We start from the raw sequence: 60,948 nt of genomic DNA on the forward strand, positions 1-60,948 counted from the left end.
CCAGCAAGCCCTTGCTGTGGGCACAGTCACAGTTACAGGGTATCTTTTGACCATATTGTCACTTTTGTGGTTGCCAGACCAACTCTTCATGTTTGTCACTGATGTGACAGGTTTTCTGAAAGTTCCTCAGCATAAGTTTCCTCCCAAACCTTTAGTTATCATCCATGGGATATTAATTGGTTTTTAACCTATTTGATGTGCTCTCCCTTTCAACACATGTATATATACCTTTTCAAACATTTGACGATCACTACACTTTTTAGTGGCACTAAGGCCATATTCATTTCTGACTCTAATATGGAGCCAAACCAGCGTCATTTGACATAGATACTGGCAAATGTCCAGGTTGAAGACAGTGCATCATTTCCTTGACAGGCTTTGTAGGGGGTATTAGCTAGGGTGGATCTGAGGATCCATACGGCTGCACTGATCCCCTTGAAGACCTTTTGGCCCAGTTGGATGACAACAACCGATATGAGGAGTTGCCGGATGCCAGCGGCCTAAACATTTCACCAGACACTGTCCTGGTGTCTACTCCGAATGTGGCTACTGAAGAAGAGCCCTCTTTTGCTATGGTGGAGAGGAGGCATAGCTGAAAGCCTCAACCTACAGCTGTCCTCTGTGGAAGTGTGGACCAATGTCTTGATGGAGGTGCTTCAGTTAGGGTTATCCCACACAGAACTCCTACTGCTCTTCAATGAAGTCCTTCTGGGGCCTGTACCAAGCCCTGCACAGGCACCCCCCCCCCCGCACAGGATGGATGCATGTTGCCACTGCCCCGCTCCGGGGACCCTGTGTTCTTTACCCAGTACCCCACCTCGGACAGCCAGGTGATGTAAGCATCAATGTCCAAAGTGAAACCTGGTGCATTCCCTACCACTCCATTGGACAGAGAAACCAAGAGACTGGATACCTTCAGGAAGAGGATTTTCTTTTCTGCCAGCCTGCCACTGAGGTTGGTGAACACTGCATGCCTCTTTGGCCCGTGTAACTACTTTGTGAGTGAATTGGTAGCACAAGTGCCCCCCGTGGTGTTGAAGGAGGCCCAAGCCATCCTGAACCAGGCTATTGCCTATGGCAAGGACTTAGCAAAGTTAGGCATCAGATGTGTGCTGGACACAGGCTCTCTGGGCAGGGTCATTACTTCATCGGTAGCACTCCGCTGCCATATCCAACTCGGTTCATCTGCTTTTCAGTGGATGTCCAGGCATACCTTATGGACATACCTGTTGATGGCACTTGCATGATTGGCGACAAATCGGATTCAGAGGCTGGGAGTAGGGTCACCGCCCAGTCGTTGGGGCTTTCTATAGTCCCACATCATTCTCAATCTTCTTTTTGCTGCTTCTGTGGCTATGGTAGGGGCTACCAGCTGCATCCTTTCCAGCAGAGCCACCACAGCCAATAGGCTTCCCAGCCTTTTCAGGGATGTGGATGCAGCTCTCAAGTCAAGTGGGGACCAATGCCAAAGATCTGGCAGCCACCACACCGAAAGCCGCAGCCTCCAAAACATGGGCACCTTTTTAGAGGCAGGATCAGGCACCACCTGCCACAATGGCAAGCCATTACTTCCATCAAGTGGGTGCTCCAAATTGTCTGCTGGGAATATGCCCGTCCACTTCTGAAAATACTGCCACTGCTGTCAGCTTGGCTGACTGAGGAAACCCTCCCTATTGCAACATGAAGTGCAGACTCTTTTAAATAAGGAGCCGTCAAGAGAATGCAATAATCAAAAGTAGATAGTGGTTGCTAATCCTCCTATTTTCTGTTGCCAAGGAAGGACATTGGCCTCTGCCCTATTCTGGATATGCGTCCTCTCAATGCCATCCTGGTAAAGGAGCAATTAAAGATGCTAACACTTGCTCAGGTCTTTTTGTGTTGGACCCTGGAGACTGGATGTTATCTTTGTCCTGCAGGCCCATTGGTGTAACCTCATTTCCAGTTTGCTGTGCTCCCTTCAGATCTCACCAGTACCCTTCAGTTGTTCACTGAGATGATGGCAGTAATTGTAGCACATTTGTGAAGGTCGGGGTGTCCGTCTTCCCCTACGCCGATGAGTGGCTGATGAAGGCAGGCTTGCCACAGGCAGTTGTTACCCACCAAACGCACAAAAGGTGGTGGAAATATGCTTGCAATAAGTCCAACCACTGGCATTTGTTTTGGGTAGCATTCTAACCCATCGTTCTTTTGCCCATCATGCCATCTCAGATTAGACCCAGCTATACCCTGGTGCCCACCACCAGACTACAGGGGAAATCCCTGACTCCTTCTCATATGCTCAATTTCATCTGAGTCATTCCTGACGTGGTGCATTTCCATGCTTATCCTCCGGAGTGTTGAGTCCAGGACATTCTGGCTATGATCCTGATGTTTCAACCTTAGTCCTAGATTTTGGTGATACGGACTGTGAGACTGCTGGGTCTGATGGCCTCTTGCACCCTGCTGGTAAAAGATTCTCAATGGCATATGTGGGCTTAGCAGTAGGATCTGAAGTCTCAGTAGGCAATCTCATAGGAGACTGCAAAAGATCTGCAGTGGTGGTTAACGGACTACGATTGGGGCAGCAGTAGACCCCTTTCCTTTCCCCACCCAGGGCCGACAGTGGTGATCGATGCATTGCTACTGGCCTGGGTGGCAGTTTGTGAGAGGTGGAGTTCACATGCCTCTGGTCTGAGACTTGGCTCTACATCATCCTTCTGGAGCGGAGGGTGGTTCGCTTGGCATTGAAAGCTTTCTTGCCTTCCATCAAAGGGAAGCTGATCCAGGTATTTACAGGCAACACTACTGCATATGGTACTGCAACAAACAGGGCATAATAGTTGGGTTGTGGACCCCATGCTAGGAGTCTCTGTGCCTCTGGAAATGGCTGGAACGTCAGGACATTTTCCCGGTCATGCAGCACCTGGTAGGATCGCTAAACGCCAGGCGTTGATGCCTCGCAGAGCACAAATGACATCTGTATCCAAAGGTGGCTCAAGGTCTCTTTCAGAACTGGAGAGAACCTTGGCTAGATCTGGTCACTCCCACTGAGAATGTGCAATGTCAGCACTTATGCATGTTTAGGTTTCCAAAGTGGCTTTTGCGCGAAGACAAATTCTGACTGAACTAAAATTTGTAACTCCTATATGCCTTCCTATTGATGCCTCTCCTTCACCGTGTCCTGGAACAAGATCAGCACCAACCAGGCCCCAGTCATACTGGTGGTACCATATTGGGTGAGGAGAGTATGGTATCCAGAACTCCAGAGTATGAGCACATTTCCTGTCCCAACAGGGCAGGGTCCTGTACCTGGGCTCCACACTCCACCTTCATGCTTGGAGATTGAGTGATAACAGTTGAGGGTCTTCAGTCTTCCTACCGAAGTCTGTCATCATCTTGGCAGCCAGACATTCATCAACAAATACTGTATACACCGGCCATTGGGACAAGTTTGTGTCTTGGTGCACTGAGAAACACATTGCCTCACTTTCTGCACACCTGTCCAAAGTAGTGCTGTTTGATTTGTCCTTAGCCTAGCAAGCACTTGCTGTGGGCACAGTTACAGGGTATCTTTCAACCATATTGGCACTTTTGTGGTTGCCAGACCAACTCTTCATGTTTGTCATTGATGTGACAGGTTTTCTCAAAGGTCTTCAGCATACTTTTTCCCCCAAACCTTCTGTTGTACTGCAGTGGGCTATAAATTGTTTTTTTAACCTACTTGATGTGCTCGCCCTTTCAACACATGCATATATACCTTTTCAAACATTTGACAATCAAGACTGTCTTCTTGGTGGCCATCCCATCGACCAGGAGAGTCGGGTTTACATGGCTTACTGTTCAGCTGCCATACACCAGCTTCTTCTCAGCCAAACTGGTTCTCCGAACTGATGCTTTATTTCTGCCAGACTGCGACACCCTTTCACATCTGGCAAAACTTTACACTGCTGACTTTCTTTGCTCCTCCTCAACCCTCCTGAATCCTAAGAGGTCACCGAATTTTATCTTACTATCGAATATCGATCTTACCAAAGAACATCAGGGAGGACAGTGAAGTCTTTGTAGGGTTCTCTGGAACAAAGAAGGCAGTTCAGTAAATAACGGTTCCCTGACGGATTGTACTGCAATGCATTAGCCCAGAAACAACCCCTTGAGGGCTAAATTAGATTTCACAAGAGACAAGATTTGTCTGCTGTGTTAGCTCATGGAGTTCCTGTTATGGATATCTGTCAGGCTGCTACGTGGGTATCCTTGTACATGTTTGCCAAACACTGCTGAATTGACAGTGAGGTCCGTCATGTCAGACACTTCGCCTGTTCAGTCTTCCAGGACTTTTTGGTCTGAGCCAGTTCGTAGTCCCACCTCCCGGGAGGTAGTGCTTTGATATCTATTCTAAGGTAAGTAATCTGCAGCTAGAAGTCTGTCAGACGAAAAAGTTAGTTAACTTTGGTAATGCCTTTTCAGGTAGAGAGTCTATCTAGCCATAGATTCCTTTCTGACCGGCCCATCCTGCAAATTTGACTTTTCTGCCTGAAAAGATTCTTGTAGGCCTATAGAATCTACACAGTGGAGGATCAGCTTTCTGACGTGGCTCTGTGCTTATGGCATGGAAATACTCACGGAAAGGAACTGATGTCAGGGCGCTGGGATGGCTCCTATTCAGGCACCACGTGCGCCACATCGGGTGCGGATGCTGCCAACACGGAGGCATTCAAAGCCACCTACCAGTGCACTGGAGTACTGCTCGAGATTTTCCAGAATGAGCCTGACCGCTGGGGGGGGATATTTCCGAGGTAAGGATTCTGTGGCTAGGTAGTCTCTGCCAGTTGAAGCATTACTGAGGAGAAGTAACTTTTTCTACTCCTTGGTTTATATGGATGACCTGGCAGATGAAAAATCATAGGGTGAGTTAAAAAGTCCAGTAGTACAACCTGCTCATTTATTGGAACTTTCCAGGAGCCATGTCTTGAATAACGCCCTGCAGCAGTATTTGAAGACGGAAGTAGCACTGCCAAAGGTCCGAGGTGAGTGTTTACGCTAGGATTTGTACAGTAGTTGGTGGGTGTGCATTTGTGTCGAGCCCAATGTTTAGATTCCTCACAATCGTGGAGGCCCACTAGCTTACCTGGTACAACTTCAAATTACCATTGCGCATGTCAGGCTAACAGCAGGTGTCTCTGTCGCTAACACGTAAGTGTTCCAAACCAGGGAGGAGTGGCCCGTCACTGTCTCCTCTAGGTGGTTCTCGTGTGTAGTGGGTTTGCATCTAGCCTCAAAAAATGCCTGCTTGGCCCAAACGCGTAAGTGCATAGCAAGAGGTTGTGCATCTAGTGTCTCATTATACAAGGGAGGTGTTTCTTCTTTGTGTTGATATCAGATTCAGGTGCATAGCAGACTAATGCATGTCGTGTGTGGTCTATGCTGGATGCAGAAATATAAGTTGGAATATAGCGTAAGTGATGCAAATTGGCACTCAGTCAATTTAATATATATTGGAAGGCCATCTTGATCATACTATGTTATCAATTACAAGAAAACAATGAACTGAATGATAATAAGTGAAAGAACAATTAAAGTGCCTATCCCACGATCAGTGTATCAATTAAATATTGTTCCAGTGTGGAAAGAGAAGTCAGACTGCATAGGGTGTTTAATGCAGTATGCATGGTAATTCAAATCCTAAATAGAAACAAACCTGCCCGTTCAAGGCGTTCGTGCATTAGGTATCCAGTGCACTCTGTTACATAGCACACACTGCATTAAATCCATGCTAATGTTCCATCGGATTCAGTCCAGTTTCCATGGAATTACATTTCAGGATCCATTTACATTCCAGTCTCTGTTACATGGCTGAGAGGTCTCCTCCTCCTCTGTGCGGCAGGCATGCCTTCTGTATAACCTGCCATTTAATCACCTCTGTAAAGTGATTTCACACACCACACCCCCCCACCCCCCCACCCCAAGTGTCACTAGTACAGCTTTGGGTACTTGACATCTAATTCTGCTCTGATGCTGGGCAATCCTTTGTTTTACTTGTGGTGTACTGAACATGGTGTCCTTGTGGTATAATATACGTAGGGCAGCCAACACATTAGTGGAATTGCAGTTGGTGATTTTTTGCAAGTCATATTGTCTATTTTCATGACCAAGTGTTCAGTGTTTACTGGAAACTGGCGCTCTACACAATTATTACATTTGTAGTGACCCAAACTAGGAGGTAATCCCAATTATCGAGAAGGTTATGGTATGGTAACTAACAGCTGAGTGTACTATATGGTCTTTAATATTCTTTCCACCCTAGCACGCAAGCATGGGAAGTTCAAGAGAAGGGTCCAGAGCTTGCAGTATATGCCAAATTTTTCATCCTCTTTACTATTTAGTTTGTTTGAGGACAGTATTTAGTTACACATCAAGTCTTTTGTTTAATTTCTTAATGTTTGGTTCTAAGAGGAGTTGTCTAGGTTAAAACCATGCCCATTTCATCGCTGTTCCAATCTACCTTCGTGGATAACTCCGTTCAGTCATCAAAATCTTGGCTTCAGCAAAATAATTTATTTTTTGGGCACAACTTTGGCTCAACCTCAGGAACTGACTATATATTATACTATCTGTCAGTTCTCACAGATACAACTTTTGGTATTTTAATGAAGTGTTTTCTCTCTGTCCGTTTCCTGTACAGTGAAGTGATTGGTCTGCCGTCCTCGCATTTGAATTCCAGGTCAACAAATGGTATTTGAATATTACTGGTGAATTTGAGATGTGTGTGTCTCGTTAATGTAGCCTACGCATTCAACCAGTTTTGGTTTTGTGTTCGCCCAGGTGATGACAAATTAAATGTACTGCTTCCTACAATGAATGGATGACCTATCCGGGTCATTTCCCCTCAACACATGTTATTTTTCAAATGAGTTAACTTGCACGTTAACCAGATTAGGCCGAAAAATAGCTCCCATATATCTTCCCTCATGTTGGTAATACTGGTCATTGAATACAAAGTAATTCTTAGTAAGGGTAACCTTGCGTAAATTGATCAAAAATTCAATGGGAATTTGCATGGTGGGGAGGGAGGGCATGTATCCAACACTGTTCTTATCACTTTGATACTTTCCATTTGTGGGATATTTGTATATCATGACTATGTCTAGTGTCACTATTTTTTTTGTTATTATTAGGGCCAAAGTCTTGTTTGCTTAGTCAAGTTAATCTTATACATGCTCTCTTTGACGAGCCACATCCAGAGAGTAGTTCTCTGTCTAGGGGCTTTTCTTAGTTTTATAAACTTAGAGTCTGGTATAGAGGACTGGTGTTCTTGGGTTTTCTTGCTGGGATACGTGAATTTCTGTGTGCTCCAAATTCCTTCTGACCTGCCCTCTGTTACTTTTAGTATGGTTTCCTTCATTTAGGAGAGACAGTTGTGTGCCAGTTTCACATAGTGTTTAGTTGTCTTTCTGAGTTGCAGATGTCAGTATCCTGTATGACAACTGCCCCACCTGCCCTCATCCCCCTGGTGAACATTCATCATCCCAGAAAATGCAATGATATTCATGTTCTTCAATCCAGAGCATCCTGTTTCAACACGTAATCCAACATGTGAAGCTCTGATGGCTTGTGTCACTCTGAGAGGAATCTTACCTGAGACATATTTACTACACACCCGCTTTGGTCAGAGTTTCACAATCATAGGGGCTCTTATGCAGTACTACATAATCCTTCATTTTTGCTTCAGAAAAATGTTCATGTTTCTCAATAAAACTCTTGCCTTTATGATCAGACTTGGAATCATTCAGGCATGTATATGTATAAATGATCCATTGTAGATGAACTGTAGTTATGAGTACGTCGCTTTTTCTTCTCCAGCATTTGATCTTTCAGACTTGTTGGCTTGATCTTTTTTTATATGAGGCTGTGATTTCTAGGAAATAACTCGGTCATGTGACTCTAGAAAGATCCGCTGGGCACCTGTATTTATTAGTCTGTAACATTTTCTTGCAAAGACAATAAGAATGCCTTCCTCAGTTCCTGACGTGGCCAGGGAGTTGGAAAAAACAGTGACGGTTGCAGGACTAGTGCCATCCTACTTCGTGGTCACGGCGGACGCTATCGTCCTGGAACCATATTGTGTGGCCAGTTTTAAATGATTTTCTGTATAGACACTTTTACCTTCCTCGCTAACCATGTAGCTTACAGCTGTACAATAGTGCCCTATACAGTGCCTATAGCATCTCCTGTACGATCATCAGTGGCGGCTGCTTACAGCATGCCTCCAACTCCACTTTATGACTGTATTTGGGAAAGCAGAAAAATGTCTTCAGTAAGTTTTCAGAGGTTTGAGAAGCTATTAGGGTTTGACTGTTAGGCTCTCCAGCTCATTGTACAGTATGTTGAAAGCCACGAGGATGACTGAAGCTGATAGTCTTCTGCTGTCAATGAATGGCAATAGCTTGGATAATCCACAGAAGGGGATTTTGAGACACCATATCTCACACTTACAGAGGAACAGCTCTCTTTTTCGGAAGGCATAAAGCAGGCTGTTTAAGTGTTGGGTGTCCAGTTGTCATTCCATGAAGTGACATTTGGGATATGGGGTGTTATCAATCATCTAGTGGCAACTCTTTGATAGTGAGGTATCCTTACACTATCAGGAAATGTTCTAGTAGACCACTGTCTCATTCCTTAACATATGTAGGAGCTCTTTTGGCAATTGATATCTAATGGCTTAGATGTCTCTAAGCATGCAATGCAAGAAGACATTTCACGATTGTCCTATGTTCTTCATAAGGTCCAATACCAGGAACGGAAATGGCACTGATTGCCATTGACTTTGAGAAGGCCTTCGATCCGGTGAACTGGGGCTACCTGCTCGAGGTATTGCGCATTATGTGCTTCAGTTTCGTGGTGGGTGCCCCTGCTCTACACTGGGGATATTGGGACGCAATAGGGCTGCCCTCTCTTGCCTCTCCTGTCTGTGCTTGCAATGGAGCCATTGGCAATATGGGCACTCCCGGAGCTGCGAGATTGGAGCAGAGATGTCTGTCACATTATTTCACTCTACGCGGGTGATGTTCTGTTGTATGTCCTCCCCACAGGGATGTCATGGCCGTGTTGCTCCAACTGTTAGATGGGTTTGAGAATCTCTCCGGACTTTGGCTTAATCGTGCCAAGGCCTTGTTGTTTACTTTTGCCACGCTGGCTGGGATACTGCTAAAAGAATTTGCCTAATATAGGCCTGTGGTGGGAGACGTCCCAGTTTAGATACCTAGGGATCAAAATGGCACATTCTCGGAAACTGAAGCTCTGCCTGAATGTAGACAGGGTTATGGAGGGATTAAAGTACTCTGTTTTCTTATGGAGCAAAGTGCCACTCTTACCGATGGGCTGACTGGCCATCGCCAAGATGGTATTGCTTCCACAATGCCTCTCCGTGTTACAAAACCCACCTTGCCCCCTTTCTGCAAGGGTCTTCAGGCAGCTGGACTCAATGCTGCTCACCTACAGCACGCTGCCAGATAGCTGGACCTGGCCGATAACTGGGAAAAATGCCTACTAGCTGATAGGGTGGCGATAGAGCGCCTACCCGAACTCCTGATGGACGGCGCAGGGATTTCACTCGACGTCCCAAGCATTGTTGGACTTACAGCAACAATTTGCCAACGATTTGTTCTGTCAAAGCTGAAACAGGCTCCGTTCCACTGAACTCCTGATCTGGATATTGAAAACCATTAGGTGATGGCAATATGTCCTTCCAGGCACGATGTGAGGACAAGTGTTCTCACCTTGGGGATCTGTACCCTGGTGAGAAATTCATATCTTTCAAGGAGGCCTGTCTTACATTTACACTTGGGCCCGGACACTTCTTACAAGATGCTGATTTGACAGACTTAGCTGGGGAGACCTTCCCTTTCATCCTGCTGCACCCAAACCTACACAAACTCTTGGCATACTCTTGTGTTTCAGGCCACCTCTTGATCATGCTATTATATAGGGCCATGCAAATAAATGCCATGTGGCTCCTTCTGTGGTTGCATGCATCATGGGATGATGACTTGGATGTTCCACTGGATGATGGGGGCTGGACGGGAGTCAAAATTCTCTCTCACTCTTCTTCCCACCCCCCACAATTTCCTGTGCAGGACCTACCATACCCCTAAAGACCTGCACCTTATGCCCTCCTTCCGACTGGGCAGTTGCCCACAATGGGATAACAGTGGAACAGGCTTTTTGCGTTTAGCCTGACTGTGCTTGGAGGTGCAGTGCTACTGGATCTAGCTAGTTCCAGATATAAAGTGGTGTGTGCGCCTGCATCCTGAACTTACACCAAAGTGCTGTCTATTGGGCAATGTCAAACGACCTAAGAGCAGGAAGATGGCATACAAATTCTCGCAACTGGAGCTATTCCTGGCCGGACTCAGGATTGCCATTATCTGGATGGGCAGAGGGCACCTGAGTTTGACTGTTGGCACAGTGAATGGCCATTAGCGGTGGAATCACGTATGAAGCTCAGTAGGCGAGATGAGAAGGTGGTGAAGAACCTTGCCGTCTGAAGGGACCTCTGTGACACACTCCTAGACCACACTGCTGCTACGGCCTCCATAGATCATGAAGGCAGAGATGATGATGGAGAAACATTCAGAGAGGGAAGGGGACTCCTCTTTGAGGTGCGGAACTTCTTGACATGTCTGTGTGGAGAGAGGCTGTCTCCTAGTTGGGCTTTAAGAAATCATGTATGGGATGACCTGCTTCTAATGTACTCTCCCGGGATGTGCCTGCTATGCTGTATGTCTCACTCTCCAATAACTGATGTTTTCTGATTTATCATAAAACTGAAAAATAAAGGTTTTAAAAAAACATTTTAAAAAAAGATAAGAAAACATTTCACAGATAAGGGCGGGCCAGGGTCAAAGGTGTGCATTTTCATGGCATCCACTTCTTAAGAGCAAAAGTGGATGAGGTGTGCAAATGTCTCAGGCCTTTTCCCCAGGAGTCCTGGAAGATGAGATGGTAATGGACCACTGTTTCACAGGCCACTTCAGACAACTCAACTGTAATCCAGCAATTTTTGGTGTGCACGAGGTCAAGGTATTGGGCAAAGAAAACCCTCAGACCAGGTAAGGGTCATGTGCCCCAGAAGTTTCAAACCCACTTTAATGAGTTCATATCAAATATTCATAAGCAGTGTGTCAGGGGAAGGCTGTTGAGTGGGGTTCTTGATGAACTGAGTTGGTGATAAACAGGGGCAATAGGGGCCTCTAACCCAAAGAATATTGCGTTATTCTGACTGTTTTCCAGAAATCGCCCTATGCGACGTGTACCACTTCCCGCCTCACTCCCAGCTTTATGCCTTCTCTCATCTTGCAGTCATTTGGAAAGTAACCAAGGAGAACACGCAGGAGGGACACTTACTTCACTAAGTCCCTGAACCCAAAAATGAGAATATTCTCCATTCTGTTCTGGGCTTGCAGGGTCATGAGGAAACCAGTGCAGTGGTCAAGTTAGCCTGATGCTACAGCCCTTCAGGGCACAGAATGTGTCCACTCAGAACTGAAGAAAGCAATCATCTATATAACCATCTTACCCTAATGTTGCTGCTGTTATCCGAGGTATGCTAGGGAGAAACACGCTTCCAGTTTGTGGTGCTCCACACTTCACGGCTCTATTTAAATTGTGATGGAGGCTGCTCACATCCGCAGCAAGAGCTGTGTTTGGAAGACTGGTGATTGTCAGACTTCAAAATTCAACAAAATACCATACGCACCTATAGCGTCGCTCCTCCCCAAACTGCGATTTTCTTTTAACTTTGGAAAGTCGCTGCTGGTCACTTGTCAGACACCAAGACTAGGTGCTTCTAGACTGTACCGCAACCATGCACTATGTACAGATTCTCTTTATTTGCATTATTGTCCTGCCAGAAGACCAAGCTGGCATTGACAGCGCCTACTCTGCATTTTGTCGAGTCTAGCCTATGGCACTCTTATGGTGATAACCATGGGCTGATCTGTGTGCCTCTTCGCAGGTGTGGTGTGACTTCCCAGAAGTAGCATATGCTGCATTTCCTTCTAACTCAAGCGTCTGTTATACCACCGTGCAAGGCCTGTGGGTTTGGGGAAATGGTTTAGGGAACAGCCGGGAGAGAAGGGTGGCGAGCACAGAATTACTGGTGTTCAGACAGTTTATTAATTTCTTGTTTAGGTAAGAAGCAGGAGAGTCAAACCTGTGAGGAGGTTACCAACCAGGTAATTTCTAAACTTCAGACAATGCAATGATAGCAATAAATGTACTCATACCAGAGTACAAGAAGTAAGGCATGAGGTTTCCTGACTACTATCTAGAGTGAGGGTGTTAGTAGTTCAGCTTGTTGATCATTAGGAGAATCTTGATCCCAGACTGCGTGTACTCCAGCGCTTAGTTTTCTTCACCATGAATTCCTTTAGGTGATGAATCTTTGCACACGGGTGGAATTGACTCTTCCGCAAGTCCAATGTACTCCTCTATGAGGTGTGAGATAGAGCACATTCTGAGATACACTGCTGCACTTTCTATCAACGTGTCCTAGATTACAGCAGCACAGGAAGTGTGCAATGGCACACTTACATCATGCCTGAGTGTGCAGGATCACGTTTTAACACAAAACACAAGTAACTTTTGCAACTGTGTTATACAACCATCTTTCATACTATTACCTGCAAAACAGAGCTTACGAAATTGTGAATAAACATTGCTTGAGTGCGTGGTTCTCTCCACTAAAGGGAGTTCTAAGCTGGCCATCAGCACCACGCTGCCTTCTCATCAGTAGGAATTCTGTTGACCAACACGGAAAAACTAAAAGTTGTAGTTTAACCCAGCTTGTATGTTCATGCTTTACTCAAATGGGAAATGCCGGAAAATGTAAAGGGGACATGGTAAGCCCAGAAAAATGGGTGACCAACCTATAAAAATGTATACCTTTAGTGACAGGCCTCCCTGTCTCCTTAAACTCACAATCTAAGGAAGTAAATCTTTGCCGCCAAAATAAACAATACCAGTGAATCCTTCCACAACATAGGCTGTTCTACCTCAAGGAAAGGGTTTGAGGGCATCAATCATGGTATTTACACCGCACCTTCAAGGTCTGTTCAGTCATACATCAAGGATTAACAAACCATACAAGGTGCAAGAATGTATTAAGATGGTTCCCAAGAGGAAAAGTATGTGCTCGGGTCTGGATTTATCTAACATTAAATCGTATCTGTTGAGCCAAAGTCCATCAAGGATAGCCGGCAGCGAGAGCCGGTCAACAAGGTTGGTCAGAGAGTGCAAGTGTCAGCCCACCTTCAGCCCCGACCGAGAGTAACAAAACAAAAACTGAGCAGAATCTCCTCTTCCTCTTAAAAATTAGAACTTCATCAGTAGTTGGTGAGCGAGACGGTCTTTCTTTGCAACACACATTATAAGGTTCTCTTTGCTATTTGGCGCTAGTATAAAGTGTGCTCTGATTGGTCCCTGGGAATTTCAGGCCTCGGGCTCTCTCGGAGATGCCTTCAACGCGGAGTGAGATTTTCAGCTTTACTTCATCTTCCTTGTAGCTCTTCTCCTGATCAAGATGAGCAAAGCAGATTTGACTCTCAGGAAGATACTTCTTTATTTGAATATACTGAGAGTGCTGCCTTGGAGGCAGAAATGCGAGCCGTAACATGGTGTTCTCATGCGCAGGTTTGGTTGAGGTAGTTTGAGCAGCTGGACGCCTTCTAAGACATTCTGTTCTTCTGGTGGGAAACCTTCTCCAATTGGTACTTGATGCATGAAAAGGATAGTCTTCCAATTGTTGATTCCACTGTTCTGGAGTTTGTCCTAGTTATGAAAGTGCCTAATGTGGGAACAGTGATGACTGTCACAGGCCACGAACACTACTTATTATTTTATGACATTACCATGAACTTGTATTTCCCAAAAGTCTGTGCAACAAGAATACTCTGACTCTGTTAGCTCCTTCCTTTACCAATTGGGACCTGGGTCCAGTAGTCTGGGATTGTGTGTTAGTAGTTCCACCTGTTGATTGTTTAGGAGTATTTGGAATCCCAACTCTAAGACACCTGCCTGATGTGGCGCCTTAATGTATGGTTCATGCAGGAAGATGTGTTTACAGAATGTGTTCAGGGTGAATTTAAACAGTTTCTTGAGGTGAATGAGGGATCAGTCGACTCCATTGGGACTCTTAGGGAGACAGGGAAGGCCTGCATGAGCGGCATAGCTCACGCCTTCCTCAAGGCAGCAGAGCACAAGAGGTCTTGCCAGCTGGCTGATCTTGAACACTCAATTTTGCTCCGGGATCACAGGGCACCAGGATCACTGGACAAATTGGAGTCCAGACAGCCCGAACTAGACCGCACTGCACTCCGCCTCGTTAGCATCTATGAATGGGACAACTAATCTAGCAAATTATTACACTGGCTCACCACATATCGGTCCGAAGATATGGTGAAACCCCGCATTCTGAGGGGATCGGGAGAGTGGGTGAAGGATTCCTCTGGAATAGCGGCTATATTTGCTCAATATTATGGGGAGCTCTTAGCATGCTCCAGGTGTCCAGATTCTGAAACGTTATCTCTATTGGTGAGGGAGCTCTCCTTGCCCCATGTGAACCCCCAGGAGAGGACTGCCTTGGAGGCAGACATTACTGTAGTATACATAGGAGCAGCGTTGGCAGACCTTAATGCAAGCAAAACACTGGGTCCTGACAGCTCCCCAGCAGAGTTTTTACTGTAAACTCTGCCCCAACATTATTTTGCCCCTGCTTCAATTGTATACTGAGGTCATAAGCAGGGGTCACTTTGCTCCTGATATAGACCAGGCCACGATCTTGGTCCTTCCCAAGTCCAGCCGCCTCTTCAACGTGTGCATCCTTCTGACCTATATTCCCTCATTAGCAGCGAGCTAAAGTTGTATGGAGAGCTATTGGTGAATCGGCTGTTGAAGGTTCTTCCCAGAATGGTCTGTTCCGAACAATGCAGGTTCATCCCTAGTCGCAGCACCAGACATTGCAACCACAGAGTGCACATCACACTGTCCCATACCAAGGCTCTGGGAGGCCAAGTAGCCCTTATGTTGATTGACATTGAAAAGTCATTTGACACGGTTGACTGGTTTTATCTGGCTGAGATGCTTGAGAGTTTGGGCCTTTGACCCCACTTCCAGGCATATTTTAGGGCTCTCTATGTGGGCGCCCAGGTGAAGGTAAATGGAATGCTATCAGAAGTCTTTCAAGTGACACAGCGCACCAGTCAAGGGTGTCCTTTGTGCCCTCTCTTTATTGCGCTGGCTATCAAGCCCCTTGTAGTGTGCTCAATAGCACACTGCAAGGGGTGCGATGCTCAGGTTTGGTTCTTTGACTGGGGCTTGTCGCAGGAGGACAGCATTGCATTTCATGCAGATGATGTCCTCTTATTCATCTCTAAACCCGCAGAAACTGGCCTAGACTTCTTTGGATCGGATTGGATTGTATTTTGGGACACCTCAGGCTCTGAGTTAACTGGGGCAAATCCCTTCTGGTCCCCATGTGAGGAGACCACTGGGACGAGACCTGGCAATCCCAACTCCTGGTGCACCACGTTAGTTTTCAGTACCTTGGAATATACATATCTTGGGAACCAAACCTGACATGGAGCCTCTACCTTGACACCCACCATGTGCAAGGCCAAGTAGGATCTAGCGCAGTGGACCAATCTTCCCCACAACAGCATGGGCAGGATCACACTGTTCAAGATGTTGGTCTTCCCCAAAGTTCTGTACAGCCTACAGAATTATCCCCTGCGCATTCCACAAGTATGGTTTGACTCTTTTCAGGCCCTAAGCTGCAAATTGATCTGGGCTGGTGGCACCCTCAAGGTGGACTTCAGCACAGGCATTCAGGCAATGTATGATGGAGGCCTGGCCATGGTGGACATAAACCTTTATTTTTGGGCTACACGACTACTCCGTCAATGATTGGTTACATGGTGGTTGGAATGGCTCACATACAGAGATGAGCTAGCAGCTCTAGGTTTGGACAACGTCCTTCACATTCTGTACGGCACTCCTATTCCATCTGACATCCCAAAGTTGACACAGGTAGCATTCTGAGTGTGGTGGGCTGTGCTACGTTGGATGGGATGGAACCGCAAACTGGCTGGGTAAACCTTGTTGTGGGAGAGCAGATGAATGGATCAGGTGTCCCCCCTGGATGGGTTCAAAGGGTGGGATTCCATAGGAATATTGAAGCTGGGCGATTGTGTGGAGCATCAGCCACAAGAAGGCATTCCAAGAGCTTCGGGCCAATCTCCATATGTCCAGCTCATTTCTTTCTCTACCTAGCTACGTCACACGCTACATTCATACCATGACGCACTTCAGACCCTCCCAAATACATTCCCCTGGAAAACATGGTTCTCTCTTGCCCCTTAGGCAAAGGGAGGGTATCTCGAATGTATAACTCCTTAGTGATCCATTCTCCTATGTCACTGAACCTGCTGAGAGAAAGGTGGGAGGGTGTTTTGGGGGAGCTGGATGAGGCAGACTGGAGGGATGCCTGCATGGCTCATTGCACTTTATCAATCTCAACTAAACTCTGCTTCATACAGTTTATGTACTTACATCAGGCCTAGATGGCTCCCGTCCGGGTGCAAAAGGCGGGCCTGGTCTCTTCTGCATCTTGCCTTCAATGCAGGAATCCCTGAGGGGACTTCTTTTGCATTGCCTGCCAATGCCCTGTGATTCAAGCCTATTGGAATGCCGTCTTTGCCATGTTGTCTGCTGTAGTGGGTAGCATAGTGGAGGCAGATCCCTGAATCGCTCTGCTTGGTACACTGGATGATATGGGGGGACCGTGGAGGAGGGGGCGGTCGTCTGTCGTTTTCCCCCAAAGAGCAAATGTCTGCTAGCATAAAAGGGGAATGGTGAGTCCACAAGGGTATTGAAAAAAATTGTAACCATCATACAAGTTGTGTCCCTGCAGTAAGAGACTACCCTGTCTTCTTAAGGTCACGACTTGAAGGAGTAAGACTGCCAGCACCAAAGGGAAGGATGGCAGTGACTGCTGCCCACACTGGTAAGCTGACCAGCCTGAAGAAATCTTTTGTAATGAATGTGAGAATCAATAACGCAGCCCGCTAGAACGGCAGCTGTCGTGGCAGCATTTGCATCCCCTAATTCCTTCGGGGATTTTAGGGTTGCAAGTCAAGCATTTTGGACCATTCAAGGTGCACGGACCTGTTAAGCAGGTTAACCTAAGTAAAGTTCTAGACTAGTAGTCCTGTTAATCTAACAAATGCGATTGTGTTGGTTGAGCCACAGCCCATAGGAGTAGTTCACAGTAAAAGGCTGTCTCTATTTTACGCATGTGGACTAGCCTGTACTTTTTTTTCCTCTCCCGCCAAGATGCTCGCAGTGGTAGACCCTGGGTGTGCAATCAGTCCTGCAGACAGTAACCCACCTATGGTGGAGGGTGACTCTTTCAGGTCACCAGGCACAGGCAAGCAGGGTGGTTCTGGACAGCTGACTCTTAGAGCAGGAAATAGGCAGAAAGGTCTACTGGCACTGTAACGGAGCCCCTGGTTCCCATCGCTGGGTTATTTCTCGTGTCCCTGAGGGTGCGGTGTCTGATTTTGCTTGTGTGACACCTCCATGAAGACAGTGTGTGGTATGGATGGTCTCATTTTCGGTGGCGCATAGCATACACAATAGGGGCTACCGACAACAGGGTGACTGTCATTTCATGTTCCCATGGTGGAGCTTCCAGGAAACTACTCCATACTAGTTTTACTTGTCCTCATTCCGGATTGCTATCCACATGAATCCACTTAGCAATGCCTGAGCAACATATCCACATACTTTTCAAGTCATTGCTTGTTCCAAGACACGTCCCTTGGACCATTGATGGTGCTGTGCTGGGATCTGCCGGCAGTACAGAGGCCCAGCTCCGGATGTCGGCTCTGGATCTTTCTAATACAGGTCCAGGCTGAGGCTTTCCTCTTCCCTCCAGCCTCAGAGTCCATGAAAGTGCACTCAAGCCAGATCTGAAAATATGATTTGAGCGCTAGGGCTGGGCGCTGCAACCCCAGCTCTGAAAGGGTGATGACGTTCCCTCGAAGTTCGAGAATGAGAAGTCCTGTGTCTATGCCCTGCCTGAAGACCAGCCGCTGAATTGGCCTATAAAGCCAGGGACTTCCGTGTTCAGTGCGGCAGGTAGAGGCAGTATTAACAGCCCCCTGGTATTACACCCCAGCCCCTGTGTCACAATGGAGCACCGCCACCCCTGGAAGCTGCTGGTGCACCTGTGGAGGGCCAGGCACACTGACACCTTCTGTGGAGAAGCCCCACGTTCTGGCAGGAGGTGATCTCTGACGGAAACCAAAACTTTCACACAGACGTGCCACCATTTCCCAGCTCCTCGGATCCTCAAACAACTAAACCTACCCCCTACACATGTGAGGCAGCGCCAGGACCCTCGCCCTGTGTGCAGCCAGGCAAGCCATTCCTGCCTGGGGGTGGGATGGGGCTACTATCCTGGACCACTAGGCCTTGGCTGCACAGACCGCCTCAGCACAGAGAAGATCACAGCCTCTTTAAATAACAAAGTTTGTTTGACAAGATGTGGAGCCCCTGTTAACGCTCCTGTCCCAACAAGGTAAGTTACATATCCTGTGTGGGGCAGGTTGTAAGACTCAGCCACACGCAGGCCAGTGCTTCAGAACAGACTAAAGCTCTTTGAGTCCCTCACTCTCCATAAAACCGCTGCAGGCCACTGGTTGAGACGAGGCGATCTTGGGCAGAGGGGACACTCCACATGTTGGGAGCTAGGAATACAAGTCTTGAGTGGGCAGAACTTGTGTGCTTCCAGAAAAACGTCCCTGTCCTCCACACAGCTGTGACCATTTTGTTTGTTTATCCAGCGGTCTGAACTGGGGCTTTCAGTGCGCACAACATTGTGATGCTATTAAAGTGTCTTAGATAGTTAGATAATTGATCTTATTTTTCCTCTGGCAGCAGCACAGATGGGAGAAGGGTAATCATTAACCTACATGGATGTTTAGGTCTGGCTTGACAGTGCAACTGTCTCCTTACCTTTTAACCTACACCAATATAATGCCTCAGTTTTGCTTCAACACAAAGACTTATCAATTCCCATGCTATTCTCTTGTGCTTCACATTACCATACACCATTCCTTTAAAGGCAGACCTTATTGGCATTGCCAAAGCTTGTTGTCATAGTGCACCTCTACTCTAGACTCTCATCACCTCCTAAAGTAATCCTTGACCTTGCCACCCTTTGGAGAACCAGGGCCCTGAGAGGATTGCTCGGCATTAACAAAGAGTTAAACAGTAACCAAAACTTGAGATACCAGAGAAGTGCCTAGTAACCACTGACTGCTGCCCTAGGACTGGGTACAGGGCTTGGCAGTATGCCCCGGGCAAGTTTAGTCTTTCTAACTTGATGGACTTAGTACCAAGATCCCATTCACCAAAATGGGGGGGTGTTCTGGTCCACACATCAGGATATGCTGCGAGATGCATAGAATACATAGGTTATAAAACGCCCAATAAACTGTGTTTTGTATTTTGAGAGACTGTGGAATGTAACTTTATCTGTGGGCAATCTTGTGTCCAGGTTTGTAGTTTAGTGATAAAGAGTTGTATTTGTAAGAAATTGAGTTATTAGTTGAGAGAGTTGGAAGCCTCACTTACATAATATTCACATTGCTTTTCAGGGTGAACCATAAAAGTCAGTAAAGTAACCCATGTTTAATCCTTTGGTAGCTTGGCACAAAGCAGTCAGGCTTAACTTAGAGACAATGTGTAAAGTATTTATGCATTGCTCAAACAGTAACAAAGCCACAAGACAACAAAAGAAAAATCTCAAAACAATTTAGAAAAAGGTAGAATATTTTAATAAATAAAATACCACCCAAAACAATAAAAAATACAATCAGTAGAACAGAAGTTATGAGAGTTTAGTGACTAAGATGAAAATAGTGGCGACTGCAAGTATCTGGTCATGATGGACCGAAACAAAGTTAAAAGTTCAGACCAACTGCGATGAAGCACCATTCAGGTACGGGATCAGGTACAGCCGTCAGGAAGCTGTACCCTTTGTCCTTGGTGTGGGAGCTGCACAGTGCTGCGATGCAGTGCTCTATATCACACTGCATTGGGTCCATCGAGGTGCTGATCTGAAGCTGTGAGGTGCTGCAATGCAAGGCTCTGCATCGTCTTGCGCCATTCCACATCAGATCCGGTGAAGCCTCTGTTCAGGAGCTGCAAGGTACTGCGATGCGAGACGCTGCATGGTTCTGCTTTGGATCCAGTGAAGCTTGCCTGTTAGGAGCTGTGAGTTGCTGCAATGCAAGGTTCTGTGTTGTTTTGCATGTTGTGTCCCTGTAGCTCAAACAGGTTAGCTAACTGACCCCTTGAGTCACTTCTGGGATCCTGGGTTCAAGGCAAGCAGATCCAGTCTTCCTTCTTCAGACAGCAGAGCAGTCCTTCTGAATTTTCTCCGGGTCCAGGAGTGTTCTGATTTCAGGTTCCGAGGGTCACTTTCCCTGGATGTGGCTCCACTCTGTCTAGTGAAGCAAAGGGCAATCAGGCCCAGGGTTGAGCTGCATTTTCCAGTGACAGGGTAGGTAGTTTCTGAAGCTCAGGTAGGGGCTGGGCACAACACCCCCAACCCCGTCCAGGCCATCCTGCTCAGGAGAGGAACACCCTACCCACGCATCACACCGCAGAAGAGCCATCAACCGCCATGTGACGCTGGATACTGGCCGAAAGAAAGTCACATTTATTTTTGGCAAGAAAATGCCAAGTTTCTAAAAGTGATTTTTTTTTCAAAATAGTAATCTAAAGTGTGACTTTACCATTAAAGAGGACTTTAAATTATGATTAACACATGTGGGAGAAATCTTTTTCTAGCTGCTCCTATACTGATTTCATCACTTTATAAATTATTAAGGAAGCCTGAGTTAGCCTTGCTACAGTGAAAAATGACTTTTTTTTTCTTCATTGCCAGGGCACGTAAACCTTCAGTACACATGTTCTACTTTTTGAATACCAAGGACACTGCCATATGAGCATTTAGGGCCTACCAAAGAGGTGCCATAAGTATTTTTTTTTAAAGGTTTATGCCAGGCAGGTTTATTTTGCCAGGTTGTAAACCCACATACACAGGCTGCAGTGGCCTATTTTTCAGTGTTACTTTAGTCGATGGCACAATAAGTGTTACAGGTCCACTAGTAGCATTTAATTTACAGACCCCTGGGTACATGCAGTACTATATATTAGAAACCTATTAGTAAATTAAATGTACCAATAGGGTATACCACTTTTACCATGTTTGTAAGGGGGAGCACAAGCACCTCAACACTGGTTAACAGGAGTAAAGTGAGCAGAGTCCAACAAAAGGAGGTTAGTAAAGGCAAAAATCTGGGGAAAATACCTCTGAAGATGGTCATTTCCAACAGTAGTTATCTGTAAAATATTTATAAGCAAATGTTGCTGCTCTTAGACCTGCTATGTACTCGATGGCTGTTTCAAAAACACTCCTGGGCTGAGAGGGCTGCGAGCATAGTGCTGAAAGCAGTCGCAGACACGCCGAGTGAAAACCATAGACTCAATTTAAAAAAGTGATTTCTAGGTGCAGGAGGCTTGAATATTGGTGGAGGCAAACTCTGCCACTCCAAGAACAAAATGGAAACCAACACCAAAAATACTACTCTACTAGACTTGTTTGAATAGGGTTTTTGGAGAGCACGCAATTATCAAATAAGCATGTGTACCGTGGCGCTACCTACATTTCAAGGACATGAAATGAGCTGACTCACTGAGGAAACAGATAGGTGTTCAGAGATTTGCAAACAGCAGTGAGGGTTTCTTGTTTCCGAAGAAGAAGAGGGAGAAGATTCCAGTGTTTAGGAACAATGTACGAGAAAGAACGACCTCCAGTTCTGAATCATCATATTCTAGGAACCGTAAGAAGGTTAAGAGAGGTGAAGAGAATGAAAATGAATGTAATGGATAATGTTCTTCTAAAGATAATCAATCCTCTACAGTACAAGGTGAGATGGCAGAAATAAAGTACTTTCAACAGAGCACGCCGAGCAATAGGAAGCCAATGGATGAACTATTATGTGAAAGATTATTGATATGAACTGCAGAATTTTGGGTAATGAAACTGATAGAGGAGATGTTCTGCAATCCCACAGTAAAGAGAAATACCAGAGTCTAGGTTAGGTAGGAAGACGGATTGAACCACAGTTTTCCTGAATACAATGGCGTGAAGAAATATAATGTTTATAGCATGTGTTGCTGTAGACATGCATGCTCCTGTCATCTGCTGATGGACTTGGATGGTTGTAACTTGGTTTTTGTTTGAAGAGAGTCTTTTGAGTCATGAGGTATTATGTGACTCCTCCTTTTGCTAGTAACGCGCATGGACACCAATTTCATTATTGGGTTGTTTTTCTCCACCATCTGGTTCGGCTATATATCAATGGCGCTCCCAGACTCAACGAATCAATGTTTGTTTCGTCAGGCCGGCACTGTTGAATCCTCTGCTTTCATTGCTGAAAAGACTTCTTCACTGACTGGCACCGCTTTCTGCTCCCTCAATCCACTCCAAGCACCTGGATACCCTCTTGGGTGATTAGTGCTCTATACAAACCAACATAACATAACAGAGACCTCTATTGAAGACCGGGCCTCCCAACTCTTGAGGCACCCTGTCCCTTTGCCAAACACCCTTGGGCTGACCTCCACAAGGTCTTTAACTTCCCCCCAACCCCACAAACGCATTGTGATGCCACCTGCACATACTGCTTGGCCTTTCAGTGAAAGAAGACCCTTTGCCACCAGAGAGAGACACTGAGTGCACATCAGGGTGAGGCGGTCCACGGAGAACCACTGGACATCTTCGGCCTCCCAACCTACCAACCCATCCCAGTGGTTATTGATTCCATCACCTATGAACCGGAAGAAGAGTGGGACAAACACGTTCCATCTACTTTACTCAACACTGGCCCTCTCACAAAGTAGACTAGGAGCTGAAGCACAAAAACCCAACACCAAACCGCTTGGGGACACAGAGCACCATGCCCACGGGGTCAGACATGGAGCCCTGTGCATATGCCATTGCTACCTGCAGGTCCTCTGCTGCCTTCAGGCTCAGGTCAGTACCAAGGTAAGGCATTGGATCCAGTCAAGAGCATTAAGTTCCATCAGCCTTCGCCACTGAGGAAGCCTGTCGTGCCAAAAGTTCAAAACTCCCTTCGAACCTGAGGGCTTGTGATGCTATTGATAATGTTTGACCAATGACTTTGTGTTTCACCACTGCGCATATTAGTTGCTCAATGTTCACCAGTAGCACATTGTATGTTTTGTTCAGTTGAGCCGCCTATTGGCTTTGACATGGCATTAGCCATTACTTTCTGTATTCAGTTTAGCCGCCTATTGGCTTTGACATTGCATTAGCCATTACATTCTGTATTCTGCCTATTGGCTTTGACATGCTGTATTCAGCTTAGCTGCCTATTGGCTTTGACATGATATTAGACATTGCATTTTGTATTCAGCTCAGCTGCCTATTGGCTTTGACATGATATTAGACATTGCATTTTGTATTCAGCTCAGCTGCCGATTGGCTTTGACATGATATTAGACATTGCATTTTGTATTCAGCTCAGCTGCCTATTGGCTTTGACATGACACTAGACATTACATTTGATATTTAGGTTAGCTGCCTATTGCCTTTAACGTGGAGTTAGACATTGCAGTTGAGAATCCAAGCTGTATTTTTCCAAGCTGTGTTTTGCCACAAGATGAACCAAACTGTTTTTCTCACACTAGACTAGACCTGATAAGAGAGAGTACATTTGGTGTTTACCTTTCGGCTCAGGCTTGGGAAGAGGAGCAGTCTAGGAGATCTGGCCAGTCTCCAAAGGCTTGCGTAGTTTTCCTGGGTCTGAGAGGAGGGGGAATGCTTTTCTAAGGGTGGCTCAGGGCTTTGGAGAATTAGATTCGAATCTGCCTGACTTCGGACTGGAACTTGGCGCCAGTTGCCAGTCTCCCGTGTGGGTAGATAATCTCTTTCTCGCAGTTGACTGGAGTCATCAACTTGCAGACCCTAGAAAGATGTAGCTGTAAATAGTTTCTCACACGATTAAGTATTTGTTTTGATTTGCATTCAATATCTTATAAATATAACCTGCTGTGTACATTGCAAATATATTTTGTTTTCATTGAACGTGTGCTTGAAATCTATTAATTCGTCTCTTACGAACTTGTGGGTGGGGAAGAATTAACAACAATAAAAGTCTTCTTTGAACTCAAAAGTGCATTCTTGATATGTTCTGTAAGCTCTGATTACGAGATAAGAAGGAAAGCAGAACAGGGCTCCATCTGTGCCTCGGGCTCGTCCCGCAACAAAGTCAGTAAAAGAGCTGAGACCTGGCTCTAGACGTTTCTGGGGGAGCTTGATGAGAGACAGAGGTGGATGTTCATCCATCCCATACAAGGAAAATCTCTTTTGACAGCACAGATACTTTGCCCAACAAAAAGATAAGAGGAGCAGGTGCAGGCCTTCAAGGCTCCTCCTAGGTCACTTTCACAGACAGCAGATCCTGTCATATTCTGCTGTTCTTCAGGTCCAGTAGAGTTCTGAAGTTTGAACCAGATGAGGTCATATTTGTGGCTTAAAAAAAGCTTGTGGGTTTGGGTGACTTCTGGTTCCTCTGTAAGCAATGGGGTATAAGTTCCTAGGGGTACGCCTACCCACTTTACAGCAGCTTCTGCCTGACTTACTGTAGACAATCCCACAGTGCACCGCTCTTTCTGAACCCAAGATGGTGAAACCCTTCTCCTCTTGTGCTGAGCATGGCGGGGCCACTCAGAGGTGTGGCTATGATAATGAACAGTTACTCTGGGCGTAGCAGTTCTGGAGGCAGCCTGTCCGCTTCTCCCACCTTTTCTTTCTCTCTCTCTCTCTCTCTCTACACACACACACAGGTAGCTTTTGATAAATATTAAAAAGAGTTGTTAAATAATATTTTTAGCTTGCCTTAGATAGCAGACTTAATATTTATTCTCAGTAATTCTCTATAGACGAGTTAGCTTGCTACAGAAAAAATAGTTTTAGGGTGCTAGTCACTGTAACATTACATTTCTACATATCCTATTTGTCAGTGCTTAATTTGTAAATAAAAAGGTGGCGAGGCCCAAAGCCCTCCTCTTAAACATGTGGCTGCTGCAATTAAATGTGTGAACACTGAACACTGAGGCGGCATAATTCTGAAGCCATCTCGGGCCTCTTCAATCCACATAAAGCCAGTCCCTGCCCCTTCAGCTCACTCCTACAGCCCTCTACTTTATCCCTTTATGACGCTTTTTCGTTGTTTCCCTTTCCCCGTCTTTCCCATATGTGTCTTTGCTCGCAGCAAATGCTTGAGGCAGAAGAATAAGCCCCGGCCCTAAACAATAAGTGCCGGTGCTCAGCACCGGAAACAATAAGCACAAATTAAGGAATGCTATTTGTAATTACCATGCACCCTGCCTTGTGAGCTACAAGGCCTCCTTAGTGGTGACTTTCAAATATGTAAAAGGAAGGTTTAAACCTGTCAAAAGGGTTTATTTTGACAGGTCAAATTGCAGTGTTTTACTCTACTCCATGCAGGCTATGATGGTAGGCATGAAATCATGTTTGCAGTGCCACTGTTTTGGATGGCACAACGGGTGCTGGAATCCACTAGTGGCATTTAACTTCCAGGCCCTGGGTACACTTTGTACCATATACTAGGGATGTATTGACAAGTTAAATATTCGGTTAAGAGTATGGCAATTCAACTATATTAAAAGGGAGAGCACAAGCACTTTAGTACTGGTTAGCAGGGGTAAAGTGCATGGAGTTCTACAGTCGGCAAAAACAGATATGGCAAAAATCTGGGGGTATACATGCAAAAGATGGTCATTCCCTACACACACCATTTACACAAAAAGAATGTGTCATATTGCCTGAAAATGCATTTTGCAAGCAGGAAAAAAAGACATCCGCCCCCCCCTTACAGAAATTCTAAATGTAGTGTCTACTATTTATAACTTTTCCAGTTTTTGGGGCAAGGCCATGCTCCATTTGACTTCCCCGACCATGTGGTCAGAGGCAAAATGCCGGGTGTCTAGTGGAAGCGCCAGGTAATTGTAGGAAGCTGGCTCTGTATATACTATATCAAAATGGGATATACTGTGCACAGAGTCCAGGAGTTCCACAGAGGCTGAACAGAGGCTAAAGTAAATAATACTAATGCTCTCTTTTGTGTTAGTCTGGTCGAGCAGTTAGGCTTATCAGAGGGTAGTGCGAAGCATTTGTTGCGCGCACACACAGTCAAGAAATGAGGCACACACTTAATAACTAACTCCAGGCGTGTGTGTGTCTGTGTGTGTGTGTGTGTGTGTGTGTGTATGTTTGTATATATATATATATATATACACATATATATATATATATATATATATTTATATAAAAAATATGTTACTTTATTTCTAGAATCAAAAGATTCTAGTTGCAGGTAAGTACAGTTGTAAGTATGTATCAAGCAAAGCGTACTTTGTTTAGGTTTGGCAAATAACACACTTTACAGGAAAGTAACACTTTTCATTTTTAAAAGTTGAGACACTGCAATTTTCAGAACAGTCTGGGGGGTTTGGAGAGGGGGTAGTGTTAGTGCAGTTTTGAGGTAAGTACTCGACTTACAGTTCCTGTCTCTGGGGGTTAGGATGTCCACTGGTCAAGGTTCCAGATGACCTCAAACATACACTACCAGCAACATAGGGCCGTTTGGGTGCAGAGGTCAAAGTTGGTGCTGGATTTAGAATGGGATTCTATGGAGACTGAGGGCACTCAGAAACAGATCTGCTGGCAGGTATGTACCCAAGACTTCGGAGGGCAGACCTGGGGTGTTTAGGTAAGCACTGGGAGGGGGGGCACAGGTTAGCACCAAACACACACACCCTCAATGGCACAAGGGCGGACGGGTGCAGGGTGCAAACACAGCGTCGGGCATCCAATGCTTTCCAACAGGGGGACCCTGGGGTCACAAGAATGCTGCAGGCTAGGTCCATGAGGTCGGTTCCAGAAAACGAAAGGCTGGACAAGGAAGAGGGCCGCCTGCTCACCTTTGCTGGACTGTCGGTCAGATTCCCCAAGGCCAGGAGGCTGAGGGTGCAGGGGTACCTTTGGGCGTCTGGTATCTTTGTCTAGTTCTCTCGCGGTCAGGGGTGTACTCTGGATTTAGGCTGCAGTTGATATCCTGTTAGCTGTTAGGTTCATGAGTGTCCTTCCATTCTAGATTTAGGGGCGTTACAAGGGTCAGAGGGCAGTAGCCAATGGCCACTGTCCTAGAGGGTGCCTACACCCTTCCTGTGTCCATTCCCTTTGGAGAGGGAGGCACATTCCTAAGCCAATTGGACCCTGCCCTCCAAACCAAGATGGAGGATTCTGCAGGGAGGGGGGTAACTTCAGCTCTGAACACCCTAGGGGTGGTCCTAACGGGAGTGGTCACTCCTCCCTGTTTTACCTAATTTTCCCACTGGACTTGCTGCCAAAAGTGGGGCTTCATCCGGGGGATGGGCATCTCCACTAGCTGGAGTGCCCTGGGGCACTGTAACAGGAGGCCTGAGCCTTTGAGGCTCACCGCCAAGTGTTACAGTTCCTGCAGGGGGGGAGGTGTGAAGCACCTCCAGCCAGGACAGGCTTTGTTTCTGACCCCAGAGACCACAAAGGCCCTCACCCCATGGGATCAGAAATTCACATGTTGATGGCAGGCTGGCACAGACTGGTCAGCCTAACACTAAAGGGCTGGTTAGGGTACAGTGGGCATCTGTAAGATGCCCTCTATACGCATGTTACAATAAATGCAACACCTGCATGAGATGTTTGACACCAAACTTCCCAGTCTTCAGTGAAGCCATCATGGAGCTGTGGAGTTTGTAATGACAAATTCCCAGGCCATGTACTCAGTATGGCCACACTGTACTTACAGTGTCTAAGAATGGACTTAGACACTGTAGGAGCATATTGCTCATGCAGCTATGCCCTTACCTATGCCACAGGCAGTGTTTGTAGGCATGGCACCCTGAGGGGGATGCCATGTCGATTTTACCTTTTTCTCCCCACCACCACACACAAGCTGCAATGGCAGTATGCATGTGTTAGGTGAGGGGTCATTTAAGGTGGCAAAATACATGCTGCAGCCCATGGTCACAGAGACCTTGGTACCACTGGTACCTTTTACAAGGCATCTAGCTGTGTGCCAGGGGTGTGCCAATTGTGGGAACAATGGTACAGTTTAGGGAAAAGAACACTGGTGATGGGGCCTGGTTAGTAGGATTAGAGTGACCACCCGTCCGTAAATTTTACAGACTGCCCGTAATTTGGCCCTGCCGTCCGTTGTCCGTGATGAAAGTCTTAACGGATGGAGCTTGTCCGTAATTTTAGCCTTTCACCAAAAGGACAATGGAGGCAGGGCGAAATTACGGGCAGATCAGTTTCCCCAGCTGGACTGAACAGCAGGGAGTCTCCTCTGCTCTGAGGGAGGGAGGGCCGTACAGATAAGAAACAGACCTTCTTGCTAGGATGTCTCCTTCCCAAAAGACACGCACATGTGGGCAATTAGTAAATCTGCAAATGCAAAGGGACTTCAAAACCTGCATTGACTTTACTAAAAGGAGTCACTTTAAGTTTTCTGGTGGCAAAGATATTTCTTTTAGAGAGGTATTGTAATCGTGTTCCAAGGTGAGCTGTGGAGTGTGTGGTTTTAACGGAGTGTTATAAACATTTTTATTACTAGGTATAAACCGTATATTATTCAAATCTGTATTTGAGAAGCACATTTTTTGTTTAACCAAAACACATTTGTGCATTTTGTAGCAGCCTTAATAATGATGTAATTGTATTTTTCATAGTTCTTTCAGGGACCTCTGTACCTCATAGTACTAACAAACATTGGCAAAGCCAATAGGTCTCATCTACGAAAGAGTTTTTGGCTTTGCTAATGTGTTTTAGCCATTACCCATGTTATACACCGGAGTAGCTGCTGTTCAGCATGGCTTAAAGTTAGTGGCACAGTGGTGTGGAGTAGAGTAGAGTAGAGTGGCATAGGAGCAGTGATGTAAAGCCCAGTGGTGCAAAGTACAGTGCAGTGGGGTACAGTGCAGTTGTTTAGAGTGCGTTAGTGTAGAGTGTAGTGGCGTGGGACAGAGTAGAGTGGCATACAATAGAGTGCCAGAGAGAGCAGTAGTGTAGAGTGGTGCAGTTGCATAGATTGCAGAGTAGACTCGCGTTGCAGGGAGTGCAATGGCGTAGTGTAGAGTGGTGCAGAGTAGAGTATAGTGCTGCAGAGTGGAGTGATGCAGAGTAGAGCGGCATAGAGTGCAGTGGCATAGTATGCAGTAGTACATAGTAGATTGGTGTATAGTACAGTGGTGGAGAGTGCAATGCTGCAGAGTAGAGTGTCAGTGCAGTGATGTAGAGTGGAGTAGAGTGGCACAGAGAGCAGTGGCGTAGAGTACAGTAGTACAGAGCAGCGGGCAGTGGCATACAGTGCAGTTGTTTAGAGTGCATTGGCGCAGAGTGCAGTGGCATAGAGTGGCATATAATAGAGTAGCAGAGAGTGCAGTAATGCAGAGTGGTGCAGTGTCATAGAGTGCAGAGTAGACTCGTGGCATAGAGTGCAGTGGTGTAGAGTGGTGCAGAGTGGAGTATTGTAGAGTGGTGTAGAGTTAGAGTATAGTGCCTAAAATGCAGTGGCATAGAGTAGAGTGGTGTAGAGTGCAGAGTTGCAGAGTAGTGTCAGTGCAGTGTAGAGTGGTACAGAGAACAGTAGCAAAGTCCCCAATTTTAAGACACCTGCAACATGCCACTGATGGAGTTGCTCTGAGCACACTCCATCAGGTAGTGCAGGAGCATAGGGTTTCTTCGTGTCAGTGAGTTCACAGGTTCTGGCAAGGCAAGAGAAAGCCGTGCATTATAACCCCGGATAGTGATCCGTAGAATGGTCAGTAGGAAACAATGAGCAGTGCATTAAGCCTTCCTTAAAAGTCTTTACTGGTAAACTCCATCTCATGCAGGGAGGTGGGCAGAAAGCCAGCGAGCCACCCATTGGACCTGTGCAGCTGAATAATAGCATTTTAAGTCCAGAAGACCTAATCCACCCGCAGTCACAGGTAGCTTTAGAGTGGAAAGAGCTCCCAATGGTGCCCCAGCGACCACATCAGATGTGTGGCCTGTCTGAAGAAGGAATGAAGGACGAGCAGGGGAAGGTCTGCAAAATAATACTGTCATTGGGGTAGCACACCATCTTCACTAGTGCCACGTTGTCCACTACAGAAAGCAGAAGAGAAGACCAAAAAGCAGACTGGGCTTGGAGGGACCGTTCGCTCTGCTGAGATTTTCATCCTGGAAATCAGTGTAAGAATGGTAGATATTAATTACTAGGTCTCAAAAGGTAACTGGTTCCCAGTTCAACCTGAGATCTAATTGTATATAAAGGGGACAACAGTGCCATATGTTAAAGAAACACTAATTAGATTTAAAAATGTGTACATTTTGTTTGTGCAATTTACATCCCAAATATTTTGAAGATTCTATGTGTACTTGACACTTAGGGATAACCCAGATCTCTAGTTTGGCTTTTGCTCAATTTCAAAACCATTTAAAGACATGGACAAAGCGGGCAATTGCCTTGCACAACCTTGCAAGGGGTCTGGCCCCTGCTCACCCTTCACAAGCACTAACAGCGAACCATTGCACCAGAAGAGTTTGCCAAGGTGGGTGGGTGTTGATTGTTCAACCACTTGACAGTGCTTCTTCTGTTTCGCTCCTGTGTGCAGAGACAACTCCCCAGGTACCCAATTTCTTCGAATAGTCTTGGTGAACCCATCTTGTCTGATTTTAGTAACTGTCCCACCTTGTTCTTCTCTTCTTTGTTTATCCAGTTTTTAGCAACAACCCTTTGAGTTACTTGCCGTGGATCTCCCATTTGATCTTGATTTTATCCTCCTCTTTTATTATCTTTGATTGTTAGTCCGGGCTCCCATTTCTGAGATAAATGTAGAGTCCCAGACATACACTCTAGTGCAGTGAGACTACAGACAAGTTGTGGGTACCTCACATCCTGACATTAGGTGTGAGACTGTCACCCACACCTTTCAACCTAAAAAAAAATTAGGTTGAAAGTCCATGGGCGGTTGGGGTAAGCCAGATGTTTTTGTTCAATTTGTTTAAACTAGCATAAGGTTAATTACCTTAATGTTTCCCATACTGTTTGCCAGGGGTTTTAAAATGTTCAGAAACATATTCAAAATGTTGCTGTTACTTTCTCTTCAAGAAAGATCGGGTAGATTTGGGTAGAGGTGATGGGCTTGCCGCAGTACTGAAGGGCATTAACTTACTACTGAACAAGGACGTAATGTGACACCTGAATGTAGTATACCTGGAGGCAATCACAAAAAGACCACAGTGTAGGAGGCTGGACTGGCTTTTAGTGAGTACCAAGGGGTCCTTACACCTTACACCAGGCCCAGGTATCCCTTATTAGTGTAGGGGGGTGTCTAGCAGCTTAGGCTGATAGAAAAGGTAGCTTAGCAGAGCAGCTTAGGCTGAACTAGGAGACGAGTGAAGCTCCTACAGTACCACTAGTGTCATATGCACAATATCATAAGAAAACACAATACACAGATATACTAAAAATAAAGGTACTTTATTTTTATGACAATATGCCAAAAGTATCTCAGTGAGTACCCTCAGTATGAGGATAGCAAATATACACAAGATATATGTACACAATACCAAAATATGCAGTAATAGCAATAGAAAACAGTGCAAACAAGTTTAGTCACAATAGAATGCAATGGGGGCACATAGGGATAGGGGCAACACAAACCATATACTCTAGAAGTGGAATGCGAACCACGAATGGACCCCAAACCTATGTGACCTTGTAGAGGGTCGCTGGGACTGTAAGAAAACAGTGAGGGTTAGAAAAATAGCCCACCCCAAGACCCTGAAAAGTGGGTGCAAAGTGCACCTAAGTTCCCCAAAGAGCACAGAAGTCGTGATAGGGGAATTCTGCAGGAAAGACCAACACCAGCAATGCAACAACGATGGATTTCCAGACGAGAGTACCTGTGGAACAAGGGGACCAAGTCCAAAAGTCACGATCAAGTCGGGAGTGGGCAGATGCCCAGGAAATGCCAGCTGTGGGTGCAAAGAAGCGGCCACCGGATGGTAGAAGCTGAGGATTCTGCAAGAACGACAAGAGCTAGAAACTTCACCTTTGGAGGATGGATGTCCTACGTCGTGAAGCGTCGTGCAGAAGTGTTTTCCCGCAGAAAGACCGCAAACAAGCCTTGCTAGCTGCAAGGGTCACGGTTAGGGTTTTTGGATGCTGCTGTGGCCAAAGAGGGACCAGGATGTCGCTAATTGCGTGAGGAGAAAGAGGGGGCGTCCAGCAAGACAAAGAGCCCACTCAGAAGCAAGCAGCACCCGCAGAAGTGCCGGAACAGGCACTACGAAGTGGAGTGAATCGGTGCTCACCCGAAGTTGCACAAGAGAGTCCCACGCCGCCGGAGGACAACTCAGGAGGTCGTGCAATGCGGGTTAGAGTGCCGGGGACCCAGGCTTGGCTGTGCACAAAGGAAATCCTCGAAGAATGCACAGGAGCCGGAGTAGCTGCAAAACATGTGGTTTCCAGCAATGCAGTTTAGCATGGGGAGGCAAGGACTTACTTCCACCAAAGTTGGTCTGAAGAGTCACTGGACTGAGGGAGTCACTCGGACAGAGTTGCTGAGTTCAAGGGACCTCGCTTGTCGTGCTGAGAGGAGACCCAGAGGACCGGTGATGCAGTTCTTTGGTGCCTGCGGTTGCAGGGGGAAGATTCCGTCGACCCACAGGAGATTTCTTCGGAGCTTCTAGTGCAGAGAGGAGGCAGACTACCCCCACAGCATGCACCACCAGGAAAACAGTTGAGAAGGCGGCAGGATCAGCGTTACAATGTCGCAGTAGTCGTCTTTGCTACTTTGTTGCAGTTTTGCAGGCTTCCAGCGCGGTCAGCAGTCGATTCCTTGGCAGAAGGTGAAGAGAGAGATGCAGAGGAACTCTGATGAGCTCTTGCATTCGTTATCTAAAGAATTCCCCAAAGCAGAGACCCTAAATAGCCAGAAAAGGAGGTTTGGCTACCTAGGTGAGAGGATAGGCTAGCAACACAGGTAAGAGGCAATCAGAAGGAGTCTCTGGCGTCACCTGCTGGTCCTGGCCACTCAGAGCAGTCCAGTGTGCCAGCAGCACCTCTGTTTCCAAGATGGCAGAGGTCTGGAGCACACTGGAGGCGCTCTGGGCACCTCCCAGGGGAGGTGCAGGTCAGGGGAGTGGTCACTCCCCTTTCCTTTGTCCAGTTTCACGCTAGAGCAGGGCTGGGGGATCCCTGAACCGGTGTAGACTGGCTTATGCGGAAATGGGCACCATCTGTGCCCATTAAAGCATTTCCAGAGGCTGGGGGAGGCTACTCCTCCCCTGCCTTAACACCTTTTTCCAAAGAGAGAGGGTGTAACACCGTCTCTCAGAGGAAGTCCTTTGTTCTGCCTTCCTGGGCCAAGCCTGCCTGGACCCCAGGAGGGCAGAAACCTGTCTGAGGGGTTGGCGGCAGCAGCAGCAGCTGTAGTGAAACCCTTGAAAAGGCAGTTTGGCAGTACCCGGGTCTGTGCTAGAGACCCGGGGAATCATGGGATTGTCTCCCCAATACCAGGATGGCATTAGGGGGGCAATTCCATGCTCTTAGACATGTTACATGGCATGTTTGGAGTTACCATTGTGAAGCTACACATAGGTAGTGACCTATGTGTAGTGAACGTGTGTAATGGTGTCCCCGCACTCTTAAAGTCCGTGGAATTTGCCCTGAACAATGTGGGAGCACCTTGGCTAGTGCCAGGGTGCCCACACACTAAGTAACTTAGCACCCAACCTTTACCAGGTAAAGGTTAGACATATAGGTGACTTATAAGTTACTTAAGTGCAGTGTAAAATGTCTGTGAAATAACGTGGACGTTATTTCACTCAGGCTGCAGTGGCAGGCCTGTGTAAGAATTGTCAGAGCTCCCTATGGGTGGCAAAAGAAATGCTGCAGCCCATAGGGATCTCCTGGAACCCCAATACCCTGGGTACCTCAGTACCATATACTAGGGAATTATAAGGGTGTTCCAGTATGCCAATGTGAATTGGTGAAATTGGTCACTAGCCTGTTAGTGACAATTTGGAAAGAAATGAGAGAGCGTAACCACTGAGGTTCTGATTAGCAGAGCCTCAGTGAGACAGTTAGTCACTACACAGGTAACACATTCAGGCACACTTATGAGCACTGGGGCCCTGGGTTACCAGGGTCCCAGTGAAACATACAACTAAAACAACATATATACAGTGAAATATGGGGGTAACATGCCAGGCAAGATGGTACTTTCCTACACACAGTGAATAAATAGTGTTATGTTCAAAAAGAGTAAATAAATGCACTGACAACATAGTGAGGTATGGCCTCTGTTGCGCGTGTCTGTGAAACTGACGTTTGTCCTTGAATTTTCGTCCTGAATTTTTTACAGTCCTGTTCAGAATTTGCCTGAATGCCAGGTTGTCACCCTAAGCAGGATGGCAGCACACTCTCAGTCAAGTCAGCATCAATACCAGGCAAAAAGTGGGGCACTGTCCTACAGCGATCACATGCCATGGTGCTGGGCTGCAGCTTTGTAGCCAGGAGAGGTTGCGGGAAAGCTGAGAGTCAGTTTTCAAGGGCTGTCCTCCTTGTGGCGCAGAGCACTGGCCTGTGATCAGCGCCCTTCACATAGACCGGGAACAAACCAGGCAGCGCTATCCTGGGCGCTGGGCCTGCGGCTGACTTCCCCTCGTCGGTGGAGCAGAGGAGCCGGGGCCGGAGCCTCAGAGCGGGGCTGCTCCGGTGCTCTGACGCCCGCCCAGCAACCACCACCCAGACGGGAGGACACGTCCACAGCTTCGGCCGAGTACAAGTTGTGTTTCGGAGGGGTAAATTCCAAATCGTACCCCGCGCTCCTGTAAGGCCTGCAATACACGTGCGTCGAGTTCGCGCTTCGTGAAAACTATAAGAATAATAACAAGAAGCCTACACAACCACAGCCAATGAGAGGCGTTGAAACATTTCCTATTAGTTAGTGAGAGCGTGTCGCAACTTAGAATTGGTTACTGGAACTCTTGCCGTGATTGGCTGCGATCGCTCCTGCCAGCTTTTGATTGGCTGTGGCTTTCCCGAGTCAGAGACGTGCCAGGGTAACGTGCGACAGCCTCGTGGGCTATCCCGGGAGCAGTTGGGATATTTCTGTTACCCCCGACCCCGCCCCTTCCCAGAATCCCCGGCGCGCGGAATCCCAACCGTCCGCTGCTCGGTGGGGGCGGCCGCTGGGGGAGCAGAGTCCCCGGAAGGGGGCGCAGCAGGTGAGTACGCCCCCCACCCCCCGAGATCCGGGGGGGCCCACACCGCACCCCTCTGGGCCAGAACACCCCTGTGGCGGGGCCGTGGCTGCTCACACAGCCGCCAACCGACCCCCTTCTGACCCAGGAGCAGGCGGCGGGGGGGGGGGGGGGGCACGCGTCCGCCCAAGTGCACTTTAAAAACCTACCCGTTGCCTCGTGACAGGTGCAGTGGGCGACGCCCCCGTACTTCCCTAATTAAGGAAAAACAGTTCTACTTTTGTGACGCGACAGCCGCCCCGGGATGGTTAATTCAAAGGGCTGGACCGTGCTGTGAAAGCACCGCCCTCCCAGGACACTTCATTCCGGGACTTGGAATGCTACAGCTGGTCTGGTGTGTTGGGAGGGGAAAGCAGCTAAACAAGCCTTCCTGCCAGGGTGCCTGCTTACCAGAAAGAAATGCAAATGTGCGCAACTGATATGGAAATGCTGTTTGCAAGTTGGTATCGGCTTTAATTGATGGAATCACTTGAAGCTTCTTGATGGCACAGAATTATTCTTTTTAAGTTGTAGTGCAAGCTGCGGCGGCCTGTACTTTTAGCAGTAAAGGGGCAGTCGGGTCACAAGTGCACACAAACACTCATATGCATTCATACGTGTGCGCACACACACATTCACTCAGAACATTCACTCCCAAATATTCATGCATCCACCAAACATTAAAAATAAAACCATACCTGTGTTTCTCTGCTGTGGCTGAGTGCAAGGGTGTGAAGTGTGTCCTTTAAAAGGACAGTTATAAAAAAAAAAGTGCTCTACATACAGCCTGGATGTTTCCAAAATATATATTTTGGAAGCACTTTTTTAAATATTAAACCTTTTTACACATTCTGTAGCACTTATTTTATACTGTGTATAATGCAAGTTTAAACTAATGAGATATTCACAATGCTTTCTGTCACAGATTGGGACCTCATAGCACTAAACATACACAAGTCGCTATTCTAAACTACAACAGCTAGGATTAAATTCTGTGGCTCTCTGTTTACACCCAAAGACCTCTGCAGTGCATTAATTTACAGAGGTTTCATAACCTATATTAGTGCATTTCCCACTGATTAACTTAACTTGCATTTATTTTCATATTTATGCTTTTTGTTATTTTATATGTAGTTACCTAAAGGTGAGAGACAAAAAAAAACGTTACATAATGTTTTTTTTTAGCCATGCCTTTGAGCCCGCCCCATGTGCGCAGCATCACAGTTCCCATACTTTTATAATGCACTGGAGACCTGGGAATGCATGTGTATACTGCGAAGATAAGTCAGCTGGTTAATGCATCTGTATCTAAGATATTATGTGCGCTGGCAGACCGCAGTCAGGGAGACAGCCCAGAAACTGTCTGGAGCTAAACTGAGTGCTTCTAAATTGGATAACTATAACCATGGCATGAGTCGAGGGTACACACATGTACCCTCGACTCGCGTCTACCCACTATTTTCACAGGGTGGATGCCGTCTACAATGCCAAAATTTTGGGCCCCACAAAAATTTGCTAACTTCGGTGTAATTTGTACACACTGGGACATATTCCGTGTTGCCTGCTTTTATTCGGAGCAGCAATGTACATGCAGCCAGGGGGCTCATCAGATTCCAGCTGGGCCTAAAACAAAGGCCGAAGGTAAGGGGCCATCGGGCCTCCTTTTGTTGGAGTCCTGGCTTCGAGCTAACAGGAGCATCACACTTAAATGCAATAGAGGGGAAACAAACAAAGGCACACAGCTTATGTCTTCACAGGTACCTAAGAAAGTCATGCTTTTGACTTTGTTCAGTCCCTGTATATAAGAGAGATGCATGCACTGTAAAACTGTCAAATGTGTTAGCCTGTACCAGTATTTACACAAACAACAATTTATATACCACTATTTTATTTCTTTTATAGAGCTACATTGCTTCTTATCCAAATGCAGGGTGTCAGAGTGCTTTACATCACACATACATATTATCCATTAACCATAAATCATGTGTGTGTCAATCAGTTTACAGGATGTTACGTAAGACAATGAAGGTTACAAAGTGTAAGAGTCAAATGTCCTTTATAGCTTTCTGTGACTTACAGTTTATGAACTGCAAGTAGCAAAAGGATCGTTGTGTTAAAAGCAGTAACCCACTTAATAAAATACAAATCTATTATCTGTGTGTTACTTAATGTGCTTTGCACGATACGTATTAACCCTCAATGCTACTTTGATTCAAAACTGGGGCTAGACAAAACACAGATCTCTCCAGCAAATATGTTACCTTGCAGAGTAAGTTTACCATTAATATAATTCCCTGAGATTTAGTTGGCACACAAAGATCTCTGCAGCAGGTACCCTAACCCCATAAGATATTTTAAAAGGCAGACTTTGCAGCCAATTAGGCAGAACAGATTTACTGCCATGTTTCTTCTTGTTGCTAATTTATTTTTGGCAGAGTAAAAAAAAAAAAAAAAAATGTAAAAGTTGAGGCAGAAATACAATTTTGTGTTTGTAAGGGTGGAAGGTTGTTGTACTGTGATGGCAGGAGGTGTGAGGAAGATGAGCCAAGGGCAGGGAGTTGATGGGGTGCTAATAATTACACTGAAGTACTTTAAGGGCTGATTACAAAGTCTTTAACAGGACCCGATTGAGACCAAGTGGAATAAATGAGCTGCTGTTTGCATGACATTAAATCAGGCAGCTCCCTGCTGTGCCCCTCTGAATATTGCCGCCCCAGGCATGGGCACAGCTTGCCTGTGCCCAAAGCCGACCCTGGGCTGGGTGACAGGCGTTCACAAGTCAGGTATGTCTTAAGTGCCGTATCTCTTTGGTATTCTCAGACATTTACCTGTTGGGAAATGCTGGTCTGTGGGTGACCACACCTGCTGCAGAGATGACTCTTGGTCCTGCATAATCCATGTTTCAATTCTGATGAGATAATTTGGTACATTAATATGCCTGCTGCAGGATATGCTTGTGACCTGCCTGAAGGAGATCTATGTGTGTTCCATACTATGAACACCAGTTCAGTAAAGTGCCAGAAGTAGTGGAGACAAGATTACTCCCCCTTTGATGTCAGATGACCTCTCAGGGTTGACCACGTACCTCCTTATTTAATGTTGAGGAGATAGAGTAAGGGCAAAGCGTGATAACTGCAGCCAGCAAAAATGTCTCTTGAAGCCCTGCTTGCTCTCTCTTCCTGCAGATGCCTTAAATGACCCTTGATAGCAGCGGAGGAAAGGGCAGCACCCAGGGGCTTAGCTTGGTCAGTGTGATTGTATGTATAGCATTTGTAAAGCACACTGCGATCATGCTGGTATCGTTGAGGGGTTGTAAACTTCAGGTTTCTCAACAATCACGCTGGGACATTTTATCAGAAGCAGGACACGAGGTTAGCTTAAGGGGCAGTGGAAAGAGAGACAAGTGTGGAATGTGGTGGGTACTTGAAACACAATATTTTTCAGACTCATCAACATTTTTGTAGACCTTCAAAAGATAGACGAGAGAAAGTGTGTGTTTTTGTCAGTGTGGGTATGGAAAAATCGAAGGTGAAATCCGACAGATACTTTATATTACCCGACTCAAGGCACTTGCACCTAACTATTTACTACAGAATGCGTTTTAGGGTATCTAACACACCAAACACCCGCTGGAGCTACGCTTCTGACTCCACAGGATACCAAAGAGCCAGCTAGAAGTAGTGGTTTCAACCCCCAATTAACCCCTCTTCGAGGTCTGTTTTGAATACCCCATCACAATGTACCATTAGTGAGTCTGCTGACAGTAGCCAGCACCCAGCTTGCCATCTTTCATACAAGCGTAGGGGGGTGGTACTTGGTGTTGGGAGTCTATTGGGTGTTCTCCAAGCTCCTCCAGCCTGCACACCCATTGACAAAGCTGAAGCACTAGGTGAATGATACATGGCGGCTACTCAGCAAACTCAGTGCTTTCAAAGGAGCTGCCGTGGCAGTGTTTATATGGGTAGCATGCATTACTGATTGCAGTGTTGACACCTGTTGAAGCTTGCACTTCTGGTGCCCATGCAATACCTCTAGTGTCTGAGGAAGGGGGACTTGCGTTGCTGATACCTACCCTTTGTGTATAAGAGTGGGGTGTATTACTGGTACTAACTTAACACGTGTTCTTTATGTGTCAATACCTCTAGTGTCTGAGGAAGGGGGGCTTGCATTGCTGATACCTACCCTTTGTGTATAAGAGTAGGGTGTATTACTGGTACTAACTTAACACGTGTTCTTCATGTGTCAATACCTCTAGTGTCTGAGGAAGGGGGGCTTGCATTGCTGATACCTACCCTTTGTGTATAAGAGTATGGTGTATTACTGGTACTAACTTAACACGTGTTCTTCATGTGTCAATACCTCTAGTGTCTGAGGAAGGGGGGCTTGCATTGCTGATACCTACCCTTTGTATATAAGAGTATGGTGTATTACTGGTACTAACTTAACACGTGTTCTTCATGTGTCAATACCTCTAGTGTCTGAGGAAGGGGGGCTTGCATTGCTGATACCTACCCTTTGTATATGAGTAGGATGTATTACTGGTACTAACTTAACACGTGTTCTTCATGTGTCAATACCTCTAGTGTCTGAGGAAGGGGGGCTTGCATTGCTGATACCTACCCTTTGTGTATAAGAGTATGGTGTATTACTGGTACTAACTTAACACGTGTTCTTCATGTGTCAATACCTCTAGTGTCTGAGGAAGGGGGGCTTGCATTGCTGATACCTACCCTTTGTGTATAAGAGTATGGTGTATTACTGGTACTAACTTAACACGTGTTCTTCATGTGTCAATACCTCTAGTGTCTGAGGAAGGGGGGCTTGCATTGCTGATACCTACCCTTTGTGTATGAGTAGGATGTATTACTGGTACTAACTTAACACGTGTTCTTCATGTGTCAATACCTCTAGTGTCTGAGGAAGGGGGGCTTGCATTGCTGATACGTACCCTTTGTATATGAGAGATGGGTGTATTACTGGTACTAACTTAACACGTGTTCTTCATGTGTCAATACCTCTAGTGTCTGAGGAAGGGGGGCTTGCATTGCTGATACCTACCCTTTGTGTATAAGAGTGGGGTGTATTACTGGTACTAACTTAACACGTGTTCTTCATGTGTCAATACCTCTAGTGTCTGAGGAAGGGGGGCTTGCATTGCTGATACCTACCCTTTGTATATAAGAGTATGGTGTATTACTGGTACTAACTTAACACGTGTTCTTCATGTGTCAATACCTCTAGTGTCTGAGGAAGGGGGGCTTGCATTGCTGATACCTACCCTTTGTATATGAGTAGGATGTATTACTGGTACTAACTTAACACGTGTTCTTCATGTGTCAATACCTCTAGTGTCTGAGGAAGGGGGGCTTGCATTGCTGATACCTACCCTTTGTGTATAAGAGTATGGTGTATTACTGGTACTAACTTAACACGTGTTCTTCATGTGTCAATACCTCTAGTGTCTGAGGAAGGGGGGCTTGCATTGCTGATACCTACCCTTTGTGTATAAGAGTAGGGTGTATTACTGGTACTAACTTAACACGTGTTCTTCATGTGTCAATACCTCTAGTGTCTGAGGAAGGGGGGCTTGCATTGCTGATACCTACCCTTTGTATATAAGAGTATGGTGTATTACTGGTACTAACTTAACACGTGTTCTTCATGTGTCAATACCTCTAGTGTCTGAGGAAGGGGGGCTTGCATTGCTGATACCTACCCTTTGTATATGAGAGTATGGTGTATTACTGGTACTAACTTAACACGTGTTCTTCATGTGTCAATACCTCTAGTGTCTGAGGAAGGGGGGCTTGCATTGCTGATACCTACCCTTTGTATATGAGTAGGATGTATTACTGGTACTAACTTAACACGTGTTCTTCATGTGTCAATACCTCTAGTGTCTGAGGAAGGGGGGCTTGCATTGCTGATACCTACCCTTTGTATATAAGAGTAGGGTGTATTACTGGTACTAACTTAACACGTGTTCTTCATGTGTCAATACCTCTAGTGTCTGAGGAAGGGGGGCTTGCATTGCTGATACCTACCCTTTGTATATGAGTAGGATGTATTACTGGTACTAACTTAACACGTGTTCTTCATGTGTCAATACCTCTAGTGTCTGAGGAAGGGGGGCTTGCATTGCTGATACCTACCCTTTGTATATAAGAGTAGGGTGTATTACTGGTACTAACTTAACACGTGTTCTTCATGTGTCAATACCTCTAGTGTCTGAGGAAGGGGGGCTTGCATTGCTGATACCTACCCTTTGTATATGAGAGTATGGTGTATTACTGGTACTAACTTAACACGTGTTCTTCATGTGTCAATACCTCTAGTGTCTGAGGAAGGGGGGCTTGCATTGCTGATACCTACCCTTTGTATATGAGAGATGGGTGTATTACTGGTACTAACTTAACACGTGTTCTTCATGTGTCAATACCTCTAGTGTCTGAGGAAGGGGGGCTTGCATTGCTGATACCTACCCTTTGTATATGAGTAGGATGTATTACTGGTACTAACTTAACACGTGTTCTTCATGTGTCAATACCTCTAGTGTCTGAGGAAGGGGGGCTTGCATTGCTGATACCTACCCTTTGTATATGAGAGTATGGTGTATTACTGGTACTAACTTAACACGTGTTCTTCATGTGTCAATACCTCTAGTGTCTGAGGAAGGGGGGCTTGCATTGCTGATACCTACCCTTTGTATATGAGTAGGATGTATTACTGGTACTAACTTAACACGTGTTCTTCATGTGTCAATACCTCTAGTGTCTGAGGAAGGGGGGCTTGCATTGCTGATACCTACCCTTTGTGTATAAGAGTATGGTGTATTACTGGTACTAACTTAACACGTGTTCTTCATGTGTCAATACCTCTAGTGTCTGAGGAAGGGGGGCTTGCATTGCTGATACCTACCCTTTGTGTATAAGAGTAGGGTGTATTACTGGTACTAACTTAACACGTGTTCTTCATGTGTCAATACCTCTAGTGTCTGAGGAAGGGGGGCTTGCATTGCTGATACCTACCCTTTGTATATAAGAGTATGGTGTATTACTGGTACTAACTTAACACGTGTTCTTCATGTGTCAATACCTCTAGTGTCTGAGGAAGGGGGGCTTGCATTGCTGATACCTACCCTTTGTATATGAGAGTATGGTGTATTACTGGTACTAACTTAACACGTGTTCTTCATGTGTCAATACCTCTAGTGTCTGAGGAAGGGGGGCTTGCATTGCTGATACCTACCCTTTGTATATGAGTAGGATGTATTACTGGTACTAACTTAACACGTGTTCTTCATGTGTCAATACCTCTAGTGTCTGAGGAAGGGGGGCTTGCATTGCTGATACCTACCCTTTGTATATAAGAGTAGGGTGTATTACTGGTACTAACTTAACACGTGTTCTTCATGTGTCAATACCTCTAGTGTCTGAGGAAGGGGGGCTTGCATTGCTGATACCTACCCTTTGTATATGAGTAGGATGTATTACTGGTACTAACTTAACACGTGTTCTTCATGTGTCAATACCTCTAGTGTCTGAGGAAGGGGGGCTTGCATTGCTGATACCTACCCTTTGTATATAAGAGTAGGGTGTATTACTGGTACTAACTTAACACGTGTTCTTCATGTGTCAATACCTCTAGTGTCTGAGGAAGGGGGGCTTGCATTGCTGATACCTACCCTTTGTATATGAGAGTATGGTGTATTACTGGTACTAACTTAACACGTGTTCTTCATGTGTCAATACCTCTAGTGTCTGAGGAAGGGGGGCTTGCATTGCTGATACCTACCCTTTGTATATGAGAGATGGGTGTATTACTGGTACTAACTTAACACGTGTTCTTCATGTGTCAATACCTCTAGTGTCTGAGGAAGGGGGGCTTGCATTGCTGATACCTACCCTTTGTATATGAGTAGGATGTATTACTGGTACTAACTTAACACGTGTTCTTCATGTGTCAATACCTCTAGTGTCTGAGGAAGGGGGGCTTGCATTGCTGATACCTACCCTTTGTATATGAGAGTATGGTGTATTACTGGTACTAACTTAACACGTGTTCTTCATGTGTCAATACCTCTAGTGTCTGAGGAAGGGGGGCTTGCATTGCTGATACCTACCCTTTGTGTATAAGAGTAGGGTGTATTACTGGTACTAACTTAACACGTGTTCTTCATGTGTCGATACCTCTAGTGTCTGAGGAAGGGGGGCTTGCGTTGCTGATACCTACCTACCCTTTGTGTATAAGAGTGGGGTGTATTACTGGTACTAACTTAACACGTGTTCTTCATGTGTCAATACCTCTAGTGTCTGAGGAAGGGGGGCTTGCATTGCTGATACCTACCCTTTGTGTATAAGAGTAGGGTGTATTACTGGTACTAACTTAACACGTGTTCTTAATGTGACAAGGAAGCTTGCACGTCTGATCCCGAAGTAGTACCCAGTGCAAGAAAAGATTGCGCTGCTGTACATAGTCCTCAGACATGTTATCTGTTTGCAAGGGAAGCTTGCACTGCTGCAGGCCACGTTCTTTTCTCCCTGTGTGCAGGGCAAGCTTGTGGCTCCATCAAACACATCTCGCACCTAGCAATCACTTTAATCCTGCTTTAAAACTCAGGGCTGTCTCAAGCCAAGGGCAGCAAGAGAAACACTGGCTTGAATCGTCAGTAAATTGCATTTATGGTCGCATCCTACAGACTGCTTTAGATGTCAACTGTCGAAGATCTATAGTCTGCAATGCAGCATACATAGAGTGGTAATTGGAACAGCCTCCTATTCATGATTAGAGCAAACACATCATTCAGTACCAACAAAAACTCCGGTATTAATGCTAATAAGGCATCAGTAGAAACGAAGGGCAATGAGATGTAGGTGTCATAGGTGACATCACAATCTTGATGACTGTGTGACTACAGGGGCATGTTCTCCTCTCTTCTTTTGTCACACAGATTATTCCCACAGTACGGCACGATAAAGCATATAAAAATAATTTGGCTAGTAGTCCACATATATGTTATGTGTTGTATTTATTATGTCCGGACTGAATAGGGAAATGACTTACATGCAGTATACAATTTAGATTAGGTCAAATCGACCCTTGTTGCCAGGGCATTCCATTTTGCCCAGACAAAAGGCTGGGAGTGGAAGAGGCAACATAAATTATGCTGAAACATGTTGACACACATGACGGTTTAAGGACATTATTTCTTAGAAACACCCAACTCATTGTTTTATCTACACCAGGGCACCCAGAGTTAAAGGGATCCATGGGTGCCCTCTAGGTATTTTTTAGCTTGGATCAAGACCCCAATATAAAGATGTCACAAGTGCTTCCTGAAATATGGTTGAATTAATCCTGGTCTTTAGGAACCAGGATGTGACGCGATGATGAGGCATGCCATTATTAAGGTGGGTGAGGGTCTTTTAAAACAACTAGGAGAGTGGTCAAGGGGTTGTTTTCCACTGGTACTCACAGGTTATGGAGTATCCTTTTTTGTTTAAAAAAAAAAACTTTGACAAAGCCGATGCTGCTCGCAGAAGTGAGTCCTATTAGCTTTGTCAGTACTTTTTCCTATTGACTGAATAGCCTTCTGTGGCTGAAGTGATGGAACTATTTTTTTATTTTGACCATTAGCACTCTGTTTGTGCATTAGTTTCGTCTCTCTCTACTCCATCGGGATCTTTGATATTTATTTACTTAAAACAGTTCTTCTTGCAAGGGCCAGGCCATAGCCCACTGCTATAGATCACTCATGTTTTGCAGCCTCCACACTCCTTTTCTGCTCTGCTTTATTTTGTTGTGCATTACTTTGTTTTTTAAATTGTTTTTACAGGACCATCATGCTATACACCTATACTGGGCTGCTTGCTTCTGTAAACTAAACACGTTTTAATTGTCAGCTATAAAGAAACACACACTGCAAAATTAATTAGCTAAGCAAAGCTCCTTAGTTCATCTAATTTCTCTTCCTCTGGCTTTACAGGAAGCTTTTTATTGCAGAGTCCTTGTCAGAGAAAAACTCTTGCAATCCTCCCTGGAGCGATGATAGAAAAACACCAGACACAACAGCTGCTCTGGAACACAGCAAATGTGTTTGTAGGTACCAATGCTTACATGTCAGCAAGGAAGAAAAACAAACACCACAATACAAACAGGCTTCTTTCCTGAGTGACTGTTTTTGTTAGCCTTATATGCACTACAGAAATGCAGCATAATCACAACCAAAAGGTCACAGTGCCAAACATGGGCAAGCATAGAAATGAAAGATAGGCACTGTGCCAAATATACAGAAATGAACAAACTGGTGAGCAAAACTAACATGGAAGTCAGGAAAAGCAAAGTGACCTCTAAGTGGCTCAGAACAGCTGTTGAAGGTTGTCTATACAAGGTCAGATTGGAAGCCTTGGTTCAGGGCTTGGATACTGTCTGTGAAAGAGGGGGTCACCACTCTGTGAAGGAGGAGGAAACGCTGCGGAGGACCTGACTGCTAGCTTTCTTCAGGGAGTGAGTTGAGACAGTTCTTGTGAGAATTGGAACTAATTGTGTTATCTACGTAGTACGTGCATATGGATATATGCATGTATCAATTTTCCCCAACAGTCCTCATCTCTCTCTCATTGCGTATTTGTAATTCAGGTTGAATTCTCACTGACAACAGGCTAAATATTACACCTGGTAAGAAGGACTAGAGCCGCTGCTCTAATGTACCTCCTTACAGAGCTCAGTTGTGTAAATTGCAGCTCTTGGGAGGTGTGGATCCTTCAGGAAGCCTTGCCATGACAGAGGAAGGCCTCCTAGAGACCCCTTCATGTCATATGGAGAAGTGCTTTGGACCCATCCGCGTCCTGGCCCACCTTCTTTTGTAAGCCAAGAGTCAACTTGAGTATCGTTTGGATGTTATTGTCATCATTTTACATTTTTATTTTTATTTTATTTACTCGTGGATCATACTTGTCATGTTGCTTTTGGTGTCAACGATTGTATGACATCACTTACAGTGATGCCATCAAATATGTGGCATTTCTTGTGAGGATCCGCAAACCTGAGAGCTGTGTAATTGACAGTAAGTGGGGAGTTACTATTGTTGCCCCTAGATTACTTTCTTGGGTGTAAACAACAGATATAATAGATATGAAAATGATGGCCCATGTAAATGCGGCTGCTGTTTGAAAGCAATCTTTATCTTGCACAACAGTGTAGCCTGGAGTGGGGCAGAGCAGACCTCTTGTTTTTGATTTCCACTCTGCCTCGTTTTTAAGGTTCTGTATGTATTTATACCCCTGTGCCCAGCTATGCAAGGCCATTTCACAAGGTCTGAGTGTTTTCTCCGAGCTACTTGAGCATCCCCTGTCACAAAACATTCCGAGCGTCATGTTGCACAGGCCTTGGAGCAGCTGAGGTGGATTCTAGTTCCCGTCTCTGGGCGGAGAGGGAGCTCCACATCTTGCTGGCTTGGACACCCTCCGCGTTGGGTTTTGCTGAGGCTCCCGTAGAGGTGTTTGACCAGCAGCTTCAAGCAGCAGTGGGTTGGAACTTTTTTTTGTAGAAATGTTGGAACGATTCAACGCACCTCTTGATATGTTCTGCATCGAGCTTTGAACGTGAGTCCTGCCAGACACTGGACGCTAGTGTGCCTGAGTATCGTTTGTGTTAAACTTTACAATGTAAACCACAGAACCCACGTGAGGAGCAGCACTGAAGCTTTCCTTACACAACAGAGAGCTAAAGGACACCTGGCAGCAGCGTCTGCTTTCTTGAACAGCCCCCCCCCATATTTGTGTGGCGGCAGTGCAAGATTCCGTTTGTGGTTAATACCTGACGCGCCCCATGTGCTCTCTGGCATCTTTTCATGTAAAAATGCTGGAACAATTGATATTGCCAACGCTTGTCTTTTTTCGCCACTGTTTCCGAACATATATGGTCGACACGAGAGCTCAGCTGTCTCTCAAACTTCATATCTCCTCTAAAAGCCAGGCCTGTTACCAGATGGGAAGAGACGGAGGTAGGAGACTTCAGCTAGGACCCTGATGTGATTATATTTTCATTGTGTCTGTGTATTTTAAGCACCGTTTGTGAACAGTTGAGAGAACAGTAATTTAGTGTCACTTGGTTAATGTCTATTAGGGGCGTTTGAAATGTGTGTAATGTGCTTTCGTGTAATTACTGGAAATTATGGTAAAATTATGTGTAATTTTGCAAAATGCAGTTCGTCCATTCTCCCTACATTGGAGAGCAAAATGCGTCCTTACATCAGTTTTTGGCACGAGGATACATTTAAACAAGCTCTGTGAACAACAGCCGCTCGTGTTTCATTATTTCTGAGTGTTCATTATTGCAACGTTCACAGTAAATTTTCACCCCGAACGATTTAAAACTATGCAAAGTTGCATAATAGTATCATTTTGTGAATTTCACATAACACATGTAATGTGAAATTTCTGAAATTATGTGAATTACACCTGCGTAATTAACATTTTGCGCAGTCTCATGTTTAGGTCATTAACACAGGAGACGCGAACAATCTGCAGGTCAAAGTCAAAAGCTCTGCTGAGCCTGAGCCAGCCAGCGAAAGCACTAAGCACCTGTGTTATTTTTGCATTTTACATTTCACAGAGTTGACAGTTCAGTTTAGAAACCGAAAGAAATGTTAGCCTTTTGTAATGCTTCAATGTCTAGTCACCACAAGAGATTTGTTTTTGCAGTGTCTTCTTTTTTGCATTTTTACATTTGTAAATCTTTATCTGCAATGTAAAAATGCTACTACAAATACCAGAATGCACCAGAAGAAGGGAGGACGGCCCAGCCACATTGGTAGCACACTCTGTGTTTGACACTTGGCTGCACCGCTGCTTGCAGAAGATACTCAGATCTCACACTGCTCGTTCTAAGGAGCCGGCTCATCTATTGGTTTTGTTTGTCAGTTGGGGTGTCTGTTTTGCTCATTTGATCAAGGTGTCTAAAAGTGCAACACAAGTGCACACAAATGAACAATGCTGTTGTCTTTACTGCACTTGTGATGTGTGAATGGAGCTTTGCTCTTCCCTGTGCTGTACCTGCCTGTGTGTGTGTCAGAAAAGATTGCCTTGCTGATGTCCAAGGTGTGCCTGTTTCACGTATGTGATAAAGGTTGCGCTGACAGTAATTGTGCTAAGCTTGCTCGAAGCTTGCATTGCTGCTGCCTAAGCTGTTCTCTGCTTGAGAAGAGCCGGCACTTCTGTGGTCTTGTGTACACCATTCCACTCTTTCATATATCGGTGTCATTGCTGAGACTCCAGTTGCTATCAGTGTTGCACTATTAACAGCAGCAGTCCTGCGTAGAGTTCCTGCTCCTGCTGAGGCGCGTGTCAGTGTATAGCACACCAGCTATACTGAGACGTTTGTAACCTGTCCTATTACATTTACGAGAAGTGCTTGTTGTCCAAGTGTGGAGCCCTGCCGTGAAGTGCCTGCACTTTTCTATCACAAGTACAACGCCCATATTAAGAAATGCTGGTGCTATCTGCTATAAGGTATAGCCACAATGCTGAATGTCAGTACTGCGTCCTATTCAGTAAATGGCAGCGTTGCTATGTAATGTGGTAAAGGGGACCTCCAGAAGAACCGCACCTCTTCTGAGAAAATATGGCTTCTTACCGGTGTGCCTGGTCCCTTTTCAGGAGAGTGAAATTTAGCCCTTAATTCGTTTTCTGTCCCTTGCCATAACTGTGGCGAGTACCCTGTATGTATAATACCCTCTTCAGATGATGCAAACCTTGACCCACAGTACACCTTCATACTCATCCCACCAAAACGTTACACAGTGTCCCTGCACACGTGCTACGTTCAACCCATGCATTAGTTAAAGTCAAGCCAGTGTGCGTTCTTATAAAAGCAGAAACTAGTCCCCTGAGGAAAGCATGATGACCGAAGTTAAATATTAAGGGATGTGTGTGGCTTACATGTGTACAGATTCCTTAGCATGCCATAGAGACCTACAAGTAGAAGGGGATTCGAAGAGGTAGAGCTTAGGAGGGGCGGGACTTGATTCATAGGGGGCATTTGTAATGTTCCAAGTATTTTAATATATGGAAATCGTGATGTACGATACAGGCACACTGGGATTGCTGTTAGCTCTTCAGTATATAACTTGCATATATATGTACATAACAGTTGACCAAGAGAACAAACTTTATATTGTTTTAGAGTCCATCTTACCTATCAACCTCTAGTGCCCCCTCCCCCCACATACTGCAATTAGCACTGTTTTTTTCCAAATAGCATCCAGTTGGCTGCAAACAAACCAGGAGAAGTAATCTAACTTACTATGTGCTCCATTCACACTTCATAAAGTGCAATGGATCCACCCCAAGCAATTCTGATATCTGCAGCAGCACCAGATGAATGTGTGAAACAGACAAATACAGCATATGATGTTGCTTTCCAGTGTGAGCATGGCGTTTTCAATAACCTAATTTCAAACAGACATTGCTCCAGCACCACAAAGTGTGTTACATTCTAAATTGCTCTCTCTGTGTACAATCTCCCCACTGCCCCCAAATCCCCTTTTAAGGCTCCGTTATCCCGGATAATCTTGTTCTCTTGCTTTTAGCCACTTGCTGGAAGATAGCTCACCCTTTTTCTCTACCATTCACACGTGTTTGTTTCTCATTCACAGCCTCATAAGGTGCTCGCGAACAGATCTGCAGCGCATCAGCACTGGTTGCCTTTGCAGCAGAGGAAGAATTTATCTCAGCAGGGTTCATTCTGATCAGATCTGTGCAAACATCAGAAGATCGATTCTGGAGAAACCGTTGCCATATAAGGAGGGCAAGAAAAATTCCTTGGCGCTTGCATCTTCACAGACTTCCAGTGATTTCATGCTTTAATAAGACAGTATCCGTGTACTGCACGAAAATTGTCATGCAGAAAACTTACCAACATCAGAGTAACCCCACTGGGGAGAAACCATATGAGTGTACGGAATGTGGAAAAAGTTTCACTCAGAGCTGGTATCTTAATGCTCATCAAAAGATCCATGTTGGGTATAAAAATGGAGAGATCAACCCCCAGAAGAAACTGTTTGATTGTGTGGAATGTGGGAAAAGCTACTATCTACGCTCACATCTGTACTTGCATCAAAGAATCCATACTGGAGAGAGACCTTATCTGTGTATGGAATGTGGGAAAAGCTTCACTCAAAGCTCACATCTGTGCGCCCATCAGCGAATCCATACTGGGGAAAAACCATACCAGTGTTCAGAGTGCCACAAAAGTTTCAGTCAAACAAAAGATCTTTTCTTGCACCAGATGATCCATACTGGTGAGAAACCATACCAGTGTGATGAATGTGGGAAAAGCTTCACTCATAGCTCAAATCTTTACAGGCATAAGAGGGTGCATATGAAGGATAAACCATATTTATTTACAGAGTGTTTGAGAAGCTTCACGAAGAGACCAGATTTGGTGAGCCATCAGAAGATCCATACTGGTGAACAATTGCACCAGTGTACAGAGTGTGAGAGAAGCTTCATTCAGAGGTCAGATCTGGTAAATCATCACAGGATCCATACAGGGGAGAAACCGTACCAATGTACAGAGTGCCAGAAAAGCTTCAGCCGCAGGCCAGATCTGGTTGCACATCAGAGGGTCCATACTGGGGAGAAACCGTTCAAGTGTACAGAGTGTCAGAAATGCTTCACTTGGAGGACAGATCTAATAAGGCACCAGAGGAGCCATACTGGGGAAAAACCTCACACGTGTACAGAGTGTCCAAAAAGCTTCACTTTAAGGTCTGCAATGGTAAAGCATCAGAGAATTCATACTGGGGTGAAACCGTATCAGTGCACAGAGTGCCAGAGATGCTTCATTACGAGACGTGCACTGCTATATCACCAAAGACTCCATACTGGAGAGCAACCTTACCGCTGTGGTGAGTGCCAGGAAAGCTTCAGTAAGAGGCTAGATCTGGTTCATCATCAGAGGATCCATACCAGGGAGAAATTGTACCTCTGTACAGAGTGCCAGAAAAGCTTCACTCGCAGGGCAGATCTGGTCAGACATCAGAGGATCCATACAGGGGAGAAACCATTCCAGTGTACAGTCTGTGAGAAATGTTTCAACTGGATGGCATCTCTAGTAAGGCATCAGAGGATCCACAGTGGAGAAAAAACTTAAAGGTGTTTCGAGTGCCCGAAAAGCTTCACTAGGAAGTTAACTCTAACTTTGCATCAAAAAATCCATAGTGGTGAGGAAATGCACTAGTACATGGGTCTCCAATGAGTAACTCCGGAGTTACTAGTAACTTGCTAACATCCCTGAAGTAGCTTTCCAAAGTAAAGCTCAACATAGTACATCATTCGGAGGGTTTATGCACATTAAAGAAGAGAGCAGAGCTCTCAAAACATGCAGAGTTGCAGTCAGCCAAACCAATGACAGGCACTCTGCTAACATACAAACACACACTAAGCTTGTCTGTGAGGTCTGCGATGTAACCATCTGCATCCTGTCTCAATCTAGCAGTCACAAGGAGTATGGGCATGTTGTGTGCCCCACTCCGTCAGTCACACTCTGCATGTGAACATTGAGTCAGGAAAGAAGAGTGCCCGCAGTACCCAGAGCAGGAGACCGTGCAGGTCACCTAAGTGTGGTTTGGCAGGAGCCAGAGAGAAACTTTGTGAATTAGGTGCATTATTAGCCCAGAAACAGGAGAGCAGATGCTCAGTCCAGAGCAGAGATCCACTTCCGAGCCTCACAGTGCATACATCTTTGTATGTGCTTGCATGTGTGCACATTTGTGTGTGTGTTTTGCAGGGTGTGTCTCCCTGATAAACATTATTGTTCCCTGGAAGTTATGCCTGACGTCAAGGACCACATTAAGTATATGTGGCTGCACATGGTGCAGTTTCATCTCTGGCACACTTGTGTCCATTCCTGGCATAATAGCATCCTTCGCGTAACCCTGTTAATCTGGAAATATTTTGGACATTGATGGACATTTGTGGTCTAGTTGTATATACAGGCAGCCATCATTGACATTTGTGAACACCCTGGTTGTTGTGTTATCCAGCCTTTGCACAGTGGTGCTGCTGGTATAATGATGAGCATTATTGTCATATTCGAGGCATCCTAGGCATTATGGCAAGAATCTATGTTGTGTGATCATAATGCTTGTAAAATCAAAGCAGATTACATGTGAATCAGTTGCACTTCTGGGTGTGTGATGAAAATGACAAGTTAATGTTATAAGGCTGCATATTTACAAAAACAAAATGAAAACTGGTATTTTGAATGGAATTTTTTTTTCTTTCAGAAAAGGAACTTTGGAAATTGAGGTTGTTTGTCAATAATTGGAGATGTATTTCATATAAAAGAAGATATTTTCAGAAACTGATATGCTGATGAAGACAAACTAGTTGCATTTCCAAAGCCTATTTAAAGCGAATAGGTAAATGGTAATTCAAGCTAAGCTGTGAAAATGTATTTCTGTGGTTATGTCCTTTGTGCCAGAGGGTGCTAGCTGGTTTGGGTCTTATTTCACTAGTCATGTGGAGGCATTTATATTGTTATCACTTTTCCTTACATTCTGCTAGTCGCTCTGCCTGAAGTGTTTGAGTGGTTTCTAGCATGTTGTATTTTATTTTAAAGATTTTTATTGAGTATTGAAAGAGAAACAAATTATTCAATACATCAGCCAGGAAGTCTTAGACCACCAGCCTTGGAGCACCAGTGCCTGCCTGCTTGTCAAGACCAGTGTGTCCTGTGAGGAGGAGGAGAGCGTTGGAGGGAGCAAGGTCCAGTGAGGAGACCTGTTGAGTGGACATCTTTTGTGAGATGTGCGGAGGCAGCTGTTGCACTGATCAGGTTTGGCATGTGTGCAGGACAAAGTCGGTGACCCCTTTATGCCAGAGGAGGGCTGCCATGAAGTAAGCTGTGTGCATCATTGCGGGCTGAAGGTCTGTGGGAATCTCACTTCCCACACGCCTCACTGAAGGCTTTTTTGAACAAACTGGTAACTGAAACATCTTTTGCGGCAGTTGTGAAATTTTAGAAAAAGAAACCATGCATGGTCAATAATAAATTCCTTCAAAACCTTTTGTCCACAAATATACTTAGCAGACACCTTTTACGTGCACTGCATGGTAAGGTTAATGCAACTAAATTGGAATTTCTTCTGTAGTGGGCGGAAAACAACTAGTTCTTGCTAGGAGAACAGCCTAAAGTGGTGACCAGATTTGTAAACATTTTAAACTGCTGATAGGTTGTTAACTAGATCATCTAGGCACTGGTCACTTTTGCCCTTCACATGACCTTGGTGTAGCCCGTTCACAATATCATGCTTCCAGCAGTTGGTTGTTCCCTTTCAGCCAGCTGTTCTCCTTTTCTTTTCATATGCAAGACCAAGCCTTTTAACTTTCTACTATCTAAACGTGCTAGCCACTTACCATCTTATTTTAGAATCTGACACTTAAAGACCTTTTTTTCTGTAGACCAAGCATAACTTGAATCTGTTGCCCCTATTTTGATTGTGAATTGTAAATGTAACTACATGAATGACATTTATTTGTTTGTTTTCTACAAAATGGTTTTAATTCACTGAAATAAATGATCATCATCAGTTAAGTTCCCGTTTGGATCAAGTCCCTCCTGCAGATAGTGACCCGTGTCTGACCCCAATTCTATCCTGTTGTAATCTGATTCCGAAAATGTTTTCTGATGACCCAAAAAAATCAGTGCTGTTGCATGCTTCCATATGTTGAGGTCACCACTAAAGTTCCAGCCAACTTCTGTTGTCACTGTTATCAGATTTATTTAAGATAGACCCTTCTGTAAATGCAGAATCTTCAATTTCTGCAGAGCCCTGTAGAGATGGGGCCCCAGAAAAAAATACCTGAATTGATGAGGGTAGAAGCCAACCTTACAAGCTGTCTCACTGAAACCCAGACGACGCCTAGTGTCTCGCAAATTTCCCTCCTAATGGCCTTGATTTTCACTGTAGGTAACTGTAAAAGCACCAAAACCGAGTCTGTCTTGAAACCTAGAAACTCAATCTGATTCCTCAACGTGAGATCCAAATCAAGCCTGTTGATCAAGAATCCCATATTCTGAAGGGTCTTGGTGTCAAGAGACACTTACAAAATCATTGACTGAGGATCCTGTAAACCTGGAAGATATGATGTTGTCCATATAAATTGTCATTCAAAACCCTAGCGTTTAGGGAGCATCACCTTGCTAAAACAAAACGAGACACTAAAGGAATGGATAGCGAATGTGTATGTTTGAGTCTTTCTCAGGAATTGCAGATCCCTGGTGTGTGGTAGAAAAACTGGGATAGTGGGGTAAATGCAGTTGAGATCTGAACAGACAATTTAGATTCCTGGTTAGGAAAAGACTCAAGAGATGCCCCCTACATCCCACTTGAAGTAGTAATATACAGGGAGTGCAGAATTATTAGGCAAGTTGTATTTTTGAGGATTAATTTTATTATTGAACAACAACCATGTTCTCAATGAACCCAAAAAACTCATTAATATCAAAGCTGAATATTTTTGGAAGTATTTTTTAGTTTGTTTTTAGTTTTAGCTATGTTAGGGGGATATCTGTGTGTGCAGGTGACTATTACTGTGCATAATTATTAGGCAACTTAACAAAAAAAAATATATACCCATTTCAATTATTTATTATTACCAGTGAAACCAATATAACATCTCAACATTCACAAATATACATTTCTGACATTCAAAAACAAAACAAAAACAAATCAGTGACCAATATAGCCACCTTTCTTTGCAAGGACACTCAAAAGCCTGCCATCCATGGATTCTGTCAGTGTTTTGATCTGTTCACCATCAACATTGCGTGCAGCAGCAACCACAGCCTCCCAGACACTGTTCAGAGAGGTGTACTGTTTTCCCTCCTTGTAAATCTCACATTTGATGATGGACCACAGGTTCTCAATGGGGTTCAGATCAGGTGAACAAGGAGGCCATGTCATTAGATTTCCTTCTTTTATACCCTTTCTTGCCAGCCACGCTGTGGAGTACTTGGACGCGTGTGATGGAGCATTGTCCTGCATGAAAATCATGTTTTTCTTGAAGGATGCAGACTTCTTCCTGTACCACTGCTTGAAGAAGGTGTCTTCCAGGAACTGGCAGTAGGACTGGGAGTTGAGCTGGACTCCATCCTCAACCCGAAAAGGCCCCACAAGCTCATCTTTGATGATACCAGCCCAAACCAGTACTCCACCTCCACCTTGCTGGCGTCTGAGTCGGACTGGAGCTCTCTGCCCTTTACCAATCCAGCCACGGGCCCATCCATCTGGCCCATCAAGACTCACTCTCATTTCATCAGTCCATAAAACCTTAGAAAAATCAGTCTTGAGATATTTCTTGGCCCAGTCTTGACGTTTCAGCTTGTGTGTCTTGTTCAGTGGTGGTCGTCTTTCAGCCTTTCTTACCTTGGCCATGTCTCTGAGTATTGCACACTTTGTGCTTTTGGGCACTCCAGTGATGTTGCAGCTCTGAAATATGGCCAAACTGGTGGCAAGTGGCATCGTGGCAGCTGCACGCTTGACTTTTCTCAGTTCATGGGCAGTTGTTTTGCGCCTTGGTTTTTCCACACGCTTCTTGCGACCCTGTTGACTATTTTGAATGAAACGCTTGATTGTTCGATGATCACGCTTCAGAAGCTTTGCAATTTTAAGAGTGCTGCATCCCTCTGCAAGATATCTCACTATTTTTGACTTTTCTGAGCCTGTCAAGTCTTTCTTTTGACCCATTTTGCCAAAGGAAAGGAAGTTGCCTAATAATTATGCACACCTGATATAGGGTGTTGATGTCATTAGACCACACCCCTTCTCATCACAGAGATGCACATCACCTAATATGCTTAATTGGTAGTAGGCTTTCGAGCCTATACAGCTTGGAGTAAGACAACATGCATAAAGAGGATGATGTGGTCAAAATACTCATTTGCCTAATAATTCTGCACTCCCTGTAGGTTCCATGTATTCAACTCTTTCAAATTGCTTATGAGAAAACCTTTGTCCTTCCCTCTCTGCTCTGATTTAGATGTTGGGCTTGTTTTGAGAAAGATCGTCTTAGCAACCAAGATATTTTCAAGGGGTTCTAGAAAAATTACAAATGGAATCCTTGAAAGGTCTGAACAACCAATCATCCGCTGCCGGCTGTGTAGTAAATGCCTCATTGTGCCCTCCACACTAACTTGAAAGAAAAGAGTCTGCTCTGCAAAACCAGAATAGAAAACATTCATTCCTCTCTTAATCTTTCCTCTGCCTCTGGAAGTGTAGAAAGTGGCAAACTTGCCTTGATCCTGTCAGCCTCCTGTCTGCCAGAATTAAATCTCTGGTGCCTTGAAACAATACAGCTGACCCTTGTAAATAGTATAGGCTGAAAAAATGTTTGAGACATTTGGAATTTGTCTAACGTTATGAAGGTTGTCACAAGCTGGCTTAGCTCCTTTCCAGAGGGTTGACACAAAGGACTGCCTGTCCAACAAGGTTCAGCCTCGGATAAAGCTAGATCCCTCAACGTAGGGTATAATTGAATCAATGTCATGCTCCTAGCAGTTGAATCAAGATGGATCTTAGCCTTTTCATAGAAAGGACGGAGTTACTGTGCTCAACACATTAGTACCACTGAGCTAATATGTCTGGATCAATCATAGCCCCTTTATCCTTGGATGTGAGATCGATGCCTAGTATTTTGGTTGGCACTACTGAAAGATCTAGTAATTTGCCTTGGCATCCTCGCCAAGCTCTCTCAAGTTGTTTAATAGGCTCTCTTGTGAATGTCCTCAAGCAGGTGGATTAGCCCCGACCTCCTGGTCTGTGCACCCCTCTCCCCGCTGCCAGCTCAACGTATCAAGTCACCGCACTTCAACAGCGCAAGCCTCTTGTTCGAAACCACTGTAGGCCTCCTCCTGTGGTACCGGATTATTGATTTTTGGTCTTGGTAACTTAAACTTAATTTGGGCTTGGTTATAATTATTCTGTTCTTTTGCATTTAGTCATTAATTTTACTGCTTTTGTCTTAGTAATTCATTCATTTTAATGCTTTGGTTTGTAGGTGCTTTAGGTGCTTTTTGTTTTTAGTGCTGTTTACAGGCTATTTCTGCCCACCCATGTAGGAAGCTGACCCATTGTGTGGTGGACACTTATGGTGTTAACTTATACTGGGTCTAGGCAAACCCCAATTAGTTAGTATTACGGTGCCTAGACTGCCAGGGCTCTAGGGTAGCTGTGGTGAGCAGCCAAGACTTACCTAGAAGGCATGCAAAGCACTTTCAATACCACAGTAGCCACACAGGAACTTATCACAAATGAAAGGAACCACCCAGTTTTGCAAAAATAAAAGTACTTTATTATAGGCACACCAACCTAGACCACCATAGGTATACCACCTACTAGAGGTATGAAATCACTTGGGATGGACAGGTAAGTACTTGAGAAAAGCATAAATTAGCAAGTGCCCAATAGGGGGGCCAAACCATTTACTAAAAAATGGATTGCGACCTGGTGTCCCCCACCAGAGTGTATAGAGTAGTAAGACAAGCACTGGGGGAGAGTGGAACCCCAAAAGGTAAGTACCTAGAAGATCTCCAGCAGCTGGGTGCAGGGAGGTAAGTTACCTGTTTTTCCCATAGGCTAACATGGGGACGTCACAGTTGGAGAATGCAGAAGCAGGACCGGGGGAACCCAAGGGTGGATTCCGGGTGAGGAAGACCTGCAAAAGAAGGAAACAGAGTCCAGTCCACGCAGGAGTGTCCAGTTGGGGCAGGAGCCAATGCCCACCCTTCGGTAGCTGAAGATCCGGGTCGTCAGTGATGGATGAAGTCCAGTTGTGGGATCCAGGAGCTGCAGAGGAGTCCCTGAAGTCACCTACGAGCTGTCCCTTGATGGTCGCCGGACAGGAGGACCACCAACAAGCTTAAGCAAATTTAGATGGAACTTTTGGATGGTTTGCAGACCTGTGGAGGACCAGCAAAGTCCTAGGGACTCAACCCTTGGAGGGGAGTCCGGGCTGAACCTCTGAAGACAGGAGAGCCAGCAAAAGCAGTTGGAGAACACACAGGCAACCTGCTGGCAGCAGACACAGTAAATCACAGTGACGCCCAGTCAGCACACCTGTAAAGGAGTCCCACGTCGCTGGAGCAGTAGAGAGGAGACTGTCCTTGCAGAGGTAGAGTGCTGGGGGCCGGGGCTACTTGGACCCTGAAGATCCCTCTGAGCAACAAGCCTTGATTGGTGCAACAGTCGCAGTGCACAAGAATGCAGATGGATTCTCTCACATTGGAGAGCAGGCATAAAGGATCCTGGGGATCCCTCAGAACCACCACTTGTGTTAGAGAAACTTCGCAGATCTGGAGGACAGAAGATCCCACCAGCCAGATGTTGTTGCCTTAGGTGACTGTGGATGCAGGGGAGTGACTCCTTCACTTGCTGACCCCAGAGAATGCACAGCCTTGGAAATGTTGCAGAATGCTGACAGGAACAGCGGAAACAGTGTTGCAAGGAGAACTCTTCTCAGGCATTGCAGTCTTGTTCCGTTCCTGTGTTGCCCAGCAGCGGTTCCGGAGGCCAGGAGCAGAAGATGTCTTTGCAGAGAGGTCCTGGTGGAGTCTTGCACCACGAATTTGGGGACCCACCCTCAAGGGAGTCCCTAAATAGCCCAAATAGGGGGTTAGGAGTCACCACTTACATCAGCTACTTGGCCTATCCAGTCAGATGCTCCCAGGGACCACTGCCCATCTTGTTTCCAAGATGGCAGAACCAAGTGGCGACCTGGAGGAGCTCTGGGCACCACGCCAGGGGTAGAGATGGACAGGGGAGTGGACACTTCCCTTTCCTATGTGTGTTTCACGCCAGAGCAGGGACCAGTGGTCCCTGGACTGGTGCAAACCAGATTATGCAAGGAGGGCAGCAAATGTGCCCTTCAAAGCCCTCCAGTGGCATGGGAAAGCTACCCCTCCCCAGCCCAGTAACACCTATTTCCAAAGGAGAGGAGGTTGCACCCCTCTCTTACAGGAAATCCTCTATTCTGCTGTCCCCCTTCTTGAGCTGGTCAAGCAGCAGGAGGACCGAATCGTATCTATGTGGTGGCAGTAGCGCGGGCTGCCCAAAGACCCTGGAAGACTGGTAGGAGCAGAACTGGGGGATCCTCTAAGGACCTCTCGGAGAGCATGGGATCATGCCACCAATACTGGGATCAGTAAAGGGATATGATCCCAACATGTTTGATACCAAACATTCCCAGGTTTGGAGTTACCATTATGTAGCTGGACCACAGGTAGTGAGTGACCTGTGGCCAGTAAGTAGCTAAAATGGCTTCCCTGCATTTTCCAAGTCCAGGGAATTGGAACTGGAGTTCAGAGGGGCTCTTCTGCTCATGCAGGGGTGCCCAAATAGCCAGGGACCTGCACCCTGCCCTTTGGGCTGAAAAGGGCCTACCATAGGGGGGGACTTACAGTGACCTGGTGTAGTGACCAGCAGACACAGTTTGCATGGGCTCCCATGGGTGGCATAATACATGCCTCATCCTATGGGGGACCCCTGGTGTACCAATGCCTAAGGTACCTAAGTACTATATACCAGGGACTTACAGGGGTACACCAATATGACAATTGTGGGGGTGTAAGAAGTCAGTCCCGAAACAATCAAATTTGGAGATGAGAGCACAATCACTGGGGTCCTGATTAGCAGGATCCTAGTGAAAACAGTATAAGCACACTGACATCAGGCAAAAAGTAGGGGTAACTATGCCAGAAAGAGGGGGCTTTCCTACAGTCGACTTCCCCCTTGCTGACTCCTGCCTTTTACTCTCCTTGACAGCCCCTCCCATTTCCCAGGACTACTTATGCAGGATGCTGCGTAGCTGTGCAGTGGGCACCTCACAGGCACACCAAAGGCAAGCCCATCTGCGCCCGCCTTGGCTGGACTGCACCCAGTGCCAGGGACCCTGAATCTACCACCATCCACTGATACTCAAGACCAGAACTCACACAACCCCTGCAACCTACCTCCCAGCACACATTGCCTAGATCCACCGCAGGTCTGTTTGTCTGCTGCCACTTCACTTGCTACACCGAACTGCTTCTGCCCGACAGCATGACCACTTCCCCCATACAAATATGAGCATCATTTACTGCAATACATCCTGCTCAACATCTGATCCCTCTGCAAGCCCTCAACTGAGTTATGAAACAGTCACTACAGTTGATCCTGACATCGCCTTCCTTACCAAGACGTGGCTTAATGCCACCTCTGCAACCAACATCCCCATAGCCACACCAAATGGATACAAGATCATCCACCTTGACCGCCCCAACAAACCTGAAGGCGACATTGCCATCATACACAGATACTCTCTATTGCACCGCCACAACTGTCTGCGATGCTCAGCTAATGGAACACCTCCATTTCCAGCTCTGCATAGATGCCAATACCACCCTCAAAGGTACTC

The 60,948-nt window shown here is 45.7% G+C and overlaps 1 protein-coding gene across 1 annotated transcript; it reads left to right on the forward strand.

Annotated features, from left to right (window-relative positions):
* The first annotated feature begins 35,312 nt into the window (after positions 1–35,312).
* On the forward strand, positions 35,313–52,751 carry LOC138282953 (zinc finger protein 271-like). The gene is made up of 2 exons (XM_069221021.1): positions 35,313–35,476; positions 50,148–52,751. Exon 2 carries the CDS (start codon positions 50,393–50,395, stop codon positions 51,644–51,646), a length of 1,254 nt encoding a protein of 417 aa, XP_069077122.1. The 5' UTR covers positions 35,313–35,476; positions 50,148–50,392; the 3' UTR covers positions 51,647–52,751.
* The last annotated feature ends 8,197 nt before the right edge of the window (positions 52,752–60,948 follow it).

This window comes from Pleurodeles waltl, chromosome 2_2 (genome assembly GCF_031143425.1).
Source record: "Pleurodeles waltl isolate 20211129_DDA chromosome 2_2, aPleWal1.hap1.20221129, whole genome shotgun sequence".
Taxonomy (NCBI): domain Eukaryota; kingdom Metazoa; phylum Chordata; class Amphibia; order Caudata; family Salamandridae; genus Pleurodeles; species Pleurodeles waltl.

Coding starts and splice junctions, on each gene's coding strand:
- LOC138282953 (XM_069221021.1), top strand. CDS start 50,393: ATGCAGAAAACTTACCAACATCAGAGTAACCCCACTGGGGAGAAACCA.